At 39.9% G+C, this 72,089-nt stretch overlaps 2 pseudogenes across 2 annotated transcripts; both read left to right on the top strand.

The window, feature by feature from the left end:
• The first annotated feature begins 5,535 nt into the window (after positions 1-5,535).
• Positions 5,536-6,467, top strand: LOC306655490 (small ribosomal subunit protein uS2-like; annotated as a pseudogene). Its single transcript has one exon. The product of its transcript is annotated as a small ribosomal subunit protein uS2-like (transcript).
• Positions 6,468-41,742: 35,275 nt separating this feature from the next.
• On the top strand, positions 41,743-42,670 carry LOC306655489 (small ribosomal subunit protein uS2-like; annotated as a pseudogene). Its single transcript has one exon. The product of its transcript is annotated as a small ribosomal subunit protein uS2-like (transcript).
• Positions 42,671-72,089: the final 29,419 nt, after the last annotated feature.

Genomic DNA, 72,089 nt, shown 5'->3' with positions numbered 1-72,089 from the left:
TCAAGCTCCACAAATCTGTATTTCAGAGAAAGCAAATGTTATTAAGAGTAATGATAGAGTAAAACAAAGGCACCTGCTAGAATCTGGCCCTCTGACTTCTTTTATTCTTCTACTCCAATTCCCTACAAGGGGTAAAGACGACTGATTTTGACACTCTCCCCATTAGCCTGCTGTTTGCTCCTAGGGACAATCAAACTCATTTTCTGAGCACCCAAATTCCTTCTTTCAATTTCCCAGCAAACCAATACTTCAGAAAAAGAGCCATTTGCTAAGCCAAACCCTTTTCACTTTTTGAAGGTCAGCAAAGCCTACAAAATTTCTCCAAGAGCACGCACCCCTCTTTCCTCTTTCCTGGACTCTCCTAACCACGTCACAGCAGACATGGTTGCGGACCGTGGGTCAGGGATGAGCATGGCCTGTAGTCATCATTCCAGCCCAGACGACACGGCTCGGTCACCGCCTCTAGTTGTGCACATATTTTAAAGCTGAGGCTCTCTGATCTGTCTGACCTTTTCCTTCCCATCAGCTGCTGAGCATTACCATGCCTAGCCACACGTTTACAGAGGAGGGAAACAGGAACTTCTTTTGTCTATTTGCTTTATCAAACCACAGTCACAAAAAGTCTGCTCAGAACAAAGATGTTCCCTGTACCCTTCACCTGACATGTGGTCTTGGCAAGAAAAAGTGTATTTAATGATGCGATAGAAAGAAACAGAACTGAGAGATGTAGCCCCAAACAAAGGCCATGTCACTTTCCTTTTTTAGGATTCTTACTGCATGCTGTCCTGAAACAATTGACAACATTAACAAAGGGGAAAAATTATTTGTCCGGCTAAACATTAAAACAAAAGCAGACTAGAGCTGGTTAATTCCTCAAATGAGACAAACATAAATGGTGCGTGGATGTGCAATAAGGTGTAAAGAGGAAGTGAGATGCATTAGAACCAGGAGTGCATAATGTATTATCAACAGCTCTGTGGCTTTGATGGGCGAAGGCTTTTATACAGACGCTGTATTGATAGGTATTTCAACCAGCAGTAAAAAAACCATTCTTGACATTCATCTATAGGGAAAAATATCCATGTACTCTTGGCTGTAGGACCAATTAGTCTGTGAAAGCAGCGGGGTGGGGGGACAGAATATAAATGCAGGATGCATCCGCACTTGATTACTCTAATGAAATGTCCATTGATTCCTATAGATTAATGTGAGAAGGACAGCAGCTGCAGAGTGGCTAACACCTCCGGGTCAGCAGCTGGGTGTGAGGGGTGCGTGTGCGCTTGCGTGTGTGTGCACACCCCCACAAGGCTTGTGCCACGGAGAGGAGAGAAATTAGAAGAGTATGTGTCTGGGGGAGGCGTGGATGAGACTGGTTATGCTGGACACAATCAAGGAATGGAAGGAAGGGTCTGGCTTCTTAGGAGGAAAGCGAGACGGAGCTGCATGTGTCAGGGGACAATGAGGAAACTGGCTCAGCCATGTGCGAGGACCAGAGCTGAGAGCTCCATTCCCCTCCCCGCTTCCCACCCTATTTGACTTTGCTGCGAGGGGAACAGAGAGCTCACAGGTCACCTAGTTTTGTTCCATTAATTTCATACAGCCTTTAATCACCCAGAGCAAATGTGGAGTTCAAATCTGGCTCTCTGCCAACTCACTAGTGCCCACCCTCCACCCAGAGCTGACATTCTGCCATGGGTCCAAGCCAATACTGTACCTTGAGTAAATGTGCCAAACTAATCATACACTGGCCAAGCTTAAAGGACCCAAATCTCCCTGTGTAATTACTGGAACACTATTCTATCCCTCCTGGAATTGGCAGCAACTTAAATTCTATCTCTAAAGCCTGAATGTTTAAAGGATGCTCTCTTTCTCATTACCAAGTAAGCAACTTTCCCGTGCTGCAAGGATCTCCTTTTAGTAAACACTGTGCAGACTTGCAACAGAAGGCCTGAGATCTGTTTAGGGTTTTCCCTAAAACCTCACCTGGCATTACAAAAGTACAAAAATCATTTACATAAAATTTACAATTATCTGTATATTTTTGTTTCCATCTGATTCACAACAGTTTCTCCCTGTAGAAAATGAAGTGGTGGAAAATCTGGATGGTTATTGTCAAGAACTCAAGCAACAATAGGTGTTGGCAAGGATGTGGGGGAAAAGGTACACTCATACATTGCTGGTGGGATTGCAATTTGGTGCAGCCACTCTGGAAAGCAGTGTGGAGATTCCTTAGAAAACTTGGAATGGAACCACCATTTGACCCAGCTATCCCACTCTTCAATATGTACCCAAAGGACTTAAAATCAGCATACTACAGTGATGCAGCCACATCAATGTTTATAGTAGCTCAATTCACAATAGCTAGATTGTGGTACTAACTTAGATGTCTTTTTAATAGATGAATGGATAAAGAAACTGTGGTATATATACACAATGGAATATTACTCAGCCATAAAGAAGAATAAAATTATGCATTTGCAGATAAATGGATGGAGTTGGAGAATATCGTGCTAAGTGAGATAAGCCAATCCCCAAAATACCAACCAAATGTTTTCTGTGATAAGTGGCTGATGATACACAACAGGGAGGCAAGGGGAGGTAAGGGAAAAATGGAGGAACTTTGGATTGTATAGAGGGAAATGGGGAAGGGAGGGGGCAGGGGAGAGGAAAGATGGTGGAATGAGACATCATTACTCTATGTACATGTATGTTTGCACAAATGGTGTGACTCTACCTTGTGTACATCCAGAGAAATGAAAAGTCGTACCCCATTTGTGTACAATGAATCAAAATGCAGTCTGCTGTCATGTATAACTAAATAGAATGAACAATTAAAAAAAGAAATGTTAAAAAAAAATAAGGAAGGGAAGAAGTGAAGAAAAAAGAAGGGGAAGAAAATCCATAAGAGGGCTCCATAATCCAATAAAAACAGCATTGTTTTAAACCTAAAAAGAGAAAGAAAGAAAGAAAGAGAGAGAGAGAGAGAGAGAGAGGAGAGAGGGAGAGGGAGGGAGGGAGGGAGAAAGGAAGGAAGGAAGGAAGGAAGGAAGGAAGGAAGGAAGGAAGGAAGGAAGGAAGGAAGGAAGGAAGGAAGGAAGGAAGGAAGGAAAACAAGCTGGGAACCAGGCGAACGCTGTGCCTGCAGGCAACCAGCAGCTGTAGACATGCTCTGAGAAAACCCAAATCTGCTACATCAGTCATAGAAAGGAGCTCTCAGAGGTTCCTAGGGACACTCACAGAGGTCAGCAGAACAGCAAAGACAGGAACATTAGCGAGAAGCAGCCAACCAGCCCTGGAAATCTTGTCACATCCACAAAGACACTTTCGCCCCATGAAGAGGAAGAGGAGTCCCATCCAAGTTCAATGTGGAAGAACTGGCAGCCTCGGTGTTCAAAACCATTTCCTCTTTATTTCCTCAGAGGACCCTAATGGATGGTTGGAACATGCCGATCACTCCTAGCTCTACTTCTCTGCCTCACTATTTGTTGCATCACCAGCAAGAAAGGGGCCCTTCACAGGAGGGTTGAGAAAATGGATGGCAAGGCAAGAGTTCATTAGCAATGCTACTGCTAGTAAGGGACTTAACATCGGGAGTTCCCTGGACGTTTCACCACAAAATACATACGTTCAACCTCTGTGTATTTGCTCGGCTTGTTATCATTAACTTGGTTTTAAATGTGATTAGCTGCAGATCTCTAAACTAGAATTTTGTGGAGATCAATAAATCAGTAGATACTCAAACTCTACATGTGCATTGAGTCTGATTGATGGATATATACATAACTGCCTAGCTACATAAATGAGCCATAGTCTTCCAATGGCTCTCCAGCTAAGACAAGGTTTTCCAGTTCTCCAAGTCTCCTTCACCTGTCGGTACCATAAAGTCTATGTTTTCAGGAGTACAGGCCCAACACTCTTTTTTTTATTGAGAAGCTGGGAGAACCTCTAACCGGTGGTTCAATAAATTGTATTACATCCCCCCTCACACTGAATGCCCTACACGCTTTGGCTTTCCATGTGTAATTGCAAGCTGTTATTAGCCCTGAGCTGTGTCCGTTACTGGCCACACTCTTGCTGAGCGGTCAATTTTTTCCCCTGCCATTTCCTTTGCTCACACCATGCTGACCACGTTGGCCAGAGGCGGCCCGAGGTTTATAGTGCAGCATTGATTTTTCTTTTCTCTCAATACTGACAGAATCATAGATCCAAGGCAAATAAAGAAATGCATTCTGGGGTGATGAAATGTCTTTCATTCAGGCTGGATTGAATCAAAGCCCATCACAGAAATGCAGGGCTCTGAAATGCTAGAGAAGCTCATGCCTCAAATTGTGGAAAAATAAATTTTATGTTTTCTCCACTTTCCTTTGGATTTGTCAATCACTGGGGACATGGACAGTGCAGCCGGTGTCCAAACTTGGGCAGTGGGGACATTGTAAACAAAGAGCAGCTGTTACCTCCTTCATTAGTGAGAGTTTTGGTTGTCTTTCTGCTTTGAAGGAGAGTCATTTATTAGCTTATATAACTCCCATATTATTCCATAGAACTGTCCTATTATAAAAATATTGACTGAAGTTTAGCATTTGCTAAGAAATGCACAATAACAATTCACACAATTTCAGAAATTCAAGTTCATTGCCTATTACCAAGGGGCAGCAATGACTGACTGCAATAAATTGAGGAAATCTTCCTTCAAACAAATAACTCCAGTTGACACTTGATGAAGTGTAAATATGACCTTCACTAATTAATTTGGTGATATCCATACTTTGTTTATAGAGATTAATCCAAGTTTGATCTTTAGCACACACGAGAGTACATGTTCACAAAGACAGTAGAATATTCAATGGAAAGACTTCTGGATTGAGAAGTCAGGAGACCTGGATTTTCATTCTTGCTCTTCCATTAACAACAAAACAGCAGCCAGAACACATTACATGGCCTCTCTTGGCCTTTCTTTCTTCATCTGCAAAATGGAGATGACAATACTGAGTACGGGTGCTTTAGATAGTTCAATGGGATAAGGTACATGATCAGCTGCTATAGATCCTGCCACACGTCATTCATCAGCATCACAAGTGTCTTGGTGCTAGCTATGCACAGGAACCAAGATGGGCACTAAGCCTACAGTAGAAAACAGAGTTGGTTCCTGCCTTCCTAAAGATTATGGCCAAGTGGGCATTGCACACATAGCAGATGCTAAAAGTGACTAAAACAATATGATTATCATTCCTTGTGGTACTACATTTTAGAAACAAAGGAGTTGGGCTTCATGAACTTAGGGCTCCTTTCCAATTCCAAGTCCCTTAATCCATGATCAATAATGACCGTGTGTTTGTACCGTATCTGATTATATGTATAATTAGTATGCAACAAATGATTTGTACTTAAGATCTCTCTGCTGAATAGCTCATTTTCTGTTTTGGGACCATTCTTGACTTTTTAAAAAGTCTGTGGAGCCTTTCTAAGCTACCCAGGGAGGGGTCCCATATGGCGTTGTTCTTGATTCCCGTCATAACTTAAAGGGAAACTATCACAATGTCCAGAGCCCTTGATGTCCTACAAATGAAGGAAGAGGATGTCCTCAAATTCCTTGCATCAGGAACCAACTTAGGTGGCACCAACCTTGATTTCCAGATAGAACAATATGTCTACACAAGGAAAAGCGAAGGCATATACATCACACATCTGAAGAGGACCCAGGAGAAGCTCCTGCTGGCAGCTCATGCCATTGCTGCCATCGAAACCCAGCCGAGGTCGGTGTCATATCCTCTAGGAATACTGGCCAGCGGGCTGTGCTGAAGTTTGCTGCTGCCACCAGAGCCACTCCTGTTGCTGGCCGCTTCACTCCTGGAACCTTCACTAACCAGATCCAGGCAGCCTTCCGGGATCCACGTCTTCTGGTGCTTGCTGATCCCACGCTGACCACCCGCCTCTTACGGAAGCATCTTATGTCAATCTGCCCACCATTGCTCTGTGTAACACACTCTCCTCTGTGCTACGTGGACATCGCCATTCCATGCAATGATAAGGGAGCTCATTCTGTGGGTCTGATGTGGATTCTGGCCCGAGAAGTTCTGCGCATGTGTGGCACCATTTCCCTTGAACACCCGTGGGAGGTCATGCCTGATCTCTACTTCTACAGAGATCCTGAAGAGATTGAAAAGGAAGAGCAGGCTGCTGCTGAAAAAGCTGTAACCAAGGAGGAATTTCAGGGTGAATGGACTGCTCCAGCTCCTGAGTTCACTGCTGCTCAACCTGAGGTTGCAGACTGGTCTGAGGGTGTGCAGATGCCCTCTGTGCCTATCCAGCAGTTTCCCTACTGAAGACTGGAGTGCCCAGCCAGCCACTGAAGACTGGTCTGCAGCTACCACTGCTCAGGCTACTGAGTGGGTAGGAACAACCACTGAGTGGTCTTGAGCTGTTCTGCAGACACTTATTAAGCAAAATGTAAATAAGGTTATGGAAAATAATCACCAGTTTCTTAAAAAAAAAAAAAAAAAAAAGTTCCGTGGAAAATCCTCATTTAGTTTGGAGTTTGCTTTCCTCCAACTGACTGTTTTGCAGTGAGCATCTGTGTTCTGCACAGCACATATATGTGATGAAATTAGTCTCTGTGATGAAATTAAAATGTAAAACATTCATTGAGCAGTGCCAGTCACCATTTACATCTAAAGCACAAAATAAAACAAGTCAACATCTCTAAAAAATATAGGGGACCTTTCGAAAGTTATGTATGTACTTATTTCTTTTCCATTCTGCTTAATTCTAGAAAACAACTTGAAATAGTGTTTTTGTTTCATTTTGTTTGTTTTCTGCTATTGGGAAGTGAACCCAGGGCCTCACATATGCTAGGTGAGGGCTCTACCAAGGGCTACATTCTAGTCTTTTTTTAAGTATCTATTTTATTTGAGACAGCATCTCACTAAACTGCCCAGGCTGACCTTGGATTTATAATCCTTCTGCCTCAGCCTCCATAGTAGCTGAGATTACAGACCTGCACCACTGCCCCTGGCTTAAGTATCATTTTAAATGCAAGTTGAAGCATACATGATGCCCTGGGTTTGATCTCCAGCACTGCAATCAATCAATCAGTCAATCAATGGTAAATGTAAGTTGAAATTTCAAGAATACACACACACACACACACACACACACACAAAATCCACATTGTTCTTCATCCAACACATCAAATCCAGGTCCCAGGATGCTGTGGGTATAGCACTGAGCTATACCCACAAACTCTACTGAGAGAGTTTACTTAGTATTCACAAGTCCCTGTGTTAAATCCCTATTACAAGTATAGCCAATAAGCTTGACTTATAAAAGGTACTTAGAGATTGCAAGTAGTACTAGGACATCTTCAGTTTCTACTCATAAAGACCAGACACCTATCTATGACTTAAATTTGGAAGACAAGAAGCCTACTTTTTAATTCATCCCTGGCATCTGGCACATAACGTGTGCTTAATGAATGTGGGTCAGCCAACCAATTTGTGCCCCAATCAGTTAAAGCCTGTTTTAGGATTCCATGAGCAAACTTTGTGAATGACCAGAGCTCAGAGCTAGGTAGTCATGACACATTTTGAGTTTAAAATGCTCAAGTGTTTCTATAATTTGGAATTAAAGAAACTTATCTGGAAACCAGGTAAATCTCTATAGTTCTCTGTGCTTTGGAGAGCATGAAGGCAAGAACCCATGAGAAAGAGGAAACTATAAATCAGAAATGCTCAGTATTTTCTCCCTGTACAGCTAGGAATGGAGAAGGAAGCAAGGCTTTTCATCTTTGCTTCTGACTGATTCACTGTCTCAAATTATCCTCCAGAATGCACACACACACTAAAAAAAAAGCCACATTGTTCTTCATCCAATATATCAAATCCAATCCCAGGACACTGGAGTATAGCTCAGTGGCCAAGAGTTTGCTTAATATGTACGAGGTCCTGAGCTCAATTCCTAGCACTGAAAAAAAAAAAAAACAGCTCCCCCAAATATGAAAATTTTCCAAGTGTAGCCATAAGCTTGTCTCTGGAATGGGCTCTTTATTTTGTTTATTGACGCTTGAGTTGATTTTGCAAAGCCTTTCCCATTTTTCTGCATGTGGGCAATGACAAGTCACCTTCTTGAACATCTGTTTGACTCTCTACATATGACATAATTCCAATGACTGAGCCAAAATTATAAGCTTAAATGGCAATACTTATAAAATGCTAATGTGTATAAAATGCACTCCTGCTGTTTTTCAGAAAAGGATCTAGTCGATTTATGAAAGCCATTACTCACACAAGGCACATATGTCAATTTAGCACGGTTCTTATTCCCAGACTCTACTATTCCTTGGTAATTTATGTAAAGTAGATAGTATAATCACTTGGGCCAGAAAATACTCTGCTCAGTTCTACCTTGGCCCCAAGGAATGTGCATTCAACATGCATTTCATAAGCACCCACGATATGTCAGGATCTAAGTTCTCTGCCATCCTGGACATCCTTGGAAAAACAATACAAGCGAAAGGTCAAGATTCAGCTGTGGGGCACTATGATAGAGGACATGGTCAAGGATGTGCAGGCCTAGGAGGTGGCTGGCTTCTGGAAGGAGAGGCACAGTCTTGAAACACTTCCCAGGCATTTTTGAGCTGAGTTTTGAAGAAAGGTTCAAGAGGCAAAGGAAGTTGAAGCCAGGGAAGTAACAGATACAAAGGAGGGGCAAGTCCAGGAGCCAAGGAAATGTGTTCCTGGATTTCACAAGGAGCCTACTTTTGTATGCAAGCTCTAGAGTGCCCCCAGAGAGGAACATCAGAAAGTGTACAGTGCTGGGAGGGGAAATGCCCGCCCCTCCCCACCGGGGTTGGGGATGTGAGAGAAATGGCCACACACCATTATCACGTGACTTACCCCCAACTAGACACAGCCAGAATCTACACCTCCACCTCACTCATCCATGAGTCAGAATCTCAAGGTTCAAGATCACCAGAAAGTCACTCATCCATGGGTCAGAATCTCAGGGTTCCAGATCCCTCCGAAGCTTTTCCCCACAGCCTCGACCCTCACTCAGCCAGCTCCTTGGAATTCAGACAATGGGCCCATGAGCTATCTGGAAGGACAAAGCCCACCTGTGACATCTCCTGGTGAACTTCCGCTCAGAGGTTGGCACACCAGGGTCTAGCCTCCATTTGCCTCAATGTTGATGTGGAAATGGGATCAGGAAATGAGGCAGAGAGAGATACTCTCAGTTTTAGGGAGAAGAGCAAGCAGAGCTAGATTCAGCCTGAGGCCAGGAGGACAAAGAAAATTCACCCTGAAAACTCACCCAGTCGGCTCTCACGAGGCGGTCTGACAGTGCCCGTTTATCATTCACCTTAATTCAATCAATTCTGATTTGCGGGAACATCAGCTGTTTGAAGAGATAGGTGACTTCGCCAATACATTCCTGCTTATCTTTCTCACTGGCTAAATTAGTAAATTTAACAACAATGACAAAAAGAAAAAAAAAACTTCAGGGATTTGGAGAGGGAAAATGTTTGGGTAGAATCATGGATCAAAAAGAGTTGATTAAATGTTTATTTTGGGTATATATAGCCATATAGATATGGCATCTTTATGACTTTACAGGAAACTTTCAATAATTTAAAGAATAAAAATTATGCCATATGTATTAGGTGCCAAAACCCCATGTGATGCATTAAAAATAAATGATGGGTTATTATTCATTTTATTATTACAACTTAAATCTTTTGGAATAAAATGGATATAAAATTTTTAATTGTACAGTATTGTTCTTGCAGAGGATCCTTTTAGAAACCAGAGGTGAAATTGCCCAAATGTTACCCCAAATCTGAGAGGGCAAACAGATCTGGTTTTGGATAGATTTCCTATGAATGCCATCAGGTTTGACTCTCTGCCTAGGACAAATGGGGACATTTAAGAAAAATCATCTCTTCTTCCTTCCCTCTGGAATCAAGAATTCCACATGCCAATGAAACTAAACCTCGAGGGTTGGACCAGTATGACATGATCCGTTCACCTGCTGTGTCCCCAACACCTGGATAAGTGCCTGGCACATCAGAGCTACTCAATTAGTATCTGTTTAATGATAAGTGATGAAAGAGTGAATACATGATCATAAGCCTTGTTTCTGATAAACTCATACCAAGCCCTTTTGGCTTCTTGTCACCAGTGCAACACACTGGATATGTCGCTCTAGACCCACAGGGTGTTTTTCTCTGCCTGCAACTCTCTTCCTGGTTTGTTCCTGGCTGGATTCTCATCACAAGTTTCTGCCAATGGCCATCTTTTCAAGGTGACTCTCCCTGACTACAATATTAGAGAGAAAAAAAATGCCATCCCACCAAAAGTCACCAGCTATCCCCTTCTCCTGCCTTATCTTCTTCAGAGAAACTACTAGTCTGGTAAAATGCATTAGTATGATGTGTTGATTTTCCATGGCTGCTGTGACAATAACCACATTTTTTTATGTTTTTCTTAGTGCATTATAGTCATACACAACATCAGGGTTCATTTTGCAAGCATAGAATAAAATTACCCCAATCCTAATGGCTTAAAACAACACATTTTAAAAAAATTTTTAATTGGAACAATATTTGTACATCTTTAACTGGATACATTATGGTAATTCAATACACGTATGCAGTATGTAATAATCAGATGAGGGTAATAAGAATTTCCATCTCTTCAAACTTTAATCATATTTTTCTTTTCTCTTTTATTAGTGCACTGTAATTATACATAATCGTGGAATTTGTTATATATTTGTACATGCATACAATATAACAATATAATTTGGTGAATTTCATTCCATCTTATAGTTCTGTAGTTTAGAAGTCCAACACAGTCCTCACTGGGCTAAAATCGAGATGTACTTGGTTCCTTTCTAGGGACCCTAGTGGGGAATTCATTTCCATGCATTTTCTGGCTTCTAGAGCCCCTCACAATCTTTGGTGCATGATCCTTTTCCTCCAACTTCCAAACCAGCCACATTGCCTTTCTCTGATCATTCTTCTACCGTCCTATCTCCTTCCAACCACATTCAGGAAACATTCTTACTTTTAAGGACCTCTGTGATTAGACTCAACCCACCCAAATAATCTAGAATAATCACCCCATCTCAAGGTCTTTAACTTAATCACATTTACAAGTCTCTTTGCCATGTAAGGTACATATTCACAGGCCCAGGAATTAGGATGTAGACATGTCCAGGGTGCATTATCCTGCCTGCTAACTACATATGACACTCATTTATTTTTTTCTTGTCTATTGTCTGAATCCCACAGGCTGTAAATTCCATAGCAGCCAGGAATTTTGTCTCATTTGCTATTAACTGTATCCGCAGCATCTTGAATAGCATCTGGCATGTTAGTCACTTAGGAAATATTTGTGAAATGAACAAATAAAACAATACTGCCCTGTGTATGAAAAGGTTGTTTGGGTTGATCTTTTGCCAACCCGCTGTCTTTCCCTAGCTGTAAAGCTTTTATGCTCCACTTAAATCATCCTCTTTATATACTTGTAAGAATGACATAATTGCTCAGAATTCTTCAAGAGCTAAGGACAAGAGCATTTTGTAATATTTGAAAGTATCACACACATTTATTTACTCTATAGGGAAAATCAGTTGTAGGATTTATTAGAATCAAGTTTCACCAGCATCCCCTCTTCCTTTAGCAACATCTTACTACAAAGAACAAGACTGGCTGAAACAAGATGGTATCTCCATTGCAAGAGATGGAAAGATGTATATCTAGGACCCTTTCTTTCCAATGAGAGGTTTATAGAATTTGGTCCCAAGGAAGACAGATTAATAAATTACAGTCCTTCTAGCTCACTGGGATAGTGTGGAATCACATAAAGGACATGGATCAAAGAATCCTCAGTTCCCATCACTTTCAAACCATGTACTTCTAGGCAATCTCAGTTGTCAGCCTGAGCATGGTCAGGGACTAAATGAAATTCATGATAGAGTGTGGCATACAAAAGCCCTGGGTAAGGATCAGTTCCTTCTCCTTCTCCTTGCAGATCTCATACTCTGTCAGGTGGAAGGATGGAAAAGGGGACCTAAGAACAAGTAGAAAAGGAACGAGGACAGTTGGGCAGAACTGAGGAATGAGAGTCTGCCGGCAGTGGAGGCTACTCTTTCAAAGATGATGATGGTGATGATGATGATGATGATGATGATGATGATGATGATGATGATGATGGAGCCCCTGGGTATAAATATCCAAGGAAAACATGGGGTTTTTCTCTCAAGATAGTGGGAGAAGATAACTCCAACCTGGTATTCCAGTCTGCCATCAGCCAACCTTCCCTAACTCCATCAATGTGCTAACCTCCTTCTGCAGGGAGAATTCAGGAAAACTGTCCATCGGGAAAATGAAGCCTTGAAATGAGTCAACATATGCTGGAAGAGTCATTCCATGACCCTGCATGTGAATTGTTGTTCCAGTTTATTCAACTAGAAAGTAGAAAGTCTTCACATTAAAAAAGACTGAGTTCACTTTTTCAGAAAAAGGAAAATGTAATGAATTAGTGAGGTGTCTCTCATCCAAAATGCTCTATTTCTTTCCTCCCATCCCACATCCCAATCTTACCATCAGCTCCAATTCTTCCATTAAATCTTTTCTGATCACTCCCAGCTTTTGATATTTTTGTTCCCCAACTCTTTATAATTTATGATCTCTATCACTGATTCCCAAACCCAATTGATCATCATAATCCCCTGATTAAGGATAAATTGCTGGCTTGTATTACAGTGACAAACACCCCAGTGTCTCAACGTGTAACCACTGAAGGTTTATTTGTTACTGACGCAAAGCCCACTGCAAGTCTGGGTGGTTTACCAGTGCCATTCCATCTCATGAAGTGACTCAGAGACCCAGGCAAAGGACGACTCCACCATGCTATACCTGAACTGTCCAGGTATGATCTCCTTGACTGGCACAGCAATGGGAGAAAATGCTGGATGGTTTGACACTGGCAATTAAATGTATCAACCCAGAGGTGATATATATCACTTCTCTTGACTCAGTAGCCAGAATTAATCACATGATACACACAGCAAGAAGGTGTGAGGGAAGTTTAATTTTCCCGGAGGTAAGAAGAAAAGCATGATATGGATGAGTCTCCTCAATACCTAAAGTCCTTTTCAAAACTGTAGAGTCCCAAGAATATACAAACAAATCTCTTGAGTGGCTCCCAAAGATCTCACTTTGAGAGCTGACTTTGAGGATTCATTCATGCCACTCATTCGTCATGCCCTGGTATTTTTATCTTTTAAGTTCATATATGCAAGGTCTTGGAGGGTAAATATTATGCCTTCATTTTAATTCAGGAAGTGTTTATTAGACATACACATGGAACCCAAACCTGACATTGAAAAGAACCCAACATTGAACCCGAACCTGAACACAGAACATAAACATTGGTCTGGTATTCAAAACATGAGTACTATCCCGATTTATGTCACTGGAGAAGTCACTGGTAAAAAAACATTTAATTTTTGAGATCTAATTTACATACTATACAATTTACTTTTAAAGTATACACTTCAATGCTTTTCAGTGTATTCACAAAGTTGTGCAACATTACCATTATCAAATTCCAGAACATTTTCATCATTCCAAAAACCAACCCCATACTTATTAGTAGTGATTTCCCTGTTCCCCCTTCCTAACCTCTGGCAATTACCAATCTATCTCTTTCTGTCTCAGTGGATTTGCCCATTCTGAACAATTCATATAAATGTTCTCATATAATGTGTGCCTTTGTGTCTGTCTTCTTTCCTTTATAATAATGTTTTCAAAGTTCTTCCATGTAGAAGCTTATATCAACATTTATTGCTAACTATTATTTCATTATAGGGATATACACCATTTTGTTTATCCATTCATCCACCAATGGTAATTTACATTTTGAGGCTATTATAATAATGCTGCTATAAACATAAATGTACCAGCTTTTATCAACACATGTTTTCAATTATCTTGGGTATTTACCTAGAAATTGAATTGCTGGGTCAGATAGGTAGGTTTTTTAACAGGTAAGTTTATTTATCTGTAAAATGTAGTCCCCTGCGCTGTGAACCTCTGAAGGATACTGTAAGAATCAAATATCAAAGGGACTCTGTAATGTTAAAAGCAAATAAGCTTCAGGTATTATCATCATACTTGGAAAGCACTTAGCACAGCATTTGACACATAGTAGGTGCTCAATAAAGATTGTGTGCCAACTGATTTCTGTAATTATAAAACAGGGAGAAAATAAACAGATCCTTAAGTGGTGCTAAATCCTGAGCATTGTTCCAAACAAATGGAAGCAAGTTATTCAGTGAATACCATGAGTCTGCATTTGATTTGTTTTCCTGAAGCAGAACAATGAATGTATTCTCAAAATAAAATAAAATTGACCCAGTGTCTTTAAGGGGTCTCCATACTGGGAATCTATTTCTTGAGACAGGCTCTGGGATGAGTAGTGTGTGCGTGTAACAATGGTGTCCACCAGGGATGTGCAATATTTGGGGAGACTGCTCTACCTCAGTTCCTTTATAGAAGAGCTCTGTCAAATCCCCTGTATTTTTAGGAGTTAGATGTGGTATCACATCCCTCCCCAACAACCCAAAGGAGGAAGCAGGATTTTTTTCACTAAACTGCAAATTGGCATCCATTCATAGGAGACATGTCACTACCATTTCAGCAGCGTGTTCATTCAGGTGTTCTGTCTAAATTGAGACTTTTAGGCACTAATAATAATTAACTACTTTCTTAGCAATGAAAAAAGTCTTAAATGCCTATTTACTTAATGGTCCCCTAGGGTGTCTTTGTTTTGAATGGGATAAAAAAAAATCTTAGCTGCAAAATAAGCAGGTGATTCTAATCAATAAAGCCAGAGGACTATATTGATTACAAGAACTCCATTCTTTTGTCATTAACCCTGTGAATTCTCTACCAAAGCAGAGTAAGACTATTTCTACCCCTTAGAACATAGGCTCATTGAAAAACTGGTATCTCATTTCACTTCATGCCTCCCATTTAACTTACAGGACCCATTTCAGGAAATCCTTTCTACAGGCTGCCTGTGGGGGAAGATGACTTTGTGACCCTCTCTCAGTAGCGTATGTGCTGGAGGTCTTTGAATTTTTCCCCCTTTGGTGGTGATGGATTTGATGATGAGGCATTAACCTAGCCTGGGAATTTCTTTTGCAGGGGCACTTGCTCTTTTCTTTGGGGATTGCCAACATTTCTATATTTCAAAGAGACTGTAGGGATAAGACACAGTGTTGATTTACTAGGAGAAACAGTAGTTAAAACAATATGACCCATAGGATATACCTGTAACCAGTTGGATCCCAATCTTCTTGGGTTGCAAAGTTTCAGGTCACTGGTATGTGTTGTAAGTGAGCATAGTTTATAATCATTGCTTTTCTCTGAAATCCCATAGCACCTCATAATAACAGATGGCACATTGCATATATACCCCAGTAAAAATCAGTTGTTCTGGGTTCAAGTACTGACTCTCCCACTAAACCAGCTAAGTTATTATGTCTTTTATGGCCTACGTCCTTGCCTATAAAGGATTTAGACTAGATTTGTGCTTCTCCGAGTTTTACTGGGAATATGAGTGACCTAGGGATCTGGTAGATTCTCATTCAATAGGTCTAAAGTAGGTCTTGAAATTTCACCTGAGCAAAGCTGAAACTTCTGGATCATGGGCAAACTTTGAGAGGCAGAGACCAGATGATATATGAGGTTACCACACCCTGGAACAATGTCTCTACGTTCTGTGTGTCTTGGATGGCCTCAATCCATTTCTACCTTGTGCTCTGGATATTGTAACTCCCTAATTAAACTGCAAGCTCTGTTGGCAAAATGACTGTTTCTTTCTGTGTCTTCTCTGTATCCCCAAGACTATATAATGTTTAGCCTTTAAGATGCCCAATAATTATTTGTGAATGAATGAATGAATATGAAGATACAGTGTCTTGCTTCTTTCTAAGTACACTATTTGGAATCAGAGAGACAGAAGGATGGTTGGAGGGATCAAATCTAACATTCTCATTTAATCCAGAAGCATAAGACCCAAACTACTCAGGATCAGATGATCAGTTTATGACACGTCCGAATTCAACCTCCTTTCCCCAAGGTCTGCACTCAACACAACCTCTTCCATATACTGCTTTATCATTACTCAGTCATATTTGATTAAGGATTCAACTAGAGAACATGAAAAAAGTTAACTCCAGGTAACTATATAATATACAACCTACCTTGCTTCTACCCAAAAGAAAGTGACAGGGAGGGATACAGAAGTTGGGATTAAGAAACGAGGTTGGTAGGAAACTTTTATGTTCTTGGTTCTCTCGTGTTTTAAGAAAGTGTTTGAGGGGGGATGCTGAAGAGCAACAGGTTGACAAAGTTGAAGGAATTGAGTTTTCAGACATGAGTACATGGCCAGACTGGTGCCATTTACTCCCAGCAGAGGAACAATGTTCCCATTTTCAATTCCTTCTTCCCTTCCTTTTGTTTCAAGTAGATAAACATGATACTCATTTTTGTTAGCCCTTTCAACAAAGAAAATTTGGCAATCCCCATGTTCTGTGCATATAAATTATGTTCATATTTATATACATTCAGCAAAATTCACAGAAGTATAACAAGTATGAAAGGGAGCTCAAGTTAAGGCTGGAGCCTAGGTAAAGGCAGATCACAGCTTGGTCTGTCCGGAGAGAGGGCACCCAAGCAGTGTTTTAAGCATGGGGGCACCATGTTCAGATCTGAGGTCTAAGTAGTAAACTCCAGCAGAATGAATGGAGGAAGGACAAGGCAGGTGGCCAGAAGCTCAAGTAGGAGGCTGACCCGGAGACCATTAGGAGAGAACTGAGAACCAGAGCTCAGATAATGCTAGTTTGAATACAAAGACAGGGATCGCACAAAGGATGTAAGGATACCCCTGAGGAAACTACCAACATGCTATGGAGGTGAGGAGTGGGGAAAAATCCAGGCCAGAAATAAAATAAAGCAAGACCAAGGATGGGATGGGTTACCAATATGCAAACCATAGAGTCTACGTAGTTGTTACAGGTGGATCTTGAATTTGGCTCTGAGCATCCTGGAAGTCAAAGAAAAAATATCAGCATCAGCATAAGTAATTCTTATTGTTCAAATAGACCCAAACCATAAAATACCCCAAAACAATTCTTTAAAAGAAGAACTTAGCAAGAAGAAAGGAAATCTTCACGTGAGATTTCACATAGGAAGCATCACAAGAACTCACCACATTCTCAGCCACCCTTAGTGTACACACACAAACGACTTTAATCAGGGCATTTCTGATAGGGGCCTCAACTAAATAAGCACATAATAAGCAGAGAGAAATTTGGCAGGGCAATAGTACATCAACTGTTGAAAAAGAAAAGGTACAATCCAATTGTATCGCACCTCAGAGATCTTAACTAAGTGGCTTCCATGTCTTGATTACAACTTCTACTCAAATTCCTGACAATTAATCTGAATGATTATGATGTTGTTGTTTCTCTAATCATTTGACAATAGACCATGAAGACAGCCTTATTAGTTGTGACCAATTTTCTTCTCATGATTGGTCCATATCTAGGGATTGGTAGGCATTTACCATTCATTCTCAGCTTTACCTCCTCACTTAAAGCAACCTGGGAACATTTATCTTATTGGCTCTTGTTCAAGGGATCTGTTGACTGTCTTGTATTTCAGAGTAGGTGCAATGCTTGTGCACCTTTGTATCAAAGCTGCCTTATTGTCACTTTCTTGGAGGTCTTTAGAAAAATTTTCTATCGAATTGCCAATGTCAGTATTAACGTATCACAGAGCCTTGTCATCATTCTCTACTCACCTGAAGACAAGGAGAAGGAAGTAGAAGTAAATGAGGAGAAGGAGGAAAAAAAGAAAGGAGGAAAGGAAAGAAAATGAAGAGGAAAGAAGAGAGGAAGGAAGAATGAAGAAAGGGAGGAAGAAGAAAAGGGATTCAAAGGAATAGGAGATAAATGTTCACAAATCATTTCAAAGGAAAAGTTCTCAAGGAAAATCAGGGTACCATTGAAGCAAGAGTGAGGAAGGGCCATTTTCACCAAGGAAAGATGTTCTGCCCAACTTCCCTACAAAAGAGAGATAGACAGCCTAAATGGACATTCCATCCAAAAGATGGAATCAGCTGGAGACTAAACATGACTGATTTCTCTGTAATTTGGCCAGTTTCAACTTATAGGTGTGGTTACCCACATGACCACCTTCCTTATTCTTCAACCTGTTTCTTCTGTCTGCACCCCATGAATAGATGTGAAATATTGCTTGGGCCTGATCTGTAAATGACAGCATCTTGCAAACACCATCAGAGGGCCGATCAGTTCACAAAGCTGCTGTCTCAGACCTCCCAATCAACCTTGCCTGCAAGCCCAAATAGGTTCATGTATTGAACCTTCAAAGTGCTTTTACTTTTTTGTTGTTGTTGTTGTTGTTATAGTGCATAAATATAATTTATTATCTTTTTGCAGTAAGGAAAGGTAACACACATGATTGATAATTCAAAGTAAAATGTATTCAATACTGTAAAAGGTCATCTTTCTCCCATTCGTTTTTCTTTCTTTCTTTCTATTTTACAGTCCTGGAGACCTTTTTGTTTTCGATATTGAGACAAGGTCTTGCTAAATTGCCAAGGTTTGCCTGGCTATTGCAATCCTCCTGCCTCAGCCTCTCAGATCGGATGGGATTATGGGCCCTATTTGCATTTCTCCTATTCTTGATTTACATCATAATTCCCTAGAGGAGCCCATCTTACAATGGTCTTAGGGATCTTCCTGGAATATTTTTTTAATTTTTTATACATGTATATAGGGTAATAATGTCTGTCTCATTCTACTCTTCTTCCCATCCCCACTGCTCACCACCCCCCTCACGCCCCTCTGCATAATCTAAATTTGCTTCTTCATTCTTCCCTGCCCACCCCCCACTATGGATCAGCATCCACTTATCAGGGAAAACATTTGGCCTTTGCTTTTTTGGGATCAGCTTATTTCACTCAGCATGATATTCTCTGGTTCCATCCATTTACCTACAAATGCCATCATTTTATTCTTCAAGGCTGAGTAATATTCCATTGTGTATATGTACCACAGTTTCTTCATCCATTCATCTGTTGAAGGGCATCTAGTTTGGTTCCATAGGTTATCTATTGTGAATTGAGCTGCTAAAAACATTGATGTAGCTGCATCACTGCAGTATGCTGATTTTAAGTCTTTGGGTATAAACCAAGAAGTGGGATAGCTGCATCAAATGGTGGTTCCATTTCAAGTTTTCTTAGGAATCTCCATCTGTTTTCCAAAGTGCTTACACCAATCTGCAGTCCTACCAAAAATGTATGAGTGTACCTTTTTCCCTACATCCTCATTAACACTTATTATTGCTTATATTCTTGATATTGCCATTCTGACTGGAGTGAGATGAAATCTTAGTTTTGATTTGCATTTCTCTAATTGCAAGAGATGATGAACATTTTTTCATATGATTGTTGATTGACTCTATTTCTTCTTCTGTGAAGTGTCTGTTCAGTTCCTTAGCCCATTTATTCATTGGGTTATTTGTTTGGGGGCAGTTAAGTTTTTTGAGTTCTTTATATATCCTGGAGATTAGTGGTTTATCTGAGGTGCATGTGGTAAAGATTTTTTCCCATCTTGTGGGTTCTCTCCTCATATTATTGAGTGTTTCCTTTTCTGAGAAGAAACTTTTTAGTTTGAACCCATCCCACTTATTGATTATTCATTTTATTTCTTGTGCTTTAGTAGTCTTGTCAAGGAAGTCAGATCCTAAGCCAACGTGATAAAGATTTGGGCCTACTTTTTCTTCTATTAGGCACAGGGTCTCTATTCTAATGTCTAAGTCTTTGATCCACTTTAAGTTGGGTTTTGTGCAGGATGAGAGATAGAGGTTTAATTTCATTTTGTTGCATATGGATTTCCAGTTTTCCCAGCACCATTTGTTGAAGAGGCTATCTTTTCTCCATTGCATATTTTTGGAACCTTTGTCTAGTATGACATAACTGTATTTGTGGGTTTGTCTCTGTGTCTTCTATTTTGTACCATTGGTCTACATGTCTGTTTTGGTGCCAATACCATGCATGCCATTTTTGTTACTATTGTTCTGTAGTATAGTTTAAGTTCTGGCAGTGTAATGCCTCCTGCTTCACTCTTCTTAGTAAAGATTGCCTTGGATATTCTGGGTCTCTTATTTTTCCAAATGAATTTCATGATTGCTTTTTCTAGTTCCATGAAGAATGTCATTGGGATTTTAACTGGAATTGCATTGAATCTGTATAATACTTTAGGTAGTATGGCCATTTTGACAATATTAATTCTGCCTATCCAAGAACATGGGAGAGCTTTCCATTTTCTAAGGTCTTCTTCGATTTCTTTCTTTAGTGTTCTGTAGTTCACATTGTAGAGGTCTTTCACCTCTTTTGTTAGATTGATTCTCAAGTATTTTTTTTTTTTAGGCTATTGTGAATGGGGTAGTTTTCCTAATTTCTCTTGCAGTGGATTCATCACTTATGTGTAGAAATGCATATATTTACAGGTATTGATTTTATATACTGCTACCTTGCTGAATTCATTTATGAGTTTTAAAGTTTTGTGGTAGAATTCTTTGGATCTTCTAAATACAGAATCATGTCATCTGCAAATAGTGATAGTTTGAGTTCTTCTTTTCCTCTTCATATACCTTTAATTTCTTTCATCTGTTTGTTCTGGCTAGAGTTTCAAGGATAATATTGAATAGAAGTGGTAAAAGAGGGTATCCCTGTCTTGTTCCAGTTTTTAGAGGGAACGCTTCCAATTTTTCTCCATTTAGAATGTTGTTGGCTTTGGGCTTAGCGTAGATAGCTTTTACAATGTTGAGGTATGTTTCTACTATCCCTAGTTTTTCTATTGTTTTAAATAAGAAGAGGTGCTGTATTTTGTCAAATGCTTTTTCTGCATCTATTGAGATAATCACATGATTCTTGTCTTTAACTACTGATGTGATGTATTATGTTTATGGATTTCCATATGTTGAACCAACCTTGCATTCCAGGGATGATCCCCACTTGATCATGGTACACTATCTTTTTAATATGTTTTTGTATGCAATTAGCCAGAATTTCATTATGAATTTTTGCATCTATGTTCACCAGGGATACTAGTCTGAAGTTTTCTTTCCCTAAAGTGTCTTTGTCTGCCTTTGGTATCAGGGTGATACTAGCTTCATAGAATGAGTTTGGAAGGGTTTCCCTCCTTTTCTATTTCATGGAATAATTTGAGGAATATTGGTATTAGTTCTTCTTTGAAAGTCTTGTAGAACTCAGTTGAGAATCTATCTGGTCCTGGCTTTTTCTTTGTTGATAAGCTTTTGATGGTGTCTTCTATTTAATTGCTTGAAATTGATCTGTTTAAATTGTGTATGTCCTTCTGCATCAGTTTGGTTAGCTCTTATGTCCTAAAGATCTGTCAATGTCTTCAAGTTTTTCTGTTTTATTGGAGATAAATCTATTGGAGATAGATTTCCAAAATAGTTTCTAATTACTTTCTGTATTTCAGTAGTGTCTATTGTGATATTTCCTTTTTCATCATGAATTTTAATAATTTGAGTTTTCTCTCTTTCTCTTGTTAGTGTGTATGGGTTTATCAAATCTTTATTTTTTCAAAGAACCAACTTTTTTCAATTTTTCAATTTTTTCTTTTATTTCAATTTCATTATTTCAGCTCTGATTTTAATTACTTCCTATCTTCTCCTGTTTTTGGTGTTGATTTGTTCTTCTGTTTCTAGGACTTTGAGATGTAATGTTATGTCATTTATTTATTGACTTTTATTCTTTTAAGGTATGAGCTCAATGAAATGAACTTTCCTATTAATGCTGCCTTCATAGCATCCCAGATATTTTGATATGTTGTATCAGTATTCTCATTTATCTCTGAGTAATTTTTTATTTCCTCCTTGATTCCTTCTTTTATCACTTCATCACTCAATAGCATGCTATTTAGTCTCCACATGTTGGAGTAGCTTCAATTTTGTTTCATACTTGATTTCTAGTTTCATCCTGTTATGACCTGATAGAAGCAGGGTGGTATTTCCATGTTTTTCTTTTGCTAAGAGTTGCTTTGTGTCATAATGTATGATCTATTTTACAGAAGGATTCATGTGCTGCTGAGAAGAAAGTGTATTTGCTTGATGATGGATGAAATACTCTATATATGTACAGTAAGTCTAAATCATTGATTGTATTATTTAATTCTAAAATTTCTTTGTTTAATTTTTGTTTGGAAAATCTACCCAGTGGTGACAGAGGTGTACTAAGTCACCCAGTATTATTGTGTTGTGCTATATTTGATTCTTGAAATTGAGAAGGGTTTGTCTGATATGTAGATGCTCCATTGTTTGGGGCATATATATTTTGATTGTCATGTCTTGTTAGTGTATGAGTCCCTCAAGGAGTATGAAATGTCCTTCTTTATCCCTTCTGACTACCTTTGGTTTGAAGTCCTCTTTATCTGTTATGAGGATGGAAACCTCATGTGAGTGATATGTTTTTTTCCCAATCATTCACATTTAGTCTGTGGATACATTTTCCTAGAAGGTAGGTCTCTTGAAGACAGCATAATGTTGGATTTTTTTTAATCCAATCTGCCAGTGTGTGTCTTTTTTTTTTTTTTTTTTGTAAACAAATGGGATACATGTTGTTTCTCTGATTGTACATAGAGTAAAGGCATACCATTTGTGTAATCATAAATTTACATAGGGTAATGTTGTTTGATTCATTCTGTTATTTTTCCCCTTCCCCATCCCTCCCACCCCTCTTTTCCCTCTACACAGTCTTTCCTTCCTCCATTCTTGCCACCCTCCCTAACCGTAACCCTAAACCTAACCTAACCCTAACACTAACCCCTCCCATCCCCCATTATGTGTCATCATCCGCTATCAGCGAGATCATTCATCCTTTGGTTTTTTGAGATTGGCTTATCTCACTTTGCATGATATTCTCCAATTATATCCATTTGCTACAAATGCCACAATTTTATCATTCTTTATGGCGCAGTACTATTCCATTGTATATATATACCACAGTTTCTTTATCCATTCATCAAGTGAAGGACATCTAGGTTGGTTCACAATCTGGCTATGGTGAATTGAGCAGCTATGAACATTGATGTGGCTGTGTCCTGTAGTATGCTGATTTTAAGTCCTTTGGGTATAGGCCAAGGAGTGGGATAGCTGGGTCAAATGGTGCTTCCATTCCAAACTTTCTGAGGAATCTCCACACTGCTTTCCAGAGTGGCTGCACTAATTTGCAACCCTACCAGCAATGCATGAGTGTACCTTTTTAGCCACATCCTCTCCAACACCTATTGTTGCTTGTATTCTTGAAAATCTCCATTCTAATGGAATCTTCGGGTAGTTTTGATTTGCAATTCTCTTATTACTGAGATGTTGAACATTTTTTCATATATCTGTTGATTGCTTGTACATCTTCTTCTGTGAAGTATCTGTTCATTTCCTTAGCCCATTTGTTGATTGGGTTATTTGTATTCTTGGTGTAGAGTGTTTTGAGTTCTTTATAGATTCTGGAAATTAGTGCTCTATCTGAAGTATGATTGGCAAAGATTTCTCCCACTCTGTAGGCTCTCCTTCACATTACTGATAGTTTCCTTTGCTGAGAGAAAGCTTTTTAGTTTGAATCTATCCCAGTTGTTGATTCTTGCTTTTATTTCTTGTGCTATGGGAATCCTGTTAAGGAAGTCTGATCCTAAGCCGACATGTTGAAGATTTGGACCTACTTTTCTTCTATAAGATGCAGGATCTCTGATCTGATTCTGAGGTCCTTGATCCATTCTGACTTGACTTTTGTGCAGGGTGAGAGATAGGGGTTTAATTTCATTCTGTTGCATATGGATTTCCAATTCTCCCAGAACCATTTTTTGAAGAGGCTATCTTTTCTCCATTTATTTTTTTCCCCTTTGTCTAGTATGAGAAAATTGTATTTATTTGGGTTTGTATCCATGTCCTCTATTCTGTACCAATGATCTACCATTCTATTTTGGTACCAATACCATGCCGTTTTTGTTACTATTGCTTTGTAAGAGTTGAAGATCTGGTATTGCAATAACCCCTTCTTCGCTATTTCTACTGAGGATTGCTTTAGCTATTCTGGGTTTCTTATTCTTCCAGATGAATTTCATAATTGCTTGCTCTATTTCTGTAAGGTACAACATTGGGATTTTAATTGGAATTGTATTGAATCTGTATAGCACTTTAGATTATGGCCATTTTGACAATATTAATTCTGCCTATCCAAGAACATGGGAGATCTTTCCATCTTCTAAGGTGTTCTTTAATTTCTTTCTTTAGTGTTCTGTAGTTCTCATTGTAGAGGTCTTTCACCTCTTTTGAGATTGATTCCCAGTATTTTATTTTTTTCGAGGCTATTGTGAATGGGGTACTTTTCCTAATTTCTCTTTCTGAAGATTCATCACGTATGTATAAAAATGCATTGGATTTATGAGCATTGATCTTGTAACCTGCTACTTTACTGAATTCACTTATGAGTTCTAAGAGTTTTCTGGTGGAATTTCCAGGTTCCTCTAAATATATATCATGTCATCAGCAAACAGGAATAGTTTGAGTTCTTCTTTTCCTATTCTATCCCTTTAATTTCTTTGGTTTCTCTAATTGCTCTGGCTAGAGTCTCAAGGATGATGTTGAATAGAAGTGGTGAAAGAGGGCATCCCTGCCTTGTTCCAGTTTTTAGGGGGAATGCTTTCAGTTTTTCACCATTTAGAATGATATTGGCCATGGGCTTAGCGTAGATGGCCTTCACAATGTTAAGGAATGTTCCCACTATCCTTTTTTTCTAGTGTTTTGAGCAAGAAGGGATGCTGTATTTTATCGAATGCTTTTTCTGCATCTATTGAATAATCATGTGATTTTAACTTTAGTCTGTTGATATGGTGAATTACATTTATTGATTTCCGGATGTTGAACCAACCTTGCATCCCTGGGATAAAACCTACTTGATCATGGTGCACTATCTTTTTAATATATTTTTGTATGCGATTTGCTAAAATTTCATTGAGAATTTTTGCGTCAATGTTCATTAAGGATATTGGTCTGAAATATTCTTTCCTCAATGTGTCTCTGTCTGGTTTAGGTATCAGGGTGATATTGGCTTCATAGAATGAGTTTGGGAGGGTTCCCTCCTCTTCTATTTCATGGAACACTTGAGGAGTATTGGAATGAGCTCTTCTTTAAAGGTTTTGTAGAACTCGGCTGAGAACCCATCTGGTCCTGGACTTTTCTTTGTTGGTAGGCTTTTGATGACCTCTTCTATTTCATTGCTTTCAGAAATTGATTTATTTAAGTTGTGTATGTCCTCCTCGTTCAGATTAGGTAATTCATAAGTCTATAGAAATTTGTTGATGTCTTCGAGGTTTTCTGTTTTGTTGGATATAGATTTTCAAAATAGCTTCTTAATTATGTTTTGTATTTCACTCGTGTCTGTTGTGCTATTTCCTTGTTCATTCCGAATTTTAGTAATTTAGTTTTCTCCCTCTTTCTCTTTGTTAGTGTGGCTAAGGGTTTATCAATTTTGTTTATTTTTCCAAAGACTTCAAACAAGGTATAGAGTTATCCTCTTCATGCCTGATCCCAATCAGTCATACAGGGGAGATGAAACTCCACATGGAAGGGGCAGACGTGTGACAAAACCAAGGAATCAGTCAGGTACATTGCTGAAAGTGAGCAAAAGCAGCCAAAGGAGAAGCATTTCCAGCAATGAAAGGAGACAGAAACACATTCAATCTGCCAGATCTTTAGGAAATATAGGCGAGTCTAGTGGCAGAGACTTCCCAGGACTGGGACAGGCCACATGGGCAAAGTACCCCAGACAATGATCTTGGTAGATGCAGGGGATGCTGACGGTTGGGGGAATAATCCTTTTCATATAGCTGGCCAGCACTTTCAATGCAATATAGATCAAATAATGAATGTAACTGTGCTTTAGGGAAAATAGCATTTGTAGTCAAGTTTTTGAGTGCCTACCATGTGTAATTTGCTACAGTCATACATTACACACATTATTCATCCTCACAAATTTCACACAAAATTATCCTAACTTGATGATGATTCAGGGTCAGAAAGATTAGATAATATGTCCAAGAATTTGCAACCAACTAACGATGGCAATTTGTTGACTCTATATCATATGCTCCTTCTACTACACTTCCAACAATCTAAATAGATTATGCTTCCTTCCTATACTCTCTGTATTGCCAGTTTCTTCCTTTTAAATGAATATGAAAAGGAGTATCTTTTATAATAAAAATTCCCATGATCATTAGTATCTAGTGCTTTAGAACATGGCCAGCTAATGTCCTCAGCAATAATAATAATTGCTATTATTTTATATAGGTATATTAGATATAAATATAATTATTATTAATTTACTAATCTTATTTTTGCTAGAATAATTACCATCAAAGTTAATTTTTCATTAACAAACCTCTTCAACTATAGCTTCAACAGAGAGGGAGCAGAGTAATTGTGCATTTCTCTATACCCCATTTCTACCCACCCCAGACTGCTTTTTGAGATATCATTGCTTAATCCAGAGCCATAGAAAGAATGAGTCTTAAGTTAAATCTTTGCAACTCATACTTATCTTTTCTAATTAAAAAACGAAAACAAAAAAAACTGGGTTTGTTCCTGAAAAGGCAGTCACATGAGATGGCAGGCCAAGGAAAGACTGGTTAAAAAAGAGAGTTAATGTAGACCCAATGTAAGACGTCATATGTAACTTAACTTTTTTCCTTTCTGACTAGAGTCATGGATAATTCATCATCACACCATCTCCATTTAGATGCAGAAGACTCAAGTCATGTGAACATTTGGTTAAGCTAATGTTCATACAAGAAAGCAAATCTACCATCTGGTCCGTTGATATTTAAGGTATGAATTATTCCTTAACCAGCAACTCACAGTACATGCACACCAGGCTCCTAACAAAGCAGGCAACTGCAAACTTCTAAGCACTAAACTTTTACCATAAACCCAATTATGAGACATCTTGCTTCCTTCTCCTATAGCACTGCATCTCCACCCCTGGAGGGTAAGCCGTCCCACTGTGAATCTAGCTATTCATGATTGCACCCTTGAATCAAACCACACTATCTAAACTTTTTCTTTCTTATCTTCTTAGCCTCTCACCAAATTGCTTTTGCTGAATTGTACTACGACCTTCACTCTAGTCTTAAATAAAAGCACACTATAAAAAACAAGTTGTTGTTGTTTTCCAGAAAGTCAGCTCAGTGTCAACATTGGTGAACAAATGTAATATTTATATGGAATTTACAATCTGCATGTTTGCCCTTTAACTTATCCTTTTTATTTTCTATTGTATTCATATTGTGATTATAATTTTTAACTTAATTTTTATTGTATATGTTTTTTCAGACACATCCAATGCCTTAAAGGCAAAAGGAAAGGAAATACTAATCAATACTTATCAAACACCTTTACTGTAAGGGCAAATGTTATAAACTTATACCAAAGGAATAATTATCATTTTGGCTCCATAGCCTGTTTACATAATTCTAAAATAGCCTTCAGAGATCTTCTATCTTAATATAGGAACAAACTTACTACATCAAGGAAATAGGAAATAAATTCTTCCAATATCTTAATTTTTCTAGTTGTAAAGTTTTAAGCTAAGCATTACTGGCAGACCCATTCATTCGGCAACATTCACTGAGGACAAACTATTTGCATAGCTAAGAATAAGAAGTCAGTGGAATGTTTCAGAACCCAAATTTTAGAGCCAGACCGGCTGACTGAATTCTGGATTCATCACTACCAAGTTCTGCGATCTTGAACAAGTTATTCAACCTCTCTGTGCTTCATTGTCCTCATTTGTCTAGTAGTTTTAATATAGTGCATGTTCCATAGTGCTGTGAGAGTCAAGTGAGTTAGTATCTGTAGAAGAGTGCCAGACAATTGCGGGTGCTCTGTTAGCTATGAATATCACAATAAAGAACAAAAAAGAAGAGAACTCTGGGTCCCCAGGACTCTCTGTGTCTAAAAGGAGGACAGACACATTATTATTAATGATGTTGTTATTATCATTAGGATTATTATTATTATTGATTGGGGGGTTAGTGTAATAAGTGCTACCCAAAGTCAAGTGCAAACTGCCAAGGATACAATGATATTGCCATTTTTTACTGTTTGACAAACATCTCATCCAAAAATCATACACTGCCCTTTCATTTACATTCTTATCATTTTCTACATGAGACGAGCACCCAAGAGAATTTTCTTCCTCAAATCCCCATCTAACAACATGTGGTAGTTAATATTTCACTGGCATTTAATCTAATTGCCCATATGTATGGCAACTATGGTAATTTTTACGTCTGATATTTGTGTTATCTGAACACTCACTATGTGGCCCACAAGCTATAACTGCTTTCAAGTGCTGTCTTTCATTTTCCTGGATTAAGAACCAGAGTCAGCACTAGAGTACATATACTCTTTCATATGCAAGCAAACACACATAAGGACATTTACACACAAAAGGAGGTGACTGGGTGCCATAACTGAACTCGCCCCTGCTCAGTCAAACTGCTTTCTTTTCCCCCCATCATTTCAATCGATTGTGCAGTAATCAACTGGACCAATCATGTGGCAACAGGACCTGGTCATTAAGACAGCTGTGATAACCAGATCAGCTGGGAAACATTCCAGTTCCTTTTTCATATAGAGATGACAAGAACCTCCCATGTTGAAAATTTTGCTACCCCAGGATAAACTTCATTGTTTTAAGCCAGCATTCCATTCACAGAATTCCAATCTAATTATCCTGTTTCCTTTAAGCTTCATTTTTTGAAAGGAGAACACAGGATGTGCAATCAAAACCTGAAACGTAGATGCTAAATCTACAGAGACTACTGCTAAATAATGCAGCTGGAAAGAGACACCACTGGAAAAAAACAGGCTTCTTGGCTCCTGCATAAAGAGCTAAATTCTTATAGTGCTTAATTCCCCTCTTCATAATTGCAATGTCTGTGCAGCAGCAATGTCTAGTTAGCTACATCTTCATGTCCTGTAGGATGGTGGGTGCAGCTGGGCAGAAGCAGGCCACTGGTTCGGGTTGATTGTGTGGCCTGGCCTGAGGAGCCTCCTGGGACCGGCAGTGTTCTGCAAATTAAAGTCGGCCTGGCCTGAAGGTCAGCAGCCATCCCCCAGCAGTCACTGGCCGTCCCAGCCCACTGCCCTTGAGAAATTGGTGCACTGCAAAACATATTTGCTCAGATACAGAGAGAAAGCGATTCTTCACCTAATTACATCCATTTGGCTCTGAACAGATAGATCAGGTGTCTTTGTGGGGGGAATAAAACAAAAAGAAAGGGATGCTTATGCTTATTTTTTTCTTAAATCTCTCCAGATTTTTAATAGGGAAGCCATGCAGCTAAATAAGATAATGAATGTGCATTCTTTGTGAACTGTGCACGCCATATAAAACGAGAGAGATGGAAAGTGGGAATATGCACCCCACTGTAGGATCGTCTTACACAAATGGCCTCAGTGAATCCCCATTTACATGTACTTTCCAACCAAAGTTCTCTCTAACCCCCACCAAAATGGCAGTCGCTCTCTGCCATTCAGGGGCGTCTCTGAGAGCTGCCTCTCAGTCATTCTTTCCGCTTTGTGTGTCATGCCTTTACTGAGTCTCAGGAAGAACTGAGTTCTAGCCAAGCATTTCAACGTAAGCCACTTTATTAACAGGAGTTAACCTAGTGGGTGGAGAAGCCTGGGCCAATGTTCTGGAAGTACCTATGGAGCAGCCTGAGAACCACAGAACCTTGAGATGACAGCCATGGACACAGGGCCAATTGACCAGAAGTCCACTTGGACAAAAAAGGCAAAGAGGTTTCAGAAAGACTATCCACTATCTTCTCTATCAGCCATTATCCAAATGAGCTCCCTCATTTTTTTCTAGTTCTTCTTCATCCCCACCCACACTACCCTCACACACACCCCGCAATTTTGTCCTCTGAGACCACTCATTTACACTAAAATATGACATTTCTCTTGGGTTTCCTTATGTTAACAGGAGCCGACACTAAAGAGATGGAATTCTACACAGCATTTTAGACCTTGGTCGTGGAAGGGTGTAGGATCTTACTAGCCTTTCCACATCCCGGAACATTCTCCCTTGAAGCCACCACTCCTGCCTCCCTGTGCTGGGATGCTAAAATCATACCCTGTGGAAGAAGCTCCTTCACACAGCCATGCAGACAGCTAACTTAGAAATTATCTTCAGCATAATATTTGATCCTGGAACCCTGGGAAAACATGGCCCTGAAGAAATAAGGAAGGGGAAAGAACAGAGAGTGAGAGCCAGCTTTCACCCCACCTCCACCGAAGTCCTCTGAAAAGTGAGGGTGTTCATTACCATCTATTTACCACAAGGCCCCTTGCAGAAGGCAGTGAAAGTCTGTCTCCAAAAAGCTTTGAAATCCTCAGATTAAAGGGATTGTACAGTTTAAGAACAAAGAGGTACAAACCCCTAATGTACAGTTTAAAACATTATTACCGTCCTAGTTTCTAGTCTTTAAGAAAGAACCACAGCTTTTCTAGTTATTTTATCTTAATTTGCAAGCAGTCCTAGCTGAATTGTTCATTTATTTCCAAGATCATGTCATTAGTTACAAGGTTAAGATTCAAATGGGCAGGAGAGAAGAAGAAAAGGAAAGCCAGTGGTAAGAAAAATGGGCCTTGTGACCTTTAATGAGCATTTTGTTTGCAAAGCACGCATTCCATTCTAGCTAATGGTGAGAATGAACACATGCGGAATTGTCTCTTCGCTTCCAGTCCCGAGGATCCCAAGGCTTCGGGTCCTTCTGACTCACCCGGCTGGCGTGGGCTGAACAGCTTTGGGGCCCCATTCTTGAAGTACTATCTCTTTTATTCCTGACCATGAAGAATTCCCTATTCTTCATTGAAACCCCTAAACACAGGTTTGTCACATTGGAGAATCATGAATTTGGTCTTAAGAAAAAGAAATTGATTCAAAAATGTCATACTTATATTCATGTCAGAAAACCTAATGCCAAGAAAAAAGAAGGAAGGCAGGCAATTCAGAGTTATCTGATATGCATTAACACTTCATATACTTAGTTTAAGAATATTAACCCATCTTCTGCACTATGTTCTGTTAGAGGATCCATCCCTGGCTCTGTCCAAAGTTGTATTCAAGTTTTAAAGAGAAAGAGAAGAACAAGACCTACTTCTTAGATTCGATCATTAACTGTGGTAAAGTGATGGTTTTTCGACCCCTAGATAGCTAAGGGCACTCCATAATAGAATCCAGAGCCTTTCACCCCTAAATCACTGATTTGAATCCAACCCAAGTCACTATTGATGGAATGTTATTACCTCTGGGTGCTGTCTGGTGGCCCATGTGGAATGAGTTGACAGTCTCTGTCCGGTTCCGTGTGGACAGTTGCCCACATCACCTTGCTGTCACTTCCAAACAAGAAGCCAAGGAGTTAATGGATGTGGAGACTGAGCCCCCCTTGCACTGCAAGGTGGTGCCCTCTAGGTCAGAGTGGAGGGCACTGGCTGCGATGTGTGAAGCGGGGCCCCGATCTCCCTCATCACTTTCCAGGACATCAATCCATCTCGTTGTTCCACAATCACCTTTGCTGGAGACATAGAATAAAGAAAAATATATATATATATATATATATATATATATATATATATATATATATATAAAACTGGAGTTTTAGCCAGGATTTGTTTTCATTTTTACTGGCATGGGAGACTCCCAGGGCTGGATTCAGTTGATATGAATTTTCAGTTCACCACCTAATTAGAAAAACAAGAAACTGGCAATATTAAAGCCTTATGAATATTCAGCTTGCAAATCAAATGTTATCTGATTATGTTTTCTGCTAGCTTTGATGCAATAGATTCTGCTGCAAAATAAATGATCAGAATTCAGCCAGAGCCACAGGCACAATACTGGAATTGCTATTCAAGAGGACAAAGACATTTATATGGGCATCTATACTCCATGCATGTATATACTCCTACCTGGTTGAAACTTTATAGAGCAGTATTTCAAACTACCCACACACACACACTTTTTTTCAATAAGAAAACTGACATCACCATAAGCCAAGTGTCTTGTTAAATGTCACCTAGTGAAAAAATAACATGACTCAGGCTAATTCAGAAGTACCTGGACTTAGTGCAGAGCTCTTTCACTGAGGCATTTCATTTCCTTTTGTTTAGCAGGTGTTCAGTGAGCACCTCCTGTGAGTCAGGCACTCTGCCGGGTCCTGTGGGTGGTGATGGAGGTGGTGGGTGGTGATGGAGGTGGTGGGTGGGCGCAGAAGAGAGTGAACCCTCCCAGCTCAGCATCAGCACAGGGCCTGACCTAGGCAGATGCCAATAAGTCACCATAAATGAATGGATGAAGAAAAGCCTTCAGGAAAAAGTGATTTTCTGTTAGGTTTTGCCAAAAACATCCTGAAGCAAAGATTGATGCACAAGAAGTTTATCTAGGAGGTGATTCCAGAAGCAGCATAGAAGATGGGAGGTGATGGGGAGAGGGAAAGAATGGGCTACAGAGCATGTTAGTGAGCAGGTTGCTGCTGAGAACACCTGAGTCTCAGTCTTAAATGGAGGTTTCTGGAAGATGATGAGAAAATTCCTCAGGGTTGGAACACCCTAAGGTGAGGACTTGGACTGCCTATCCACCAAATCACATCCATCATTGGCCGAGGGTTAAAAAGCAGTGTGTCGACTCCTCAGCGCTTCTGGCCCACCTGTGTGGCAGCCGTGAACACTCCTGCTGCCACAGACGGCCTCAGACACAGGGTTGCAGATGCTTGCAGTAAGACGCCATCAACCTTTCCAGAAACTGGGGGTAAGCGGGATGTCAACAGCTCTGCTCTTAGAGTTTATGATCTTTTTTAGGAATATATCTAACATTTAGAAGACAGAAAATAATAAAGGGCAAAGATGAAGGATTCAGACAAGAACTGCGGCCTGTAGAGCAATTGCTGAGCGTTCTACAGGGGCAAGTTCAGGACTGCGCTGCGCACGCAGCCAGCTCTCACTGTTCGCTCTGCTTCCCATCTACAGCCAGCAGCTACCTGCTCTCCCGCTCCCCCCTCTGTTCTCTCTGCTCGGCTGCCTCCTCAATAACGGATCCTCTACATGACTTCCTCCTATAAAAACCCCTCCCTGCCCTCTTTCCAGCCCCCATCAAAGCAGCTCCCTCCATCTTTATGGTCTTGTTCTCTGAGTCCCCAGAACTGGAGTTTCTCCCTCATGTCCTATCCTCCAAATGTCTTCCTAGATTTCCACCTCCTCCCAACACCCATGGTAATAAATTGGAATTTGTTTCTGAATAACAGCAGACAACAATTGCTCCAGAGATTTAGTGAATAAATGAATCTCCACATTACTAAGCTGAGCTGCTAGAAGAGCACATAAGAGAACAGGCCAGACACTGAACTGAGAATTTTAGAGCAACTTTCAGTCCAATTCCCGAAGAAAATTAGACAAGCCCCACAGCCCTCAGGAATCAGATGAGTTCCAATGATGTTTGCTGGTAAAGCTAGAGAAAAAGCCCCTTGGAATTCTCATGCCCAAGAACTGTGCAATTCCGGGAATCTTCCCCTGGCTCCAATTTCTCTCAAAGAAACTATCTCAGTAATGTACACAGTGCAGCAAGATTGCTAAGTGCACAGTTGCACAGACATTAAAATAAGGTGCAAGGGGGGGATTCTGCCTCAGATGTCAGTGGAAATGAGAAATCATCTTGCTTCCCTCATGAGTAAACTAAGGGTTTTAGTGGGGAAAGGTCATGCAGAAAGTTATAGAATTTTTTACCTTGTTTTTTTCTTCTGAGAACTGCCCAAGTTAAGAAGTATCTATTGTGTGCAAAGAGTTATTTAAGTCAATGTATATTAGTTCATTTAATCCTGATAAATCTTATGAATAATAATAATAATGATAAGTGGCAATATTTATCAAGGCAGTATTCTGTATACTATGCTAACGATCCTAATATAATATCTCTCTGAATCCTCACAACACCCTATGAGACAGGTATAATTATTATTGTCATTTTACTCATGCATAAACCACAGCTTTAAAATGTTCTATGATCTGCCCAAAATTGCACAGCTCACTTGTAACTGTTAGATCTGGGGTCCACAGATCAGTTGTCTGACTGACTCTGTAAGCCATTCTGTTTCTCTTTTTTTCCTCCCTTCCCCTCATTCCCCCTGTTCAATCCAGTGAACCTCCACTCCTCCCTCCCCACCAATGCACCTATTATGAGTCAACATCTGCATATCAGAGAGAACACTGGGCCTTTGGTTTTTTGGGATTGGCTTATTTCACTTAACAAGATAGTCTCCAGTTTCATCCATTTACCAGCAAATGACATAATTTCATTCTTCTTTATGTCTGAGTAATATTCCTTTGTGTATGTGTACCACATTTTCTTTATTCATTCTATTTCTATGACCCACTATGTCATGGGAGCCAGTCCAGAAATCATCTTTGTATAAGGGAATCAGTCATGAGGTAAGGGGCCATACAGTTACTTTCATGGGTGTCAATTTTAAAATTTGGAACATATACCCTCCAGAGACCTTGCTTCTTTATTAAACCATGGATCCAGCTCCCATGTTTGTTCAAGACTTTGAGACACAACAAAGGGTTACTTCTTGTCTTTCTGGTCACTTTTGCAATCCCAGTAAGGCCAAGAACAGTAAGAAAAGAATTTTTTTCCTCCACTTCTGCAAACCACAGCCTTCTGCTAGAAGGAGGATGAGGTCTGCAGAACCTGGAGTAGCTTTATGCCTAGCTGTCCGCACTGGGCCCACTTCCACAGGGCTGAGATGAGACCAGCAAAAGGAAGTCCAAGCTGCATCTTCATCTCACTTGCTCATCTGAGGGACAGATGGCTGAGGATGTTTTATGTTGACCACTGAGAAAACCCTGACTTTACTTGATAGAGCCCACAAATGCTTTTAGTTAAGAGTATAGCAAACATTTTTTTAATAACCAAGAAGACATTGTTGGTTCAAAAATTCAAAAGCTTTCTGGATCCTTGATAATTGCCAGCCCAAAACCCAAATCATGTGAACAATTCTCTGGTTCATAGTTAAAGGCACATGCAGATACCACGTACAGTTTGGCTAGATTCCCAAGAGTCTCAAAAAGTCACTCAAACGTTCATATCCCAGGGACAGGGCATCATTAAGAGTGAAGAGTGAAGAACACCAGGGCAGCCCAGGAATCCCACCTAGACCCATCATGTACTGCAACCCAGCTTCTTTGGTAGCAAAGCAGCTTTCAAGCTTCCACAGAGGGTGATGCAAACTCCCGAAGAACCAGGATGAACTAAGCAGATGCAGAGGCAAGTAGGGAAGTAGGAGGAACTTGGGCACTGTAGTAAGGAGACCCATGGGACTCTGCCCCAAGCAGACCCCACCCTAAAATGAGGGTTCACCTTCAGTGCCACCTTCTGCCCTATCAACTCCAGACTCCAGAGGTGAAGAGCAGGGGTGGAGTAGGGAGTGACCACCCTCAGCATGTGGTGAAGAGGCATCTGAGGGGCCGTAAAAAGATTTCTGAGTGGGAAGATGAACAGCAGGAATTGGGGGTGCCTTCAGTTCTCAACTGCAGAAGTGGGTGATGACTAATGCCTCATTCACAGGGATCCTGTGAAGATTAAAAAAATAGATCAGAAGAAAGTGACTCTCATAGCATATGCTACTTGTTATACAGCAAATACATGCTTCTTAGGAGCATATTGGCATTATCAAGGAAAATGATATGATAACCACAACCATCACACTTCATATTTATGTAGTATTTCTTCTTTACAAAACAGTTCTGAATATCAGAATTCAGATCTTCACAACAGTCTTAAGGTGAGTATTTATATTATTCCCATTTTGCTAATGAGGAAACAGAAGATCTAGATAATTCTGTGACTTGCAGAAAGTGTGGAAGAAGGCTGGGAGACTTCTGACTCTTACCTACAGGAAGTGGGTCACAGAATCCTTGGTTAACTCTAACAACCAGAAAGATCAAAGCATCAAAGCAAGTTGGGAAGGACAGTCAGCATTCTCTCAAGCTCCACAAATCTGTATTTCAGAGAAAGCAAATGTTATTAAGAGTAATGATAGAGTAAAACAAAGGCACCTGCTAGAATCTGGCCCTCTGACTTCTTTATTCTTCTACTCCAATTCCCTACAAGGGGTAAAGACGACTGATTTTGACACTCTCCCCATTAGCCTGCTGTTTGCTCCTAGGGACAATCAAACTCATTTTCTGAGCACCCAAATTCCTTCTTTCAATTTCCCAGCAAACCAATACTTCAGAAAAAGAGCCATTTGCTAAGCCAAACCCTTTTCACTTTTTGAAGGTCAGCAAAGCCTACAAAATTTCTCCAAGAGCACGCACCCTCTTTCCTCTTTCCTGGACTCTCCTAACCACGTCACAGCAGACATGGTTGCGGACCGTGGGTCAGGGATGAGCATGGCCTGTAGTCATCATTCCAGCCCAGACGACACGGCTCGGTCACCGCCTCTAGTTGTGCACATATTTTAAAGCTGAGGCTCTCTGATCTGTCTGACCTTTTCCTTCCCATCAGCTGCTGAGCATTACCATGCCTAGCCACACGTTTACAGAGGAGGGAAACAGGAACTTCTTTTGTCTATTTGCTTTATCAAACCACAGTCACAAAAAGTCTGCTCAGAACAAAGATGTTCCCTGTACCCTTCACCTGACATGTGGTCTTGGCAAGAAAAAGTGTATTTAATGATGCGATAGAAAGAAACAGAACTGAGAGATGTAGCCCCAAACAAAGGCCATGTCACTTTCCTTTTTTAGGATTCTTACTGCATGCTGTCCTGAAACAATTGACAACATTAACAAAGGGGAAAAATTATTTGTCCGGCTAAACATTAAAACAAAAGCAGACTAGAGCTGGTTAATTCCTCAAATGAGACAAACATAAATGGTGCGTGGATGTGCAATAAGGTGTAAAAGAGGAAGTGAGATGCATTAGAACCAGGAGTGCATAATGTATTATCAACAGCTCTGTGGCTTTGATGGGCGAAGGCTTTTATACAGACGCTGTATTGATAGGTATTTCAACCAGCAGTAAAAAACCATTCTTGACATTCATCTATAGGGAAAAATATCCATGTACTCTTGGCTGTAGGACCAATTAGTCTGTGAAAGCAGCGGGGTGGGGGGACAGAATATAAATGCAGGATGCATCCGCACTTGATTACTCTAATGAAATGTCCATTGATTCCTATAGATTAATGTGAGAAGGACAGCAGCTGCAGAGTGGCTAACACCTCCGGGTCAGCATGGGTGTGAGGGGTGCGTGTGCGCTTGCGTGTGTGTGCACACCCCCACAAGGCTTGTGCCACGGAGAGGAGAGAAATTAGAAGAGTATGTGTCTGGGGGAGGCGTGGATGAGACTGGTTATGCTGGACACAATCAAGGAATGGAAGGAAGGGTCTGGCTTCTTAGGAGGAAAGCGAGACGGAGCTGCATGTGTCAGGGGACAATGAGGAAACTGGCTCAGCCATGTGCGAGGACCAGAGCTGAGAGCTCCATTCCCCCCCGCTTCCCACCCTATTTGACTTTGCTGGCGAGGGGAACAGAGAGCTCACAGGTCACCTAGTTTTGTTCCATTAATTTCATACAGCCTTTAATCACCCAGAGCAAATGTGGAGTTCAAATCTGGCTCTCTGCCAACTCACTAGTGCCCACCCTCCACCCAGAGCTGACATTCTGCCATGGGTCCAAGCCAATACTGTACCTTGAGTAAATGTGCCAACTAATCATACACTGGCCAAGCTTAAAGGACCCAAATCTCCCTGTGTAATTACTGGAACACTATTCTATCCCTCCTGGAATTGGCAGCAACCTTAAATTCTATCTCTAAAGCCTGAATGTTTAAAGGATGCTCTCTTTCTCATTACCAAGTAAGCAACTTTCCCGTGCTGCAAGGATCTCCTTTAGTAACACTGTGCAGACTTGCAACAGAAGGCCTGAGATCTGTTTAGGGTTTTCCCCTAAAACCTCACCTGGCATTACAAAAGTACAAAAATCATTTACATAAAATTTACAATTATCTGTATATTTTTGTTTCCATCTGATTCACAACAGTTTCTCCTGTAGAAAATGAAGTGGTGGAAAATCTGGATGGTTATTGTCAAGAACTCAAGCAACAATAGGTGTTGGCAAGGACTTGTGGGGGAAAAGGTACACTCATACATTGCTGGTGGGATTGCAATTTGGTGCAGCCACTCTGGAAAGCAGTGTGGAGATTCCTTAGAAAACTTGGAATGGAACCACCATTTGACCCAGCTATCCCACTCTTCAATATGTACCCAAGGACTTAAAATCAGCATACTACAGTGATGCAGCCACATCAATGTTTATAGTAGCTCAATTCACAATAGCTAGATTGTGGTACTAACTTAGATGTCTTTTTAATAGATGAATGGATAAAGAAACTGTGGTATATATACACAATGGAATATTACTCAGCCATAAAGAAGAATAAATTATGCATTTGCAGATAAATGGATGGAGTTGGAGAATATCGTGCTAAGTGAGATAAGCCAATCCCCAAAATACCAACCAAATGTTTTCTGTGATAAGTGGCTGATGATACACAACAGGGAGGCAAGGGGAGGTAAGGGAAAAATGGAGGAACTTTGGATTGTATAGAGGGAAATGGGGAAGGGAGGGGGCAGGGGAGAGGAAAGATGGTGGAATGAGACATCATTACTCTATGTACATGTATGTTTGCACAAATGGTGTGACTCTACCTTGTGTACATCCAGAGAAATGAAAAGTCGTACCCCATTTGTGTACAATGAATCAAAATGCAGTCTGCTGTCATGTATAACTAATAGAATGAACAATTAAAAAAAGAAATGTTAAAAAAAATAAGGAAGGGAAGAAGTGAAGAAAAAAGAAGGGGAAGAAAATCCATAAGAGGGCTCCATAATCCAATAAAAACAGCATTGTTTTAAACCTAAAAGAGAAAGAAAGAAAGAAAGAGAGAGAGAGAGGAGAGAGAGAGGAGAGAGGGAGAGGGAGGGAGGGAGGGAGAAAGGAAGGAAGGAAGGAAGGAAGGAAGGAAGGAAGGAAGGAAGGAAGGAAGGAAGGAAGGAAGGAAGGAAGGAAGGAAGGAAGGAAACAAGCTGGGAACCAGGCGAACGCTGTGCCTGCAGGCAACCAGCAGCTGTAGACATGCTCTGAGAAAACCCAAATCTGCTACATCAGTCATAGAAAGGAGCTCTCAGAGGTTCCTAGGGACACTCACAGAGGTCAGCAGAACAGCAAAGACAGGAACATTAGCGAGAAGCAGCCAACCAGCCCTGGAAATCTTGTCACATCCACAAAGACACTTTCGCCCCATGAAGAGGAAGAGGAGTCCCCATCCAAGTTCAATGTGGAAGAACTGGCAGCCTCGGTGTTCAAAACCTTTCCTCTTTATTTCCTCAGAGGACCCTAATGGATGGTTGGAACATGCCGATCACTCCTAGCTCTACTTCTCTGCCTCACTATTTGTTGCATCACAGCAAGAAAGGGGCCCTTCACAGGAGGGTTGAGAAAATGGATGGCAAGGCAAGAGTTCATTAGCAATGCTACTGCTAGTAAGGGACTTAACATCGGGAGTTCCCTGGACGTTTCACCACAAAATACATACGTTCAACCTCTGTGTATTTGCTCGGCTTGTTATCATTAACTTGGTTTTAAATGTGATTAGCTGCAGATCTCTAAACTAGAATTTTGTGGAGATCAATAAATCAGTAGATACTCAAACTCTACATGTGCATTGAGTCTGATTGATGGATATATACATAACTGCCTAGCTACATAAATGAGCCATAGTCTTCCAATGGCTCTCCAGCTAAGACAAGGTTTTCCAGTTCTCCAAGTCTCCTTCACCTGTCGGTACCATAAAGTCTATGTTTTCAGGAGTACAGGCCCAACACTCTTTTTTTTATTGAGAAGCTGGAGAACTCTAACCGGTGGTTCAATAAATTGTATTACATCCCCCTCACACTGAATGCCCTACACGCTTTGGCTTTCCATGTGTAATTGCAAGCTGTTATTAGCCCTGAGCTGTGTCCGTTACTGGCCACACTCTTGCTGAGCGGTCAATTTTTTCCCCTGCCATTTCCTTTTGCTCACACCATGCTGACCACGTTGGCCAGAGGCGGCCCGAGGTTTATAGTGCAGCATTGATTTTTCTTTTCTCTCAATACTGACAGAATCATAGATCCAAGGCAAATAAAGAAATGCATTCTGGGGTGATGAAATGTCTTTCATTCAGGCTGGATGAATCAAAGCCCATCACAGAATGCTAGGGCTCTGAAATGCTAGAGAAGCTCATGCCTCAAATTGTGTGAAAAATAAATTTTATGTTTTCTCCACTTTCCTTTGGATTTGTCAATCACTGGGGACATGGACAGTGCAGCCGGTGTCCTAACTTGGGCAGTGGGGACATTGTAAACAAAGAGCAGCTGTTACCTCCTTCATTAGTGAGAGTTTTGGTTGTCTTTCTGCTTTGAAGGAGAGTCATTTATTAGCTTATATAACTCCCATATTATTCCATAGAACTGTCCTATTATAAAAATATTGACTGAAGTTTTAGCATTTGCTAAGAAATGCACAATAACAATTCACACAATTTCAGAAATTCAAGTTCATTGCCTATTACCAAGGGGCAGCAATGACTGACTGCAATAAATTGAGGAAATCTTCCTTCAAACAAATAACTCCAGTTGACACTTGATGAAGTGTAAATATGACCTTCACTAATTAATTTGGTGATATCCATACTTTGTTTATAGAGATTAATCCAAGTTGATCTTTAGCACACACGAGAGTACATGTTCACAAAGACAGTAGAATATTCAATGGAAAGACTTCTGGATTGAGAAGTCAGGAGACCTGGATTTTCATTCTTGCTCTTCCATTAACAACAAAACAGCAGCCAGAACACATTACATGGCCTCTCTTGGCCTTTCTTTCTTCATCTGCAAAATGGAGATGACAATACTGAGTACGGGTGCTTTAGATAGTTCAATGGGATAAGGTACATGATCAGCTGCTATAGATCCTGCCACACGTCATTCATCAGCATCACAAGTGTCTTGGTGCTAGCTATGCACAGGAACCAAGATGGGCACTAAGCCTACAGTAGAAACAGAGTTGGTTCCTGCCTTCCTAAAGATTATGGCCAAGTGGGCATTGCACACATAGCAGATGCTAAAAGTGACTAAAACAATATGATTATCATTCCTTGTGGTACTACATTTTAGAAACAAAGGAGTTGGGCTTCATGAACTTAGGGCTCCTTTCCAATTCCAAGTCCCTTAATCCATGATCAATAATGACCGTGTGTTTGTACCGTATCTGATTATATGTATAATTAGTATGCAACAAATGATTTGTACTTAAGATCTCTCTGCTGAATAGCTCATTTTCTGTTTTGGGACCATTCTTGACTTTTTAAAAAGTCTGTGGAGCCTTTCTAAGCTACCCAGGGAGGGGTCCATATGGCGTTGTTCTTGATTCCCGTCATAACTTAAAGGGAAACTATCACAATGTCCAGAGCCCTTGATGTCCTACAAATGAAGGAAGAGGATGTCCTCAAATTCCTTGCATCAGGAACCAACTTAGGTGGCACCAACCTTGATTTCCAGATAGAACAATATGTCTACACAAGGAAAAGCGAAGGCATATACATCACACATCTGAAGAGGACCCAGGAGAAGCTCCTGCTGGCAGCTCATGCCATTGCTGCCATCGAAACCCAGCCGAGGTCGGTGTCATATCCTCTAGGAATACTGGCCAGCGGGCTGTGCTGAAGTTGCTGCTGCCACCAGAGCCACTCCTGTTGCTGGGCCGCTTCACTCCTGGAACCTTCACTAACCAGATCCAGGCAGCCTTCCGGGATCCACGTCTTCTGGTGCTTGCTGATCCCACGCTGACCACCCGCCTCTTACGGAAGCATCTTATGTCAATCTGCCCACCATTGCTCTGTGTAACACACTCTCCTCTGTGCTACGTGGACATCGCCATTCCATGCAATGATAAGGGAGCTCATTCTGTGGGTCTGATGTGGATTCTGGCCCGAGAAGTTCTGCGCATGTGTGGCACCATTTCCCTTGAACACCCGTGGGAGGTCATGCCTGATCTCTACTTCTACAGAGATCCTGAAGAGATTGAAAAGGAAGAGCAGGCTGCTGCTGAAAAAGCTGTAACCAAGGAGGAATTTCAGGGTGAATGGACTGCTCCAGCTCCTGAGTTCACTGCTGCTCAACCTGAGGTTGCAGACTGGTCTGAGGGTGTGCAGATGCCCTCTGTGCCTATCCAGCAGTTCCCTACTGAAGACTGGAGTGCCCAGCCAGCCACTGAAGACTGGTCTGCAGCTACCACTGCTCAGGCTACTGAGTGGGTAGGAACAACCACTGAGTGGTCTTGAGCTGTTCTGCAGACACTTATTAAGCAAAATGTAAATAAGGTTATGGAAAATAATCACCAGTTTCTTAAAAAAAAAAAAAAAAAAAGTTCCGTGGAAAATCCTCATTTAGTTTGGAGTTTGCTTTCCTCCAACTGACTGTTTTGCAGTGAGCATCTGTGTTCTGCACAGCACATATATGTGATGAAATTAGTCTCTGTGATGAAATTAAAATGTAAAACATTCATTGAGCAGTGCCAGTCACCATTTACATCTAAAGCACAAAATAAAACAAGTCAACATCTCTAAAAAATATAGGGGACCTTTCGAAAGTTATGTATGTACTTATTTCTTTTCCATTCTGCTTAATTCTAGAAAACAACTTGAAATAGTGTTTTTGTTTCATTTTGTTTGTTTTCTGCTATTGGGAAGTGAACCCAGGGCCTCACATATGCTAGGTGAGGGCTCTACCAAGGGCTACATTCTAGTCTTTTTTTAAGTATCTATTTTATTTTGAGACAGCATCTCACTAAACTGCCCAGGCTGACCTTGGATTTATAATCCTTCTGCCTCAGCCTCCATAGTAGCTGAGATTACAGACCTGCACCACTGCCCCTGGCTTAAGTATCATTTTAAATGCAAGTTGAAGCATACATGATGCCCTGGGTTTGATCTCCAGCACTGCAATCAATCAATCAGTCAATCAATGGTAAATGTAAGTTGAAATTTCAAGAATACACACACACACACACACACACACACACAAAATCCACATTGTTCTTCATCCAACACATCAAATCCAGGTCCCAGGATGCTGTGGGTATAGCACTGAGCTATACCCACAAACTCTACTGAGAGAGTTTACTTAGTATTCACAAGTCCCTGTGTTAAATCCCTATTACAAGTATAGCCAATAAGCTTGACTTATAAAGGTACTTAGAGATTGCAAGTAGTACTAGGACATCTTCAGTTTCTACTCATAAAGACCAGACACCTATCTATGACTTAAATTTGGAAGACAAGAAGCCTACTTTTTAATTCATCCCTGGCATCTGGCACATAACGTGTGCTTAATGAATGTGGGGTCAGCCAACCAATTTGTGCCCCAATCAGTTAAAGCCTGTTTTAGGATTCCATGAGCAAACTTTGTGAATGACCAGAGCTCAGAGCTAGGTAGTCATGACACATTTTGAGTTTAAAATGCTCAAGTGTTTCTATAATTTGGAATTAAAGAAACTTATCTGGAAACCAGGTAAATCTCTATAGTTCTCTGTGCTTTGGAGAGCATGAAGGCAAGAACCCATGAGAAAGAGGAAACTATAAATCAGAAATGCTCAGTATTTTCTCCCTGTACAGCTAGGAATGGAGAAGGAAGCAAGGCTTTTCATCTTTGCTTCTGACTGATTCACTGTCTCAAATTATCCTCCAGAATGCACACACACACTAAAAAAAAAAGCCACATTGTTCTTCATCCAATATATCAAATCCAATCCCAGGACACTGGAGTATAGCTCAGTGGCCAAGAGTTTGCTTAATATGTACGAGGTCCTGAGCTCAATTCCTAGCACTGAAAAAAAAAAAAAACAGCTCCCCCAAATATGAAAATTTTCCAAGTGTAGCCATAAGCTTGTCTCTGGAATGGGCTCTTTATTTTGTTTATTGACGCTTGAGTTGATTTGCAAAGCCTTTCCCATTTTTTCTGCATGTGGGCAATGACAAGTCACCTTCTTGAACATCTGTTTGACTCTCTACATATGACATAATTCCAATGACTGAGCCAAAATTATAAGCTTAAATGGCAATACTTATAAAATGCTAATGTGTATAAAATGCACTCCTGCTGTTTTTCAGAAAAGGATCTAGTCGATTTATGAAAGCCATTACTCACACAAGGCACATATGTCAATTTAGCACGGTTCTTATTCCCAGACTCTACTATTCCTTGGTAATTTATGTAAAGTAGATAGTATAATCACTTGGGCCAGAAAATACTCTGCTCAGTTCTACCTTTGGCCCCAAGGAATGTGCATTCAACATGCATTTCATAAGCACCCACGATATGTCAGGATCTAAGTTCTCTGCCATCCTGGACATCCTTGGAAAAACAATACAAGCGAAAGGTCAAGATTCAGCTGTGGGCACTATGATAGAGGACATGGTCAAGGATGTGCAGGCCTAGGAGGTGGCTGGCTTCTGGAAGGAGAGGCACAGTCTTGAAAACACTTCCCAGGCATTTTTGAGCTGAGTTTTGAAGAAAGGTTCAAGAGGCAAAGGAAGTTGAAGCCAGGGAAGTAACAGATACAAAGGAGGGGCAAGTCCAGGAGCCAAGGAAATGTGTTCCTGGATTTCACAAGGAGCCTACTTTTGTATGCAAGCTCTAGAGTGCCCCCAGAGAGGAACATCAGAAAGTGTACAGTGCTGGGAGGGGAAATGCCCGCCCCTCCCCACCGGGGTTGGGGGATGTGAGAGAAATGGCCACACACCATTATCACGTGACTTACCCCCAACTAGACACAGCCAGAATCTACACCTCCACCTCACTCATCCATGAGTCAGAATCTCAAGGTTCCAGATCACCAGAAGTCACTCATCCATGGGTCAGAATCTCAGGGTTCCAGATCCCTCCGAAGCTTTTCCCCACAGCCTCGACCTCACTCAGCCAGCTCTTGGAATTCAGACAATGGCCCATGAGCTATCTGGAAGGACAAAGCCCACCTGTGACATCTCCTGGTGAACTCCGCTCAAGGTTGGCACACCAGGGTCTAGCCTCCATTTGCCTCAATGTTGGATGTGGAAATGGGATCAGGAAATGAGGCAGAGAGAGATACTCTCAGTTTTAGGGAGAAGAGCAAAGCAGAGCTAGATTCAGCCTGAGGCCAGGAGGACAAAGAAAATTCACCCTGAAAACTCACCCAGTCGGCTCTCACGAGGCGGTCTGACAGTGCCCGTTTATCATTCACCTTAATTCAAATCAATTCTGATTTGCGGGAACATCAGCTGTTTGAAGAGATAGGTGACTTCGCCAATACATTCCTGCTTATCTTTCTCACTGGCTAAATTAGTAAATTTAACAACAATGACAAAAAGAAAAAAAAAACTTCAGGGATTTGGAGAGGGAAAATGTTTGGGTAGAATCATGGATCAAAAAGAGTTGATTAAAATGTTTATTTTGGGTATATATAGCCATATAGATATGGCATCTTTATGACTTTACAGGAAACTTTCAATAATTTAAAGAATAAAAATTATGCCATATGTATTAGGTGCCAAAACCCCATGTGATGCATTAAAAATAAATGATGGGTTATTATTCATTTTATTATTACAACTTAAATCTTTTGGAATAAAATGGATATAAAATTTTTAATTGTACAGTATTGTTCTTGCAGAGGATCCTTTTAGAAACCAGAGGTGAAATTGCCCAAATGTTACCCCAAATCTGAGAGGGCAAACAGATCTGGTTTTGGATAGATTTCCTATGAATGCCATCAGGTTTGACTCTCTGCCTAGGAACAAATGGGGACATTTAAGAAAAATCATCTCTTCCTTCCCTCTGGAATCAAGAATTCCACATGCCAATGAAACTAAACCTCGAGGGTTGGACCAGTATGGACATGATCCGTTCACTGCTGTGTCCCCAACACCTGGATAAGTGCCTGGCACATCAGAGCTACTCAATTAGTATCTGTTTAATGATAAGTGATGAAAGAGTGAATACATGATCATAAGCCTTGTTTCTGATAAACTCATACCAAGCCCTTTTGGCTTCTTGTCACCAGTGCAACACACTGGATATGTCGCTCTAGACCCACAGGGTGTTTTCTCTGCCTGCAACTCTCTTCCTGGTTTGTTCCTGGCTGGATTCTCATCACAAGTTTCTGCCAATGGCCATCTTTTCAAGGTGACTCTCCCTGACTACAATATTAGAGAGAAAAAAATGCCATCCCACCAAAAGTCACCAGCTATCCCCTTCTCCTGCCTTATCTTCTTCAGAGAAACTACTAGTCTGGTAAAATGCATTAGTATGATGTGTTGATTTTCCATGGCTGCTGTGACAATAACCACATTTTTTTATGTTTTTCTTAGTGCATTATAGTCATACACAACATCAGGGTTCATTTTGCAAGCATAGAATAAAATTACCCCAATCCTAATGGCTTAAAACAACACATTTTAAAAAAATTTTTAATTGGAACAATATTTGTACATCTTTAACTGGATACATTATGGTAATTCAATACACGTATGCAGTATGTAATAATCAGATGAGGGTAATAAGAATTTCCATCTCTTCAACTTTAATCATATTTTTCTTTTCTCTTTTATTAGTGCACTGTAATTATACATAATCGTGGAATTTGTTATATATTTGTACATGCATACAATATAACAATATAATTTGGTGAATTTCATTCCATCTTATAGTTCTGTAGTTTAGAAGTCCAACACAGTCCTCACTGGGCTAAAATCGAGATGTACTTGGTTCCTTTCTAGGGACCCTAGTGGGGAATTCATTTCCATGCATTTTCTGGCTTCTAGAGCCCCTCACAATCTTTGGTGCATGATCCTTTTCCTCCAACTTCCAAACCAGCCACATTGCCTTTCTCTGATCATTCTTCTACCGTCCTATCTCCTTCCAACCACATTCAGGAAACATTCTTACTTTTAAGGACCTCTGTGATTAGACTCAACCCACCCAAATAATCTAGAATAATCACCCCATCTCAAGGTCTTTAACTTAATCACATTTACAAAGTCTCTTTGCCATGTAAGGTACATATTCACAGGCCCAGGAATTAGGATGTAGACATGTCCAGGGTGCATTATCCTGCCTGCTAACTACATATGACACTCATTTATTTTTTTCTTGTCTATTGTCTGAATCCCACAGGCTGTAAATTCCATAGCAGCCAGGAATTTTGTCTCATTTGCTATTAACTGTATCCGCAGCATCTTGAATAGCATCTGGCATGTTAGTCACTTAGGAAATATTTGTGAAATGAACAAATAAAACAATACTGCCCTGTGTATGAAAAGGTTGTTTGGGTTGATCTTTTGCCAACCCGCTGTCTTTCCCTAGCTGTAAAGCTTTTATGCTCCACTTAAATCATCCTCTTTATATACTTGTAAGAATGACATAATTGCTCAGAATTCTTCAAGAGCTAAGGACAAGAGCATTTTGTTAATATTTGAAAGTATCACACACATTTATTTACTCTATAGGGAAAATCAGTTGTAGGATTTATTAGAATCAAGTTTCACCAGCATCCCCTCTTCCTTTAGCAACATCTTACTACAAAGAACAAGACTGGCTGAAACAAGATGGTATCTCCATTGCAAGAGATGGAAAGATGTATATCTAGGACCCTTTCTTTCCAATGAAGAGGTTTATAGAATTTGGTCCCAAGGAAGACAGATTAATAAATTACAGTCCTTCTAGCTCACTGGGAATAGTGTGGAATCACATAAAGGACATGGATCAAAGAATCCTCAGTTTCCCATCACTTTCAAACCATGTACTTCTAGGCAATCTCAGTTGTCAGCCTGAGCATGGTCAGGGACTAAATGAAATTCATGATAGAGTGTGGCATACAAAAGCCCTGGGTAAGGATCAGTTCCTTCTCCTTCTCCTTGCAGATCTCATACTCTGTCAGGTGGAAGGATGGAAAAGGGGACCTAAGAACAAGTAGAAAAGGAACGAGGACAGTTGGGCAGAACTGAGGAATGAGAGTCTGCCGGCAGTGGAGGCTACTCTTTCAAAGATGATGATGGTGATGATGATGATGATGATGATGATGATGATGATGATGATGATGATGGAGCCCCTGGGTATAAATATCCAAGGAAAACATGGGGTTTTTCTCTCAAGATAGTGGGAGAAGATAACTCCAACCTGGTATTCCAGTCTGCCATCAGCCAACCTTCCCTAACTCCATCAATGTGCTAACCTTCCTTCTGCAGGGAGAATTCAGGAAAACTGTCCATCGGGAAAATGAAGCCTTGAAATGAGTCAACATATGCTGGAAGAGTCATTCCATGACCCTGCATGTGAATTGTTGTTCCAGTTTATTCAACTAGAAAGTAGAAAGTCTTCACATTAAAAAAGACTGAGTTCACTTTTTCAGAAAAAGGAAAATGTAATGAATTAGTGAGGTGTCTCTCATCCAAAATGCTCTATTTCTTCCTCCCATCCCACATCCCAATCTTACCATCAGCTCCAATTCTTCCATTAAATCTTTTCTGATCACTCCCAGCTTTTGATATTTTTGTTCCCCAACTCTTTATAATTTATGATCTCTATCACTGATTCCCAAACCCAATTGATCATCATAATCCCCTGATTAAGGATAAATTGCTGGCTTGTATTACAGTGACAAACACCCCAGTGTCTCAACGTGTAACCACTGAAGGTTTATTTGTTACTGACGCAAAGCCCACTGCAAGTCTGGGTGGTTTACCAGTGCCATTCCATCTCATGAAGTGACTCAGAGACCCAGGCAAAGGACGACTCCACCATGCTATACCTGAACTGTCCAGGTATGATCTCCTTGACTGGCACGGCAATGGGAGAAAATGCTGGATGGTTTGACACTGGCAATTAAATGTATCAACCCAGAGGTGATATATATCACTTCTCTTGACTCAGTAGCGAGAATTAATCACATGATACACCCAGCAAGAAGGTGTGAGGGAAGTTTAATCTTCCCGGAGGTAAGAAGAAAAGCATGATATGGATGAGTCTCCTCAATACCTAAAGTCCTTTTCAAAACTGTAGAGTCCCAAGAATATGTCACAAACAAACAAATCTCTTGAGTGGCTCCCAAAGATCTCACTTTGAGAGCTGACTTTGAGGATTCATTCATGCCACTCATTCGTCATGCCCTGGTATTTTTATCTTTTAAGTTCATATATGCAAGGTCTTGGAGGGTAAATATTATGCCTTCATTTTAATTCAGGAAGTGTTTATTAGACATACACATGGAACCCAAACCTGACATTGAAAAGAACCCAACATTGAACCCGAACCTGAACACAGAACATAAACATTGGTCTGGTATTCAAAACATGAGTACTATCCCGATTTATGTCACTGGAGAAGTCACTGGTAAAAAAACATTTAATTTTGAGATCTAATTTACATACTATACAATTTACTTTTAAAGTATACACTTCAATGCTTTTCAGTGTATTCACAAAGTTGTGCAACATTACCATTATCAAATTCCAGAACATTTTCATCATTCCAAAAACCAACCCATACTTATTAGTAGTGATTTCCCTGTTCCCCCCTTCCTAACCTCTGGCAATTACCAATCTATCTCTTTCTGTCTCAGTGGATTTGCCCATTCTGAACAATTCATATAAATGTTCTCATATAATGTGTGCCTTTGTGTCTGTCTTCTTTCCTTTATAATAATGTTTTCAAAGTTCTTCCATGTAGAAGCTTATATCAACATTTATTGCTAACTATTATTTCATTATAGGGATATACACCATTTTGTTTATCCATTCATCCACCAATGGTAATTTACATTTTGAGGCTATTATAATAATGCTGCTATAAACATAAATGTACCAGCTTTTATCAACACATGTTTTCAATTATCTTGGGTATTTACCTAGAAATTGAATTGCTGGGTCAGATAGGTAGGTTTTTTAACAGGTAAGTTTATTTATCTGTAAAATGTAGTCCCCTGCACTGTGAACCTCTGAAGGATACTGTAAGAATCAAATATCAAAGGGACTCTGTAATGTTAAAAGCAAATAAGCTTCAGGTATTATCATCATACTTGGAAAGCACTTAGCACAGCATTTGACACATAGTAGGTGCTCAATAAAGATTGTGTGCCAACTGATTTCTGTAATTATAAAACAGGGAGAAAATAAACAGATCCTTAAGTGGTGCTAAATCCTGAGCATTGTTCCAAACAAATGGAAGCAAGTTATTCCGTGAATACCATGAGTCTGCATTTGATTTGTTTTCCTGAAGCAGAACAATGAATGTATTCTCAAAATAAAATAAAATTGACCCAGTGTCTTTAAGGGGTCTCCATACTGGGAATCTATTTCTTGAGACAGGCTCTGGGATGAGTAGTGTGTGCGTGTAACAATGGTGTCCACCAGGGATGTGCAATATTTGGGGAGACTGCTCTACCTCAGTTCCTTTATAGAAGAGCTCTGTCAAATCCCCTGTATTTTTAGGAGTTAGATGTGGTATCACATCCCTCCCCAACAACCCAAAGGAGGAAGCAGGATTTTTTTCACTAAACTGCAAATTGGCATCCATTCATAGGAGACATGTCACTACCATTTCAGCAGCGTGTTCATTCAGGTGTTCTGTCTAAATTGAGACTTTTAGGCACTAATAATAATTAACTACTTTCTTAGCAATGAAAAAAAGTCTTAAATGCCTATTTACTTAATGGTCCCCTAGGGTGTCTTTGTTTTGAATGGGATAAAAAAAAATCTTAGCTGCAAAATAAGCAGGTGATTCTAATCAATAAAGCCAGAGGACTATATTGATTACAAGAACTCCATTCTTTTGTCATTAACCCTGTGAATTCTCTACCAAAGCAGAGTAAGACTATTTCTACCCCTTAGAACATAGGCTCATTGAAAAACTGGTATCTCATTTCACTTCATGCCTCCCATTTAACTTACAGGACCCATTTCAGGAAATCCTTTCTACAGGCTGCCTGTGGGGGAAGATGACTTTGTGACCCTCTCTCAGTAGCGTATGTGCTGGAGGTCTTTGAATTTTTCCCCCTTTGGTGGTGATGGATTTGATGATGAGGCATTAACCTAGCCTGGGAATTTCTTTTGCAGGGGCACTTGCTCTTTTCTTTGGGGATTGCCAACATTTCTATATTTCAAAGAGACTGTAGGGATAAGACACAGTGTTGATTTACTAGGAGAAACAATAGTTAAAACAATATGACCCATAGGATATACCTGTAACCAGTTGGATCCCAAATCTTCTTGGGTTGCAAAGTTTCAGGTCACTGGTATGTGTTGTAAGTGAGCATAGTTTATAATCATTGCTTTTCTCTGAAATCCCATAGCACCTCATAATAACAGATGGCACATTGCATATATACCCCAGTAAAAATCAGTTGTTCTGGGTTCAAGTACTGACTCTCCCACTAAACCAGCTAAGTTATTATGTCTTTTATGGCCTACATCCTTGCCTATAAAGGATTTAGACTAGATTTGTGCTTCTCCGAGTTTTACTGGGAATATGAGTGACCTAGGGATCTGGTAGATTCTCATTCAATAGGTCTAAAGTAGGTCTTGAAATTTCACCTGAGCAAAGCTGAAACTTCTGGATCATGGGCAAACTTTGAGAGGCAGAGACCAGATGATATATGAGGTTACCACACCCTGGAACAATGTCTCTACGTTCTGTGTGTCTTGGATGGCCTCAATCCATTTCTACCTTGTGCTCTGGATATTTATGTAACTCCCTAATTAAACTGCAAGCTCTGTTGGCAAAATGACTGTTTCTTTCTGTGTCTTCTCTGTATCCCCAAGACTATATAATGTTTAGCCTTTAACAGATGCCCAATAATTATTTGTGAATGAATGAATGAATATGAAGATACAGTGTCTTGCTTCTTTCTAAGTACACTATTTGGAATCAGAGAGACAGAAGGACGGTTGGAGGGATCAAATCTAACATTCTCATTTAATCCAGAAGCATAAGACCCAAACTACTCAGGATCAGATGATCAGTTTATGACACGTCCGAATTCAACCTCCTTTCCCCAAGGTCTGCACTCAACACAACCTCTTCCATATACTGCTTTATCATTACTCAGTCATATTTGATTAAGGATTCAACTAGAGAACATGAAAAAAAGTTAACTCCAGGTAACTATATAATATACAACCTACCTTGCTTCTACCCAAAAGAAAGTGACAGGGAGGGATACAGAAGTTGGGATTAAGAAACGAGGTTGGTAGGAAACTTTTATGTTCTTGGTTCTCTCGTGTTTTAAGAAAGTGTTTGAGGGGGGATGCTGAAGAGCAACAGGTTGACAAAGTTGAAGGAATTGAGTTTTCAGACATGAGTACATGGCCAGACTGGTGCCATTTACTCCCAGCAGAGGAACAATGTTCCCATTTTCAATTCCTTCTTCCCTTCCTTTTGTTTCAAGTAGATAAACATGATACTCATTTTTGTTAGCCCTTTCAACAAAGAAAATTTGGCAATCCCCATGCTTCTGTGCATATAAATTATGTTCATATTTATATACATTCAGCAAAATTCACAGAAGTATAACAAGTATGAAAGGGAGCTCAAGTTAAGGCTGGAGCCTAGGTAAAGGCAGATCACAGCTTGGTCTGTCCGGAGAGAGGGCACCCAAGCAGTGTTTTAAGCATGGGGGCACCATGTTCAGATCTGAGGTCTAAGTAGTAAACTCCAGCAGAATGAATGGAGGAAGGACAAGGCAGGTGGCCAGAAGCTCAAGTAGGAGGCTGACCCGGAGACCATTAGGAGAGAACTGAGAACCAGAGCTCAGATAATGCTAGTTTGAATACAAAGACAGGGATCGCACAAAGGATGTAAGGATACCCCTGAGGAAACTACCAACATGCTATGGAGGTGAGGAGTGGGGAAAAATCCAGGCCAGAAATAAAATAAAGCAAGACCAAGGATGGGGATGGGTTACCAATATGCAAACCATAGCGTCTACGTAGTTGTTACAGGTGGATCTTGAATTTGGCTCTGAGCATCCTGGAAGTCAAAGAAAAAATATCAGCATCAGCATAAGTAATTCTTATTGTTCAAATAGACCCAAACCATAAAATACCCCAAAACAATTCTTTAAAAGAAGAACTTAGCAAGAAGAAAGGAAATCTTCACGTGAGATTTCACATAGGAAGCATCACAAGAACTCACCACATTCTCAGCCACCCTTAGTGTACACACACAAACGACTTTAATCAGGGCATTTCTGATAGGGGCCTCAACTAAATAAGCACATAATAAGCAGAGAGAAATTTGGCAGGGCAATAGTACATCAACTGTTGAAAAAGAAAAGGTACAATCCAATTGTATCGCACCTCAGAGATCTTAACTAAGTGGCTTCCATGTCTTGATTACAACTTCTACTCAAATTCCTGACAATTAATCTGAATGATTATGATGTTGTTGTTTCTCTAATCATTTGACAATAGACCAGGAAGACAGCCTTATTAGTTGTGACCAATTTTCTTCTCATGATTGGTCCATATCTAGGGATTGGTAGGCATTTACCATTCATTCTCAGCTTTACCTCCTCACTTAAAGCAACCTGGGAACATTTATCTTATTGGCTCTTGTTCAAGGGATCTGTTGACTGTCTTGTATTTAGCAGAGTAGGTGCAATGCTTGTGCACCTTTGTATCAAAGCTGCCTTATTGTCACTTTCTTGGAGGTCTTTAGAAAAATTTTCTATCGAATTGCCAATGTCAGTATTAACGTATCACAGATCCTTGTCATCATTCTCTACTCACCTGAAGACAAGGAGAAGGAAGTAGAAGTAAATGAGGAGAAGGAGGAAAAAAAGAAAGGAGGAAAGGAAAGAAAATGAAGAGGAAAGAAGAGAGGAAGGAAGAAATGAAGAAAGGGAGGAAGAAGAAAAGGGATTCAAAGGAATAGGAGATAAATGTTCACAAATCATTTCAAAGGAAAAGTTCTCAAGGAAAATCAGGGTACCATTGAAGCAAGAGTGAGGAAGGGCCATTTTCACCAAGGAAAGATGTTCTGCCCAACTTCCCTACAAAAGAGAGAATAGACAGCCTAAATGGACATTCCATCCAAAAGATGGAATCAGCTGGAGACTAAACGTGACTGATTTCTCTGTAATTTGGCCAGTTTCAACTTATAGGTGTGGTTACCCACATGACCACCTTCCTTATTCTTCAACCTGTTTCTTCTGTCTGCACCCCATGAATAGATGTGAAATATTGCTTGGGCCTGATCTGTAAATGACAGCATCTTGCAAACACCATCAGAGGGCCAATCAGTTCACAAAGCTGGTATCTCAGACCTCCCAATCAACCTTGCCTGCAAGCCCAAATAGGTTCATGTATTGAACCTTCAAAGTGCTTTTACTTTTTTTTGTTGTTGTTGTTGTTGTTGTTATAGTGCATAAATATAATTTATTTTCTTTTTGCAGTAAGGAAAGGTAACACACATGATTGATAATTCAAACAGTAAAATGTATTCAATACTGTAAAAGGTCATCTTTCTCCCATTCGTTTTTCTTTCTTTCTTTCTATTTTACAGTCCTGGAGACCTTTTTGTTTTCGATATTGAGACAAGGTCTTGCTAAATTGCCAAGGTTTGCCTGGCTATTGCAATCCTCCTGCCTCAGCCTCTCAGATCGGATGGGATTATGGGCCCTATTTGCATTTCTCCTATTCTTGATTTACATCATAATTCCCTAGAGGAGCCCATCTTACAATGGTCTTAGGGATCTTCCTGGAATATTTTTTTAATTTTTTATACATGTATATAGGGTAATAATGTCTGTCTCATTCTACTCTTCTTCCCATCCCCACTGCCCACCACCCCCCTCACGCCCCTCTGCATAATCTAAATTTGCTTCTTCATTCTTCCCTGCCCACCCCCCACTATGGATCAGCATCCACTTATCAGGGAAAACATTTGGCCTTTGCTTTTTTGGGATCAGCTTATTTCACTCAGCATGATATTCTCTGGTTCCATCCATTTACCTACAAATGCCATCATTTTATTCTTCAAGGCTGAGTAATATTCCATTGTGTATATGTACCACAGTTTCTTTATCCATTCATCTGTTGAAGGGCATCTAGTTTGGTTCCATAGGTTATCTATTGTGAATTGAGCTGCTAAAAACATTGATGTAGCTGCATCACTGCAGTATGCTGATTTTAAGTCTTTGGGTATAAACCAAGAAGTGGGATAGTTGGATCAAATGGTGGTTCCATTTCAAGTTTTCTTAGGAATCTCCATCTGTTTTCCAAAGTGCTTACACCAATCTGCAGTCCTACCAAAAATGTATGAGTGTACCTTTTTCCCTACATCCTCATTAACACTTATTATTGCTTATATTCTTGATATTTGCCATTCTGACTGGAGTGAGATGAAATCTTAGTTTTGATTTGCATTTCTCTAATTGCAAGAGATGATGAACATTTTTTCATATGATTGTTGATTGACTCTATTTCTTCTTCTGTGAAGTGTCTGTTCAGTTCCTTAGCCCATTTATTCATTGGGTTATTTGTTTGGGGGCAGTTAAGTTTTTTGAGTTCTTTATATATCCTGGAGATTAGTGGTTTATCTGAGGTGCATGTGGTAAAGATTTTTTCCCATCTTGTGGGTTCTCTCCTCATATTATTGAGTGTTTCCTTTGCTGAGAAGAAACTTTTTAGTTTGAACCCATCCCACTTATTGATTATTCATTTTATTTCTTGTGCTTTAGTAGTCTTGTCAAGGAAGTCAGATCCTAAGCCAACGTGATAAAGATTTGTGCCTACTTTTTCTTCTATTAGGCACAGGGTCTCTATTCTAATGTCTAAGTCTTTGATCCACTTTAAGTTGGGTTTTGTGCAGGATGAGAGATAGAGGTTTAATTTCATTTTGTTGCATATGGATTTCCAGTTTTCCCAGCACCATTTGTTGAAGAGGCTATCTTTTCTCCATTGCATATTTTTGGCACCTTTGTCTAATATGACATAACTGTATTTATGTGGGTTTGTCTCTGTGTCTTCTATTTTGTACCATTGGTCTACATGTCTGTTTTGGTGCCAATACCATGCATGCCATTTTTGTTACTATTGTTCTGTAGTATAGTTTAAGTTCTGGCAGTGTAATGCCTCCTGCTTCACTCTGCTTAGTAAAGATTGCCTTGGATATTCTGGGTCTCTTATTTTTCCAAATGAATTTCATGATTGCTTTTTCTAGTTCCATGAAGAATGTCATTGGGATTTTAATAGGAATTGCATTGAATCTGTATAATACTTTAGGTAGTATGGCCATTTTGACAATATTAATTCTGCCTATCCAAGCACATGGGAGAGCTTTCCATTTTCTAAGGTCTTCTTCGATTTCTTTCTTTAGTGTTCTGTAGTTCACATTGTAGAGGTCTTTCACCTCTTTTGTTAGATTGATTCTCAAGTATTTTTTTTTTTTTAGGCTATTGTGAATGGGGTAGTTTTCCTAATTTCTCTTGCAGTGGATTCATCACTTATGTGTAGAAATGCATATATTTACAGGTATTGATTTTATATACTGCTACCTTGCTGAATTCATTTATGAGTTTTTAAAGTTTTGTGGTAGAATTCTTTGGATCTTCTAAATACAGAATCATGTCATCTGCAAATAGTGATATTTTGAGTTCTTCTTTTCCTCTTCATATACCTTTAATTTCTTTCATCTGTTTGTTCTGGCTAGAGTTTCAAGGATAATATTGAATAGAAGTGGTAAAAGAGGGTATCCCTGTCTTGTTCCAGTTTTTAGAGGGAACGCTTCCAATTTTTCTCCATTTAGAATGTTGTTGGCTTTGGGCTTAGCGTAGATAGCTTTTACAATGTTGAGGTATGTTTCTACTATCCCTAGTTTTTCTATTGTTTTAAATAAGAAGAGGTGCTGTATTTTGTCAAATGCTTTTTCTGCATCTATTGAGATAATCACATGATTCTTGTCTTTAACTACTGATGTGATGTATTATGTTTATGGATTTCCATATGTTGAACCAACCTTGCATTCCAGGGATGATCCCCACTTGATCATGGTACACTATCTTTTTAATATGTTTTTGTATGCAATTAGCCAGAATTTCATTATGAATTTTTGCATCTATGTTCACCAGGGATACTAGTCTGAAGTTTTCTTTCCCTAAAGTGTCTTTGTCTGCCTTTGGTATCAGGGTGATACTAGCTTCATAGAATGAGTTTGGAAGGGTTCTCTCCTTTTCCATTTCATGGAATAATTTGAGGAATATTGGTATTAGTTCTTCTTTGAAAGTCTTGTAGAACTCAGTTGAGAATCTATCTGGTCCTAGGCTTTTTCTTTGTTGATAAGCTTTTGATGGTGTCTTCTATTTAATTGCTTGAAATTGATCTCTTTAAATTGTGTATGTCCTTCTGCATCAGTTTGGTTAGCTCTTATGTCCTAAAGATCTGTCAATGTCTTCAAGTTTTTCTGTTTTATTGGAGATAAATCTATTGGAGATAGATTTCCAAAATAGTTTCTAATTACTTTCTGTATTTCAGTAGTGTCTATTGTGATATTTCCTTTTTCATCATGAATTTTAATAATTTGAGTTTTCTCTCTCTTTGTTAGTGTGTATGGGTTTATCAAATCTTTATTTTTTCAAAGAACCAACTTTTTTGTCAAGTTTTTCAATTTTTTCTTTTATTTCAATTTCATTGATTTCAGCTCTGATTTTAATTACTTCCTATCTTCTCCTGTTTTTGGTGTTGATTTGTTCTTCTGTTTCTAGGACTTTGAGATGTAATGTTATGTCATTTATTTATTGACTTTTTATTCTTTTAAGGTATGAGCTCAATGAAATGAACTTTCCTATTAATGCTGCCTTCATAGCATCCCAGATATTTTGATATGTTGTATCAGTATTCTCATTTATCTCTGAGTAATTTTTTTATTTCCTCTTTGATTCCTTCTTTTATCACTTCATCACTCAATAGCATGCTATTTAGTCTCCACATGTTGGAGTAGCTTCAATTTTTGTTTCATACTTGATTTCTAGTTTCATCCTGTTATGACCTGATAGAATGCAGGGTGGTATTTCCATGTTTTTCTTTTGCTAAGAGTTGCTTTGTGTCATAATGTATGATCTATTTTAGAGAAGGATTCATGTGCTGCTGAGAAGAAAGTGTATTTGCTCGATGATGGATGAAATACTCTATATATGTACAGTAAGTCTAAATCATTGATTGTATTATTTAATTCTAAAATTTCTTTGTTTAATTTTTGTTTGGAAAATCTATCCAGTGGTGACAGAGGTGTGCTAAGTCACCCAGTATTATTGTGTTGTGCTATATTTGATTCTTGAAATTGAGAAGGGTTTGTCTGATGTATGTAGATGCTCCATTCTTTGGGGCATATATATTTATGATTGTCATGTCTTGTTAGTGTATGAGTCCCTCAAGGAGTATGAAATGTCCTTCTTTATCCCTTCTGACTACCTTTGGTTTGAAGTCCTCTTTATCTGTTATGAGGATGGAAACCTCATGTGAGTGATATGTTTTTTTCCCAATCATTCACATTTAGTCTGTGGATGCATTTTCCTAGAAGGTAGGTCTCTTGAAGACAGCATAATGTTGAATTTTTTTAATCCAATCTGCCAGTGTGTGTCTTTTTTTTTTTTTTTTTGTAAACAAATAGGATACATGTTGTTTCTCTGATTGTACATAGAGTAAAGGCATACCATTTGTGTAATCATAAATTTACATAGGGTAATGTTGTTTGATTCATTCTGTTATTTTTCCCCTTCCCCATCCCTCCCACCCCTCTTTTCCCTCTACACAGTCTTTCCTTCCTCCATTCTTGCCACCCTCCCTAACCGTAACCCTAAACCTAACCCTAACCCTAACACTAACCCCTCCCATCCCCCATTATGTGTCATCATCCGCTTATCAGCGAGATCATTCATCCTTTGGTTTTTTGAGATTGGCTTATCTCACTTTGCATGATATTCTCCAATTATATCCATTTGCTACAAATGCCACAATTTTATCATTCTTTATGGCGCAGTACTATTCCATTGTATATATATACCACAGTTTCTTTATCCATTCATCAAGTGAAGGACATCTAGGTTGGTTTCACAATCTGGCTATGGTGAATTGAGCAGCTATGAACATTGATGTGGCTGTGTCCTGTAGTATGCTGATTTTAAGTCCTTTGGGTATAGGCCAAGGAGTGAGATGGCTGGGTCAAATGGTGGTTCCATTCCAAGCTTTCTGAGGAATCTCCACACTGCTTTTCAGAGTGGCTGCACTAATTTGCAACCCCACCAGCAATGTATGAGTGTACCTTTTTCCCCACATTCTCTCCAACACCTATTGTAGTTTGTATTCTTGAAAATCTCCATTCTAATGGAATCTTAGGGTAGTTTTGATTTGCAATTCTCTTATTACTAGAGATGTTGAACATTTTTTCATATATCTGTTGATTGCTTGTACATCTTCTTCTGTGAAGTATCTGTTCATTTCCTTAGCCCATTTGTTGATTGGGTTATTTGTATTCTTGGTGTAGAGTGTTTTGAGTTCTTTATAGATTCTGGAAATTAGTGCTCTATCTGAAGTATGAGTGGCAAAGATTTTCTCCCACTCTGTAGGCTCTCTCTTCATATTACTGATAGTTTCCTTTGCTGAGAGAAAGTGTTTTAGTTTGAATCTATCCCAGTTGTTGATTCTTGCTTTTATTTCTTGTGCTATGGGAATCCTGTTAAGGAAGTCTGATCCTAAGCCGACATGTTGAAGATTTGGACCTACTTTTTCTTCTATAAGATGCAGGATCTCTGATCTGATTCTGAGGTCCTTGATCCATTCTGACTTGACTTTTGTGCAGGGTGAGAGATAGGGGTTTAATTTCATTCTGTTGCATATGGATTTCCAATTCTCCCAGAACCATTTTTTGAAGAGGCTATCTTTTCTCCATTTATATTTTTGTCCCCTTTGTCTAGTATGAGAAAATTGTATTTATTTGGGTTTGTATCCATGTCCTCTATTCTGTACCAATGATCTACCATTCTATTTTGGTACCAATACCATGCCGTTTTTGTTACTATTGCTTTGTAACAGAGTTGAAGATCTGGTATTGCAATAACCCCTTCTTCGCTATTTCTACTGAGGATTGCTTTAGCTATTCTGGGTTTCTTATTCTTCCAGATGAATTTCATAATTGCTTGCTCTATTTCTGTAAGGTACAACATTGGGATTTTAATTGGAATTGTATTGAATCTGTATAGCACTTTAGATAGTATGGCCATTTTGACAATATTAATTCTGCCTATCCAAGAACATGGGAGATCTTTCCATCTTCTAAGGTGTTCTTTAATTTCTTTCTTTAGTGTTCTGTAGTTCTCATTGTAGAGGTCTTTCACCTCTTTTATGAGATTGATTCCCAAGTATTTTATTTTTTTCGAGGCTATTGTGAATGGGGTACTTTTCCTAATTTCTCTTTCTGAAGATTCATCACCTATGTATAAAAATGCATTGGATTTATGAGCATTGATCTTGTAACCTGCTACTTTACTGAATTCACTTATGAGTTCTAAGAGTTTTCTGGTGGAATTTCCAGGTTCCTCTAAATGTATAATCATGTCATCAGCAAACAGGGATAGTTTGAGTTCTTCTTTTCCTATTCTTATCCCTTTAATTTCTTTGGTTTCTCTAATTGCTCTGGCTAGAGTCTCAAGGATGATGTTGAATAGAAGTGGTGAAAGAGGGCATCCCTGCCTTGTTCCAGTTTTTAGGGGGAATGCTTTCAGTTTTTCACCATTTAGAATGATATTGGCCATGGGCTTAGCGTAGATGGCCTTCACAATGTTAAGGAATGTTCCCACTATCCCTATTTTTTCTAGTGTTTTGAGCAAGAAGGGATGCTGTATTTTATCGAATGCTTTTTCTGCATCTATTGAAATAATCATGTGATTTTTAACTTTAAGTCTGTTGATATGGTGAATTACATTTATTGATTTCCGGATGTTGAACCAACCTTGCATCCCTGGGATAAAACCTACTTGATCATGGTGCACTATCTTTTTAATATATTTTTGTATGCGATTTGCTAAAATTTCATTGAGAATTTTTGCGTCAATGTTCATTAAGGATATTGGTCTGAAATATTCTTTCCTCAATGTGTCTCTGTCTGGTTTAGGTATCAGGGTGATATTGGCTTCATAGAATGAGTTTGGGAGGGTTCCCTCCTCTTCTATTTCATGGAACACTTTGAGGAGTATTGGAATGAGCTCTTCTTTAAAGGTTTTGTAGAACTCGGCTGAGAACCCATCTGGTCCTGGACTTTTCTTTGTTGGTAGGCTTTTGATGACCTCTTCTATTTCATTGCTTTCAGAAATTGATTTATTTAAGTTGTGTATGTCCTCCTCGTTCAGATTAGGTAATTCATAAGTCTATAGAAATTTGTTGATGTCTTCGAGGTTTTCTGTTTTGTTGGAGTATAGATTTTCAAAATAGCTTCTTAATTATGTTTTGTATTTCACTCGTGTCTGTTGTGCTATTTCCTTGTTCATTCCGAATTTTAGTAATTTGAGTTTTCTCCCTCTTTCTCTTTGTTAGTGTGGCTAAGGGTTTATCAATTTTGTTTATTTTTCCAAAGAACCAACTATTTATTTTGTTAATTTTTCCGATTGTTTCTTTTGTTTCAATTTCATTGATTTAGCTCTGATTTTAACTATTTCCTGTCTTCTACTACTTTTGGTGTTGGTCTGCTCTTCTTTTTCTAGGGCTTTGAGCTATAGTGTTTAGTCGTTTATTTGTTGATTTCTACTTCTTTTGTTGAATGCACCCCATGAAATAAATCATCCTCTAAGTACTGCTTCCATAGTGTCCCAGAGATTTTGATATGATGTGTCTTTTTTCTCATTTACTTCTAAGAATTTTTTTATTTTCCTCCTGATGTCTTCTGTTATCCATTCATCATATAATAGTGTATTATTTAATCTCCAGGTATTGTAAAAGTTTCTGTTTTTTATTCTGTCATTTATTTCTAATTTCAATCCATTATGATCTCATACAGGACAAGGTAGTATCTCTATCCTCTTTTATTTTCTAACAGTAGCTTTGTGGCATAAAACATGGTCTATTTTAGAGAAGAATCCATGTGCTGCTGAGAAGAAAGTGTATTCGTTCTTTGTTGGATGGTATATTCTATATACATCGGTTAAGTCTAAATTGTTCATTGTGTTATTGAAATAATGGTTTCTTTTTTTTTTTTTTTTTTTTTTTTCTTCTTTTTTTTTTTTTTATTGTAAACAAATGGGATACATGTTGTTTCTCTGTTTGTACATGGCGTAAAGGCATACCATTTGTGTAATCATAAATTTACATAGAGCAATGTTGTTTGATTCATTCTGTTATTTTTTTCCCTTCCCCCCACCCCTCCCACCCCTCTTTACCCTCTATACAGTAGTTCCTTCCTCTATACTTGCCCCCCTCCCTAACCCTAACTCTAACCCTTCCCTCCCCCCCATTATGTGTCAACCTCCACTTATTAGCGATATCATTCGTCCTTTGGCTTTTTGAGATTGGCTTATCTCACTTAGCATGATATTCTCCAATTTCATCCATTTGCCTGCAAATGTCATAATTTTATCATTCTTTATGGCTGAGTAATATTCCATAGTATATATATACCACAGTTTCTTTATCCACTCATCAATTGAAGGGCATCTAGGTGGTTCCACAGTCTGGCTATTGTGAATTGAGCAGCTATGAACATTGATGTGGCTGTATTTCTGTAGTATGCAGATTTTAAGTCCTTTGGGTATAGGCCAAGGAGTGGGATAGCTGGGTCAAATGGTGGTTCCATTCCAAGTTTTCTAAGGAATCTCCACACTGCTTTCCATAGCGGCTGCACTAATTTGCAGCCCCACCAGCAGTGTATGAGTGTACCTTTCTCCCCACATCCTCGCCAACACCTGTTGTTGCTCGTATTCTTGATAATCGCCATTCTAATTGGGGTGAGATGGAACCTTAGGGTGGTTTTGATTTGCATTTCTCTTATTACTAGAGATGTTGAACATTTTTCCATATGTTTGTTGATTGCTTGTAGATCTTCTTCTGTGAAGTGTCTATTCATTTCCTTAGCCCATTTGTTGACTGGACTGTTTGAATTCTTGGAGTAGAGTTTTTTGAGTTCTTTATAGATTCTGGAGATTAGTGCTCTATCTGAAGTATGATTGGCAAAGATATTCTCCCACTCTGTAGGCTCTTTCTTCGCATTGCTGATAGTTTCCTTTGCTGAGAGAAAGCTTTTTAGTTTGAATCTATCCCAGTGGTTGATTCTAGCTTTTATTTCTTGTGCTATGGGAGTCCTGTTAAGGAAGTCTGGTCCTAGACCAACAAGATGAAGATTTGGACCTACTTTTTCTTCTATAATCTGCAGGGTCTCTGGTCTGATTCCGAGGTCCTTAATCCATTTTGAGTTTAGTTTCGTGCATGGTGAGAGATATGGGTTTAGTTTCATTCTGTTGCATATGGATTTCCAATTCTCCCAGCACCATTTGTTGAAGAGGCTATCTTTTCTCCATTGCATATTTTTGGCCCCTTTGTCTAGTATGAGAAAATTGTATTTATTTGGGTTTGTGTCCGTGTCCTCTATTCTGTACCATTGATCTACCTTTCTATTTTGGTACCAATACCATGCCGTTTTTGTTACTATTGCTTTGTAGTAGAGTTGAAGATCTGGTATTGCAATACCCCTGTTTCACTCTTCCTGCTAAGGATTGCTTTAGCTATTCTGGTTTCTTATTCTTCCAGATGAATTTCATAATTGCCTGCTCTATTTCTGTAAGGTACGTCATTGGGATTTTAATTGGAATTGCATTGAATTTGTATAGCACTTTAGGTAGTATGGCCATTTTGACAATATTAATTCTTCCTATCCAAGAACATGGAAGATCTTTCCATCTTCTAAGGTGTTCTTTAATTTCTTTCTTTAGTGTTGTATAGTTCTCATTGTAGAGGTCTTTCACCTCTTTTGTGAGATTGATTCCCAAGTATTTTATTTTTTTCGAGGCTATTGTGAATGGGGTAGTTTTCCTAATTTCTCTTTCTGAAGATTCATCACTTATGTATAAAAATGCGTTGGATTTATGGGCATTGATCTTGTAACCTGCTACTTTACTGAAATCACTTATGAGTTCTAAGAGTTTTCTGGTGGAATTTCCAGGTTCCTCTAAATATATAATCATGTCATCAGCGAACAGGGATAGTTTGAGTTCTTCTTTTCCAATTCGTATCCCTTTAATTTCTTTGGTTTGTCTAATTGCTCTGGCCAGAGTCTCAAGAACGATGTTGAATAGAAGTGGTGAAAGAGGGCATCCCTGCCTTGTTCCAGTTTTTAGGGGGAATGCTTTCAGCTTTTCACCATTTAGAATGATATTAGCCATGGGCTTAGCATAAATGGCCTTTACAATATTAAGGAATGTTCCCACTATCCCTATTTGTTCTAGTGTTTTGAGCATGAAGGGGTGCTGAATTTTATCAAATGCTTTTTCTGCGTCTATTGAAATAATCATGTGATTCTTGACTTTAAGTCTATTAATATGGTGAATTACGTTTATTGATTTCCTGATGTTGAACCAACCTTGCATCCCTGGGATGAAACCCACTTGATCATGGTGCACTATCTTTTTAATATGTTTTTGTATGCGATTTGCTAAAATTTTGTTGAGAATTTTTGCGTCGATGTTCATTAAGGATATTGGTCTGAAATTTTCTTTCCTTGATGAGTCTCTGTCTGGTTTAGGTATCAGTGTGATATTGGCTTCATAGAATGAGTTTGGGAGGGTTCCCTCCTCTTCTATTTTATGGAATACTTTGAGAAGTATTGGAATGAGCTCTTCCTTAAAGGTTTTGTAGAACTCGGCTGAGAACCCATCTGGTCCCGGACTTTTCTTTGTTGGTAGGCTTTTGATGACTTCTTCTATTTCAGTACTTGAAATTGGTCTATTTAAATTGTTTATGTCCTCCTCATTCAGTTTAGGCAATTCATATGTCTCTAGAAACCTGTTGATGTCTTCGAAATTTCTATTTTGTTGGAGTATAGATTTTCAAAATAGCTTCTAATTATGTTTTGTATTTCCATCCTGTCTGTAGTGATATTTCCTTGTTCATTCCGAATTTTAGTGATTTGGGTTTTCTCTCGTCTTCTCTTTGTTAGTGTGGCTAAAGGTTTATCAATTTTGTTTATTTTTTCGAAGAAACCAACTATTTATTTTGTCAATTTTTTGTATTGTTTCTTTTGTTTCAATTTCATTGATTTCAGCTCTGAGTTTAACAATTTCCTGTCTTCTACTACTTTTGGTGCTGTTCTGTTCTTCTTTTTCTAAGGCTTTGAGCTGTAGTGTTAGGTTGTTTATTTGTTGAGTTTTACTTCTTTTATTAAATGCGCTCTATGAAATAAATTTCCCTCTAAGTACTGCTTTCATAGTGTCCCAGAGGTTTTGATATGATGTTTCTTTGTTCTCATTTACCTCTAAGAATTTTTTAATTTCCTTCTTAATATCTTCTGTTATCCATTCATCATATAATAGCATATTGTTTAACCTCCAGATGTTGGAATAGTTTCTGTGTTTTACTCTTTCATTTATTTCTAACTTCAATCCATTATGATCTGATAGAATACATGCTAGTGTCTCTATCTTCTTGTATTTGCTAACATTAGCTTTGTGGCATAATATATGGTCTATTTTAGAGAAGGATCCATGTGCTGCTGAGAAGAAAGTGTATTCACTCTTGGTTGGATGGAATATTCTATAAATGTCCGTTAAGTCTAAATTATTGATTGTGTTGTTGAGATCTATGGTTTCTTTGCTCAATTTTTGTCTGGAAGATCTGTCCAGTGGTGAGAGCGGCGTGTTAAAATCACCTAGTATTATTGTGTTGTGGTCTATTTGGTTTCTGAAATTGAGAAGGATTTGTTTGACATACATAGATGAGCCACTGTTTGGGGCATAGATGTTTATGATTGTTATATCTTGCTGATTTATGCTTCCCTTAAGCAGTATGAAATAACCTTCTTTATCCCTTCTGACTAACTTTGGCTTGAAGTCCACATTATCGGAAATGAGGATGGATACTCCAGCTTTTTTGCTGAGTCCATGTGCATGGTATGTTTTTCCCCATCCTTTCACCTTTAATCTATGGGTATCTTTTTCTATGAGGTGAGTCTCTTGCAGGCAACATATTGTTGGATCTTTCTTTTTAATCCAGTCTGCCAGTCTATGTCTTTTGATTGATGAATTCAGGCCATTAACGTTCAGGGTTATTATAGAGAAATGATTTGGTTTCCCGGTCATTTGGTTCATTTTTAAAATTTTGTTTATTTATTTGTTTGACACAACTTGTTTCCTCCTTTATTTGACAATTCCTTTAGGATAATTCCTCCCTTTGCTGATTTGCTTCTTTGTTTTTCATCTCTTCCTCATGGAATATTTTGTTGAGAATGTTCTGTAATGCTGGCTTTCTTTTTGTAAATTCTTTTAGCTTTTGTTTATCATGGAAGGATTTTATTTCATCGTCAAATTTGAAGGTAAGTTTTGCTGGGTATAAGATTCTTGGTTGGCATCCATTTTCTTTCAGGGCTTGAAAAATGTTGTTCCAGGACCTTCTAGCTTTTAGGGTCTGGATTGAAAAATCTGCTGATATGCGTATTGGTTTCCCCCTGAATGTAATTTGGTTCTTTTCTCTCACAGCCTTTAAAATTCTGTCTTTATTTTGTATGTTAGGTATTTTCATTATAATGTGCCTTGGTGTGGGTCTGTTGTAATTTTGTGTATTTGGAGTCCTGTAAGCCTCTTGAACTTGATTTTCCATTTCATTCTTCAGATTTGGGAAATTTTCTGATATTATTTCATTGAATAGGTTGTTCATTCCTTTGGCTTGTTTCTCTAGGCCTTCCTCAATCCCAATAATTCTTAAATTTGGCCTTTTCATGATATCCCATAGTTCTTGTAGATTCTGTTCATGATTTCTTACCATCTTCTCTGTTTGTTCAGCTTTGTTTTCAAGGTTAAATATTTTGTCTTCAATGTCTGAGGTTCTGTCTTCCAGGTGTTCTATCCTATTGGATATGCTTTCTATGGAGTTCTTAATTTGGTTTATTGTTTCCTTCATGTCAAGGATTTCTGTTTGGTTTTTTTTCAATATCTCTAACTCTTTATTGAAATGATCTTTTGCTTCCTGTATTTGCTCTTTCATCTCATCATTCAATGCTTGCATTTGCTCTTTCATCTCCTCGTTTGCTTCTCTGATCATTTTAATTATGTACATTCTGAACTCCTTTTCTGTCATTTCTTCTGCCATGCTGTCATTGGGTTTTATTGATGTAACATCTAGATTTGTTTGCAGCATTTTCTTTCCTTGTTTTCTCATGTTGTTCAGATATCAGTGGACCGCTGAGATATTGCAGATTTCCTCTGTTGATTTACAATGACCCTGAAGATTTCTATATATATCCCCTCTTAGCCTTCAGTAGGCTGAAGTCTTGGAGGAGGTTGATAATGCGGTGCTCCACAAGGAAGCTGCCTCTCTAGGAGTAGTGGCCTTCAGGTGGGGTATATTCCCTGCTAGTGGGCAGAGGTGCCTCCACTTGTTGACCAATGGTCATCCAAAGGGGACCTAGGCTGTGGGCTGAGGCAAGGCCTGTTTGGGCCTGAGCCTCTGGTTTTACTGTCCTTGTGGGAAACCTCACCCAGCAGGGAAGACTCACCCGGTGGGGAGGTCTCGCTGGTCAGTTTCCTCCTAGAGGTTCCCCTCAATTTACATCTACTGCCTGGGCTGGGCTGCCTTCCTCTGCAAAGTTTCCAGGGGCCCGGCCCTACCTCCTGGGCCTGGGAGCCTCACCCTTCGCAGATGAATCTCCTTAGGCTGCCCCTCCTCAGAGAATTTGCCCATAGGCCTGGAACCTTCGCTCCGCCCTAAGCCTGTCTCTGTGCGGCTCTTCCACCCAGAAGCCTCCTAGATCCTGGGACCCTGTTCTGCACCTAATCGCCTGGCTGCGTGGCCCCTCCTCTGAGCAGCCACCTGTGGCCCCGAACAATCGCTCTGAGTCCCAGAGACCCGCCACAGGCCTCTTCCTCCAGACAGCTGCCCAGTATGCCGGTGCGGTCACTAGGAGTCCAAGAAACTCACTTCGTGCCTCCTCCTCCCACCAACCACCCGTAGCCCGGGGCAATCAATCACTCCGAGTCGAAGTGACCCTGCCCGTTCCTCCTCCTTCTCCAGATAACCCCCCGGGTGTTCAGGAGCAGTCCCTCTGAGTGGCTCTGAATCCACGTGACCCGCTGCACGGGTCCTCTGGGCCACCGCCCGGAGCTCTGGTGTGGTCCTTCAAGACCAAGCGTCCCACCACGCTTCTCCTCCAGGCAGCCCCCCTGTGTTCAGGAGCTGTCACTTTAAGACCAAATAACTCACCACTCGCCTTCTCCTTTGAGCAGCCGCCTGGAGCGCTAATGCAGTCACTGCGAGTCCAAAGGACCCGCCGCGCTCCTTCTCCTCCTTCTCCTACTCCTCCGGGCAGGCCCCGGGGTTCAGAAGTGGTCAGGGTCCAAACAGCTCGCCACGCAGCCCCTTCTCTGGCAACCGCCTGTAGTTCCCGTATAGTCGCCCGAATCCAAGCGGCTGCTCCTCTTCCTCCTCGTCCTCAGGGCAGGCCCCGGGGTTCAGAAGCGTTGTTCTGATTCCAAACAGCTCGCCGCGCGGCTTCTCCTCTGGCAACCGCCTGCAGCTCTGGCGCAGTCTCTCCGAATCCAAGTGGCCACGCTCCTCTCCTCCTCCTCAGGGCAGGCCCTGGTGTCCTGAGTCCACACAGTTCTCCCCGCCTCTCCTCCCCCGGGCAGCCGCCGGAGCCCCAGTGGCTGTTCCGAGTCCCAGCGCTGTGCTGACCGGCCTCCTCTATGGCGCTCCAGCGGGGGGAGGGGCGTCTCGCCGGCAGTTCTACTTCACAAAGTTTCCTGCGTTCCGGGACCCCCGTCCCATCCGGGATGCCCCCCCAGGGGGTGAGAGTCACCCGGCTACTTTGAGTTGGTCCCAAGCGTCTCAATATCTCCTCTCTTGAATCCTGAGTTCTGGAGCAACACGTAATGCAGCCACCCTCTAGGCCGCCATCTTGAAAAACCTCTCGAAATAATGGTTTCTTTGTCTGGTTTTTGTTTGGAAGATCTATCCAGTGGTGAGAGAGGTATGTTAAAATCACCTAGTATTATTGTGTTCTGGTCTATTTGATTTCTGGAATTGAGAAGGATTTGTTTGACGTACATGGATGAGCCACTGTTTGAGGCATAGATATTTATGATTGTTATATCTTGTTGATTTATGCTTCCCTTAAGCAGTATGAAATGACCTTCTTTATCCCTTCTGACTAGTTTTGGCTTGAAGTCCACATTCTCTGAAATGAGGATGGATACTCCAGCTTTTTTGCTGTGTCCGTGCGCATGGTATGTTTTTCCCCATCCTTTCACCTTTAGTCTATGGGTATCTTTTTCTATGAGATGGGTCTCTTGCAGGCAGCATATTGTTGGATTTTTCTTTTTAATCCAATCTGCCAGTCTATGTCTTTTGATTACTGAGTTCAGGCCATTAACATTCAGGGTTATTATTGTGTTATGATTTGTATTCCCAGTCATTTGACTCATTTTTGTTTATTGACATGATTTGGTTTCTCCTTTATTTGGCTATTCCTTTAGGATAATTCCTCCCTTTGCTGATTTGCATCATTGTTTTTCATCTCTTCCTCATGGAATATTTTGCTGAGAATGTTCTGTAATGCCAGCTTTCTTTTTGTAAATTTTTTTAGCTTTTGTTTATCATGGAAGGATATTATTTCGTCATCAAATCTGAAAGTAAGTTTTGCTGGGTATAAGATTCTTGGTTGGCATCCATTTTCTCTCAGGGCTTGGTAAATCTTGTTCCAGGCCCTTCTAGCTTTTAGGGTCTGGACTGAAAACTCTGCTGATATCCACATTGGTTTCCCCCGAATGTAATTTGATTCTTTTCTCTCGTGGCCTTTGAAATTCTGTCTTTATTTTGTATGTTAGGTATTTTCAATATAATGTGCCTTGGTGTGGGTCTGTTGTAATTTTGTATATTTGGAATCCTATAAGCCTCTTGGTCTTGGTTTTCCATTTCATTCTTCAAATTTGGGAAATTTTCTGATAGTATTTCATTGAATAGATTGTTCATTCCTTTGGTTTGTTTCTCTAAGCCTCCCTCAATCCCAATAATTCTTAAATTTGGCCTTTTCATGATATCCTATAATTCTTGTAGATTCTGTTCATGATTTCTTACCATCCTCTCTGTTTGGTCAACTTTGTTTTCAAGATTAAATATTTTGTCTTCAATATCTAAGGTTCTATCTTCCTGGTGTTCTATTCTGTTGGTCATGCTTTCTATGGAGTTTTTAACTTGGTTTATTGTTTCCTTCATTTCAAGGATTTCTGTTTTTTTTTTTTTTTCCAATATCTCTAACTCTTTATTGAAATGATCTCTTGCTTCCCATGTTTGCTCTTTTAACTGTTGATTGGTGCAATCATTTAATGCCTGCATTTGCTCTTTCATCTCTTCCTTCAATGCCTGCATTTGCTCTTTCATCCCCCGTTTGCTTCTCTGATTGTTTTAATTATGTACATTCTGAATTCCCTTTCTGACATTTCTTCTGCTGTGCTGTCATTGGGTTTTATTGATATAGTATCTAGGTTTGTATGGGATATTTTCTTCCCTTGTTTTCTCATATTGGTCAGATATCAGTGGGACTGTGAGATATTGCAGATTTCCTCTTTGGCTTATAGTGTCCCTGTAGATTTCCAGTGTATCACCTCCCAGCCTTCAGCAGCCTGAAGACTTGGAGTAACTTGATAATGCAGTGCTTCTGAAGAAAGCTGCCCCTAGCCCGCTACTGGTTCCAGGGCTTGGAGCTGGCTCTGTGTGGAAAGGCTCTCACTGGGCGACCTGCTCCGAGAAGCTGGCTGTGGAAGGAGCCTGCTGCCAGAGGGAGCAGGGCTGCCTGGGGAAGACTCCAGCTGCCCTGCTCTGGTCCCTGAAGCCTCCTGCGGATCTGGGCCCACTGCTGGGTCTGGGGCTTGGGGCTGGCTCTGTGAGGAAAGGCTCTCACTGGGCGGCCTGCTCCAAGAAGCTGACCATGGAAGGAGCCTGCCGCCGGAGGGAGCAGTGCTGCTTGGAGGAGTCTCTGGCTGCCCTGCCCTGGTCCCAGAAGTCACCTGCGGGCCAGTGCTCGCCCTTGGGTCCGGGACTTGGAGCTGGCTCTGTGCAGAAAGGCTCTCCCTGGGCAGCCTGCTCCTAGAAGCTGGCTGTGGAAGGAGCCCACCTCAGGAGGGAGCAGGGCTGCCTGGGGAAGACTCCAGCCGCCCTCCCCTGCTCTGAGAAGCTGCCCCTGTCCAGGCCTGCCGCCTGGTCTGAGCTTCACCCAGTGGGGGAGACTCACCCCATGGCTCTATGTTAGTCTGAGTCTCTCAATGCCTCCCCTTCTTGAATCCTGGGTTCTGGAATGACAGGAGATGTAGTCACCCTCTAGTCCGCCATCTTGGATCTTCCTTCTTGGAAGTTCTGTTCATGGTTTTTTACCATCTTCTCTGGGCAGCCAACTTTATTTTCAAGAGTATATGTTTTGTCTTCATTGTCTGAGGTTCTGACTTCCAAGTGAACTAGTCTGTTGGTGATACTTTGATTGAAGTTTTAATTTTTTTGATCGTTTCTTTATTTTGAGGATTTCTACTTGATTCATTTTTAAAA

This window comes from Sciurus vulgaris (assembly GCF_902686455.1).
Source record: "Sciurus vulgaris genome assembly, chromosome: 2".
In the NCBI taxonomy this organism is placed as follows: Eukaryota; Metazoa; Chordata; class Mammalia; order Rodentia; family Sciuridae; genus Sciurus; species Sciurus vulgaris.
The sequence above is the reverse complement of the archived record's forward strand: the minus strand, read 5'-3'. Positions and strand labels throughout refer to the sequence as shown.